Source organism: Suncus etruscus, chromosome X (genome assembly GCF_024139225.1).
Source record: "Suncus etruscus isolate mSunEtr1 chromosome X, mSunEtr1.pri.cur, whole genome shotgun sequence".
Lineage (NCBI taxonomy): Eukaryota > Metazoa > Chordata > Mammalia > Eulipotyphla > Soricidae > Suncus > Suncus etruscus.
In genome coordinates this window covers 53,921,786-53,993,646 of record NC_064868.1, presented here as the reverse complement: position 1 = coordinate 53,993,646, position 71,861 = coordinate 53,921,786, and the positions used below count along the sequence as shown (strand labels likewise).

Genomic DNA, 71,861 nt, shown 5'->3' with positions numbered 1-71,861 from the left:
ATTTGAAGAGTTTTAAATTATTTACTAAAGTTATAATGTATATACATTTGATCCAGGAATTATATTTAATAGGAAGATTTTTGGTTTAGTCCCAGTGGGACTTGGGATACTCCCAGCGAGGTCTTTGATTACTTCTGTCTCTGGATTACTTCTAGCAGTGCTCATTGCACTGGTCCAGCTGTTGCATGCTCTGCCCTTTCTGGTTCAGGAAATTATTTTTCTAATTTACTTTTTTAGGGATGGAGCAATGGTAAAGCAGGTAGGGCACTTTCCTTGCACATAGGTGACCCAGGTTCAAACCCCAGAACCCCTATCGTCCCTCAAACTAGGAGTGATTCCTGAATGCATAGCAAGAGTAACCCCTGAACACTGCCAGGTGTAGCTCCCTTCAAAAAATTTTTTTTTGGTTTTTGGGTCACACCCGGCAGCACTCAGGTATTACTCCTGGTTCTGTGCTCAGAAATCACTCCTAGCAGGCTCGGGAGACCATATGGGATGCCGGGATTTGAACCACCGTCCTTCTGCATGTAAGGCAAATGCCCTACCTCCATGCTATCTCTCTGGCCCTCCCCTCAATTTTTTTAGTTTATTTTCTGTGTGTATGTGATGCCAAGGCTTAGAAATGCAAGGCAAGTGCTCTATAACTTTGGGGGGGGGGGTTTGGGTCACACCGGGCAGCGCTCAGATGTTACTCCTGGCTCCATGCTCAGAAATCGCACCTGAAAGGCACAGGGGACCATATGGGATGCTGGGAGTTGAACCACCGTCCTTCTGCATGAAAGGCAAATGCCTTACCTCCATGCTATCTCTCCGGCCCAAGTGCTCTATAACTTTGATTTTCTTGTCACATCTTGCTGTGCTCTGGCATTATTCCTGGCCCTGGGCTCAGGGATCACTCGCATGAAATCCTATGCAGTGCAGGGGATGGAACCAGGTTGTAAAGCAAGCACCTTAATCCCTGTACAATCTTTAGCTCCTACTTATTTGTTTTTAGGTGCCTTACCATTGCATATTTTCTCCAATTCATTTATGAACATGGTGGTGCTTAGTGTTAAGTTTTGCCTCTGAGCTCAGGGATCACTACTGGCGGTACTCAGGAAACCATATGTGGTTACAGGGATCAATCCCTGGTTGGCCACATGTAAAGCAAGTGCCTTACCCACTGATCTCTCTCAGCCTTGCTTAATGACTTTAAAATAACTAAAGATAATGGAGCTGGAGTGATTGTGCATTGAGTAGGACATTTGCCTTCTATGTGGCTAACCTGAGTTCAATACCACCACTCCCTCCCCGATCACCCCATATGGTCCCTGATCTGCCATGAGTTATCCCTGACTACAGAGCCAGGAGTAAACCTGAGTAGTGCTGGGCATGGTATCCAAACTTGAAAAAGATAAAAATAGTTATCAAAATCCAGAGAAATAGCATAGGTGGGGAGGCTTAGTAGGCTTGCCCTACAAACACTAGGTCATGAGATTAAGTCCTCAGCATCCCACATATGCAAAGTACATCCTAGAATCTGTGCTACTTGTAATCCCCAGGTTCACAAGCAGTTTCTGGATATACAGAAGCCAGATATATAGTAGCATCACAAAAAGGGTAAGAATGTCCCCACCTTAGTAAGCACTGCAAATAAAAAGATTGGCAAGTATCGTGACCAGTAAGTGAAAGTTTTCATGAGTATGTGAGTGAGCACTCCAGCAAGCACTTTTATCTCATTCCTTTTTTTTTTTTTTTTTTTTTTTGGTTTTTGAGCCACACCTGGCGGTGCTCAGGGGTTACTCCTGGCTGTCTGCTCAGAAATAGCTCCTGGCAGGCACGGGGGACCATATGGGACACCGGGATTTGAACCAACCACCTTTGGTCCTGGATCGGCTGCTTGCAAGGCAAACGCCGCTGTGCTATCTCTCCGGGCCCAAGCACTTTTATCTCAACTAAATAAACATATGGTAAGCACAACTAAAGGCATGCAAACCTTGGTAAACACCTCAGCCAGTAGGATGGATGAGTACCACAACTTGACGTAAGCACCACAGCTGAAAATGCATGCACCACAGCATATGTGCAAGCTCTGCTGGTCGAAACCACATTGATACCAACAAGGGGTGGGAGCGGAAGAATAAACATAGTAAAAAAGATGGGTCAAAACCATCAGACAACAGGAAAGTCACTTTCTTTGCATGCTGCCAACCTGGCTTCAATCACCAGCACCACAAAGAGTCCCTAGAGCCCTGCCAAGAGAGAGCCCTAATTATAGAACTAGGAGTAAGCCCTTAGCATCACCAAGAATGGCTCCAAAACAAAAACCAAGAAAAAAGTAAGAAATAGTTAGAAAATGATGGATCCAAAAGAAATTGTAAAGAAAAGCAAAGGGAGAGGGACGTGGGGGTGGGGGGAGAGTTTTCAACAAGATCCCAATCCTAGAAATCTTTTCGATGTGAGCTCAGGTAATTCTGACCAGTTGGCTTAAACTGGATGTTTCCAGGAACCCCTCCTCATATTCGATTTCTTTGTTAGAACTGGTTACATACAGAACTCAGAAAATGACTTCTTTGGGTTTTGCCCCACATTCTGGTGCTTAGAGATTACTCCTACCACTGTGCTGAGGATTCTCTCTTGGCAGGGCTCAAGAATCACTTCCGGAAGGACTTGAGGGTTGGTCATATGGGGTATTGAGGTCAGCCATCTTCAAGACAAGTGTACTATCAAACTCCTAGAAATAAAATTTTATGGAGCAAAAGTTATAAATGGAAGCTATAGAGGTGCCTCGACTAGAGTTCAAGCTTACCTGAGAGGCTCTGGTAAATTCCTCGCATTTCACAAAAATAAAGATCATTAACAATGGTTTTTTGTTTTGGGGCCACACCCAGCAATGTTCATGGTTTACTCCTGACTGCATTCAGAATTACTCCTCGCTCGAGGGTCCATATGGGAAAGCAAGCACCTTACCACTGTACTATCGCTCTGGCTCCTAACAGTTTTTATTTTATTTTTTTTGTTTTTGGGTCACATCCAGCAGCGCTCAGGGGTTCCTCCTGGCTCTACGCTCAGAAATCGCTCCTGGCAAGGTTGGGGGACCATATGGGTTGCCAGGATTCGAACCACCATCCTTCTGATGCAAGGCAAATGCCCTACCTCCATGCTATCTCTCCATGCTATCTCTACGGCCCCTAACAGTGGTTTTTAGAGCATGACTGAGTCCTTTACTACTAACCTAGTGTATTCAATGATTTCAATTTGCCTGAAAAAAAAAGCAAGTTAGGAAGCTGCTTAAGTAGATAGTCTGTACAAAGGAGTAAATGTTTGCCTGTGATTCCTGGCCAAAGATGGAGTCTAGGCAAATGCACGGTGGTGGAAAATTCCTGGTCATTTCTAGGCTAAATGAAAAGTTTCTTGAGGCCAGAGAGATAGTAAGCTAGTAAGGTATTTCCTTGCATACAGCCAAACTGGGTTCAATCCCCAGCATTCCATCTGGTTCCCTGACCCCTGAGTGCAGTCAGAAGAAATCCCTATGTATCACCAGTGTTCCCACCAAAACACGGAGCATCTGAAACTACAAAGACTGGGTTCAAATCTCATTTCTACCATTTAATTTACTATGTTTTATTTTTTTTGAGAGGTAAGCAGACTGCAAAGTGCGCAGAGGTTACTTTGGCTGTGAGATCAGAGGTCTGAGTGCTTGGGGGAAACATACAGCATTGGGGATCAAACTCAGGGTCTTACACATGCAAGACATGTGATTTAGTGCCATTTAGTGTCTTTAGAACCATGTCCCAAACCTTCCTTATGTGGTTCTGGGCAAGATCTTTTGTTTGTTTCTTTTGGGGCCTCACCCTACTTATGCTCCTGACTTTTTTTTTTTTTTGGCTTTTGGGTCATACCTGGCAGCGCTCAGGGGTTACTCCTGGCTCTACGCTCAGAAATCACCCCTGGCAGACTCAGGGGATCATATGGGATGCCGGGATTTGAACCATTGTCCTTATGCATGCAAAGCAAATGCCTTACCTCCAAGCTATCTCTCTGGCCCCATGCTCCTGACTTTTTGCTCAGGGATCACTGTTGGTTGTTTTCAGTGAACCCAGTGTGGTACTACCACATGCAAGTAAAACATCTTTTTTATTTTTTTGGTGTTTGGGTCACACCCAGCGGTGCTCAGGGGTTACTCCTGGCTGTCTGCTCAGAAATAGCTCCTGGCAGGCACGGGGGACCATATGGGACACCGGGATTCGAACCAACCACCTTTGGTCCTGGATCGGCTGCTTGCAAGGCAAACGCCGCTGGGCTATCTCTCCGGGCCCAAGTAAAACATCTTACCCACTTTGCTATCTCTTGGGCTCCAACTGAGGGTTTCAAGCAACAGTGCTTCTTGGAGCAGGCAAGTACATATCTCATAAGGAGTTGAAAAACGAATTTCTTGCATGAAAAACTGTATAAAGTGGTTAATACACCAAGAAGTGGGATGTTTAGCTATGTACAGTTCCAGGCAAGTTGAAATTTTTCTTCAGTTTTGGGGCCACGTCAGATGGTATTCAGGGTTTACTCCTGGCTCTTTGTTCAGGGATCATTCATGGAGGGGATCAAACCTGGGTTGGCTGTATGCACAGCAAACACGTTACCCACTGTACTATATTGTTCTAGCCCAAGTTGAGTTTTTTTTACACTGTCTATCATAACCCTATGAATAAAACTCAACTCCAGAGTTCAGAAAGAGAGAGCGATGATAAGGCATTTGCCTTGTATAAAGCCAACCATGGTTCAATTCCTAGTACAATATGTGAACGTGGAGCACAGCCTGTGTGGCCTCCAAATCTCCATGCCCTCCCCCCATAAAACTCAAATTCCAAGTAAGCTCAAAATGCAACACCACACTAATTTAAGTCTGTATTTACTGGAAAAGGAAAGTACAAGCATGATCTGTATTGCTATTTTTTCAACAGTAAATTGGTGCCATGAGTGTGGGTAATGACTCACAAAAGCTAGGTGACTCAGAATTCTATGAAACGTGGACATTTAAAACTTTAATAGGAATGGGGCCAGGTTCAAGCCCTGGCATCTCACATGGTCCCTTAAGCCTGCTAGGATCAATTTCTGAGTGCAGAGCCAGGAGTAAACCATGATCACCCCAAAAATATATAAATCAACTTCCATGGGTGATAGAAGTTGTTCAGCCTTCAGCAGGCTTTCCTTGTAGATAAACTAATCTAGGTTCAATCTAGGTCCCTAGATGAGGTCAGAGCAGTGGTGCAAATGGTAGGGCGTCTGCTTTGTACATGCTAGCCTAGGACGGACCGAGGTTCAATTCCCCGTGTCCCATATGGTCCACCCAAACCAAAAAAAAACCCTATATAGTCCCTAGAGAAGTGACTCTACGTACAGGTCCAGGAGTAAACCCTGAGCACTAACTACCAGGTGTGGTTTTAAACTAAATTCCAAAGTAAATTACCTTCTATCCTTTTGGCACTTTCAGACAGTCCTTTCTGTTTCAACCAGGCCTTCCGGTTTCAACTAGAGCAATTCCTTTCTGGTTTGCTTTGTTTACCGGCTGGGTGGAGGTTGTTAGAGATTCCACGTGGTGGCGGTATTGAGCCAGAAATACCAGCGTGCAAAGGCACCAACCTCACTTTGAGGGCCTCTTCTCCCGCCCTTTTGATATGAAAAAAAAAAAAGCTGCTTGAAGGCTGCTGGAAAGACTTCCTGTTGTAAGGTTCGTAGTTTAGAGGAACCAAAGTCCTGGTTGGTTTTTTTTTTTGTTGTTGTTGTTGTTTGGGTCACATCTGGCGGTACTCAGGGGTTACTCGTCTCTACGCTCTGAAATCGCCTCTGGCTGGCTCTGGGACATTATGACAGTGTTTTTCAACCTTTTTGTGCAAATACACATTTTTTTCATGAGAAAAAAAAAAAACCTCACGAGGCACACTACCATTAGAAAATGTGAGAGAAATAGCACAGCGATAGGGCGTTTGCCTTGCATGCAGAAGGACGGTGGTTCGTATCCCGGCATCTCTTGTGGTCCCCCGAGCCTGCCAGGAGCGATTTCTGGGTTTAGAGCCAGGAGTAACCCCTGAGCGCTGCTGGGTGTGACCCACCCCCCAAAAAATATGTTAAAAAATATTTAACTCTGTGCCTATATTGACTACATATAAAGTAATTCTCTTAAGGGCCGGGGAGATAGCATGGAGGTAAGGCATTTGCCTTGCATGCAGAGGGTCAGTGATTCGAATCCCGGCATCCCATAAGGTCCCCCGAGCCTGCCAGGATTTCTGAGCATAGAGCCAGGAGGAACCCCTGAGCGCCACCGGATGTGACCCAAAAACCAAAAAAAAGTAATTCTCTTGACTAGGAAACAAATAAACACAAATAAATTATTTTATTATTACTTTATTATGAAATAATTTTGTAATTGTTCATATATCTGTTTACTTACTCAATGCAAAACCTGGGCCTGTTTGGCCGAACACAAAGCTGATATTCTGGCAGGAACGGAAGACACACACGTCAACAGCTCTCAGTCTATCTTTAGTTTTATAGTTCATAACGTGCTTTGGCTCACAAATAGACCAATCATGCTGAAGCCACATGTTACAGATGAAATTGGAATTTTTTTCATGGCACACCAGACAGTATCTCACGGCACACTAGAGTTGTGCGGCACAGTGATTGAAAAACACTGCCATATGGGATGCCGGGATTGGATTGGCCGAGTGCAAGGCAAAAATGTCCTATTGCTGTGCCATCTCTCTGGCCCCAGTCCTGGTTGCTTTACTTGTTTTTCTCCACCTAACCTGAAATCAATTTGACTTGGAAGCTGCAGACTCTCATCAGCTATCATTTCTATAACTCCATTTACATTAGCCTAGGCTTTTTGGTGATGGTAGTCCCTGGGTCCATCTACGGCCTTCAGGTTCTTCATTGTTTTCTAGAATGAAAATACAGGGCCAGAGCGATGGCACAGAGGGTAAGGCCTTTGCCTTGCAGGTGGCCTGGGATTGATGATCCTCGGCATCCCAGATGGTCCCTGGAGCCTGCTGGAAGTGATTTCTGAGCTCAGAGTTTGGAGTAATCCCTGAGCACCAGGTGTTGCCCCCAAACAAACAAAAAACCCATAGTAATAAAGATGCTCAGACTAAAAGTAGAAAATGGAATAGTTAATTTCAAAGGGGCTGAAGCGATAGCACAGCAGTATGGCGTTTGCTTTTCACACGGCAGACCTGGACGGACCCGGGTTTGATCCCCAGTATCCCATATGGTCTGTTGGGTACAGGGATCAGTCCCCCTCAGTCAGCGGCGTCTTGAGCATTTCAAGGAGAGTCGGAAGCCATGCAAATTTGCGAAGGGTGATTTATTTTTCTGGTGCCAGGGTGACACCAGGGTCAGTGCTCAGGGATGAACCCCAGAGCAAAGACCCCGAACCATTACTGAAGCAGTGTTTTTATAGAGCACTTTTCCAAAGGGACAGCATATGTCACGGAAGTAGTATTCCGTTTGTTACATATTACTTAGGAATACAGCACAACTCAGTTAAAAGAAAGATATTTAGCAAACAAAGAAACAATCGTTAAAGCCTAACAGACCACCAGGAAAAGTTACACAAAGAGACAATCGTTAAAACCTAACAGACCACCACTAAAAGTTACACAGAGACAATTGCTAAAACTTAACAGACCAGGGGCTGGAGAGATAGCATGGAGGTAAGGCGTTTGCCTTTCATGCAAGAGGTCATCGGTTCGAATCCCAGCGTCCCATATGGTCCCCCGTGCCTGCCAGGAGCAATTTCTGAGCATGGAGCCAGGAGTAACCCCTGAGCACTGCCGGGTGTGACCCAAAAACCACAAAAAAAAAAAAAAAAAAAAAAAAAACTTAACAGACCACCACTAAAAGTTACATTTTTATCCTACTGAAAAATATTAAACTTAAGGTCACATTTCTTTACCTTAAAGGCTGGAGGTGGAGGTGGTCGCCTTACTCAACCTTACTAAAAGTTTTGCAAGCAAAGATAACAGAAAGCATGAGCAAATTGGGCGTATACTGCCCTCATTGAGTAGAGCCAGATTCTTATCTCCTTCAGCCAATGCTAACCTGTGGCTCTGAAGGTCACGAAACAGGACACCTTGTAAGATTAGGGAAACTTCAAACTTAAACTATACGTGTATTATGAAAAGCAAAAACTTCTTGTCCCTTTCAGGTCCTGTGAACCTGCCAGGAGCGATTTCTGAGTGCAGAACTTGGAGCGGTGCCAGGTATGACCCAAAACCAAAAATTTGCAAAGTAGAAGAAAAAAGTAATTCCCTAGCTAGAAAGGATTTGTTTGTTTGTTTGTTTGTTTTGGGATTGCTTCCAGTGGTGCTCAGGGGTTATTCCAGGCTCTGCACTCAGGAATCACTCCTGGAGGTGTTCAGGGAACCAAATGGAATGAATATCAGAGACTGAACCCAGGTTGGCTACTTACAAGGCAAGTGACTTATGTTCTATCTCTCCAGCCTCTGGGAAGTATCTTAGTAGGGACTAAATATGACTCATTTTGTGAAGTGTTTATGGCAAAACTGGGTATTTGTGTGTGTTACTTGTCAAATGACAAGAATGTTAGAAACATGGAACAATTTTACAGAGTAGTCTGGCTAGTTTGGGGCCTTTTATCTATTTCACCATTCACCTTAGGTTTTCGCCCATTATCTCTTAGCCTTCAGTGAGTTTAAGGTCTGCAGCAGAATCTACACTGATAGATTTCCCATTAGATCTCCACAATTTTCACACTTCTCAAGGCATGCTGGAAACTACAGCCCTGGAGGTAGGCTGCCAAGTATGAAAATACGAGGAGACTGGGCACTCATACCCTCCTGGCTCTCGTGTTCTCAATTTTGTTTTGTTTTTGTTTTAGGAGGTGGGCACACTTGTCAGTGCTCAGAGTATATTCTTGGCTTTGTACTCAGGAATCACTCGGGGGACCATACCCATCAAGGATCAACCCTGGATCAGCCAAATATGATCAAGTCCCCTAACCTCTGTACTATCAATCTGGCCCCTCCTGTGTTCTGCAGATCCAGATCAGAGATTATCAAAAGCGAGGTTTATGGACACATCTGTGCTGCTGAGAAAAAGTTCAGTCTTGGGCCAGATCAATAGTACAGCGACTTGGACACACTTGATTGTGTTGCTTACTAGGAAGTGCAAGGGGTCAAACTAGAGGCAAAGCTATCCTGAGTTATTCGCAGGACTTTCTTATGGTTCTGTGTGGTTTTATTTTATTTTTATTTATTTATTTATTTTTGTTTTTGGGCCACACCCCGCGGTGCTCAGAGGTTACTCCTGGCTGTCTGCTCAGAAATAGCTCCTGGCAGGCACGGGGGACCATATGGGACACCGGGATTCAAACCAACCACCTTTGGTCCTGGATCAGCTGCTTGCAAGGCAAACGCCGCTGTGCTATCTCTCTGGGCCCTTTTATTTATTTTTTTAAATATGGAACACTTCACAAATTTGCATGACATCCTTGTGCAGGGGCCATGCTAATCTTCTCTGTATTGTTCCAATTTTAGCATATGTGCTGCCGAAGCGAGCACTCTGTGGTTTTAAAACTGCTTTGGAAGGAGAGCCCTTTCCCATGCCATATTTTGGGGGGTAGCACAACCTGCAGTGCTCTGAAAGGCTCTTGTCACTGGGGGCTTGCTCCCCATGGTGTTCAGATGACTGGTACTTGTGATCTCACTCTAGCATACCAAGCATGCATTCAGCCCACTGAGTTATCTCTCTGGCCCTGCATCCTTTTTCCTTTATAGTTACTTCAAAAATAGTGTTTTCTCTTACCACAGAGCAGTCATCCAGCTGTTTCCAACTCTCTCAGAAAATATGGAACCATTATAGGTTGAGGGATGTGGCACAGTCAGTGGTAGAGTGACTCTTTGGATAAGCCTTTGTGATTCCCATAACTGAGTATATAACCTCTAAAGTTTGAGATAACACCAAAAAGGGAAGGAAAAGACAGGAAAAAGAAAAAAGAAAAAAGTACCTTGTAGGGGGAGCTATGGTGCAAGTAGTGGGGCGTTTGCCTTGCACGCGCTAACCTAGGACAGACCACGGTTCGATCTCCCGACGTCCCATATGGTCCCTCAAGCCAGGAGTGATTTCTGAGCGCATAGCCAGAACCCTGCGCATCACTGGGTGTGGCCCAAAAAAAAAAAAACAACCTTGTAAGGATAAATAGAAAACTTCAACCCAACAACCTAGACGTAACTTCTCATCCATTTTTGTTTGTGTTTGTGCCACACCTGGCTGTGCTCAGGGCTTACTCCTCGCTCTGTGTTCAGATCCTCAGAACAACCTATTTGAAACAGGAGGGCCTAACCCATGTCAACTTAGTGTAAGGCAAGGCAAGGCAAGGAAGGGCCTTTGTACTATCTTTCTGGCTCATAATTTCTTGTTTCTGTAGTTTCTTTCCCAAAAAACAAAAGACCAAACACCCTCAATATCTCATGGTGCTAGGGAAAGTCAAAGAATTAAGATTGCAGCCAAAATGAGTGGAAGAGAAAGGAGTTTATTTGTGTGGACCAAAAGCTGAGGAAGCCCTGGAAATACCCCATTTTTATGTCTTCAAAAGCAGAAGCAAACAAATAAGCAAGCGGGTTTACACAAGCAAAATTGCAGTTAAGTCTGGTGTGGCTTTGAAGAACAAAGGATTTTGCACTAAACTAACAACTATTTTGTTTCATTTTCTACTATTCACTAGTGATTTGGGTGCCTCTATATCCATAAATCTTCTTTACCTCTTCTTATGACCATAAATATTCACCTAGTTTTTCTCATTGATGCTTATTAAGTCCTTGTCAGCTGTTTTTCATTCCTCAGTTTTACTCAATTTCTCTCACAATTGGGATGTAATATTTTTCTTTCTTTCTCTATTTTCTTTCTTTTTTGTGGGGAGGTTAACACCCGGCAGTGCTCAGGGGTTCCTCCTAGCTCTACGCTCAGAAATCATTCCTGGCAGGCTCAGGGGACCATACAGGATGCCGGGATTCAAACCACCGTCCTTCTGCATGCCAGGCAAACGCACTACCTACATGCTATCTTTCCAGCCCCTCTTCTTTCTTTGCCAAGGCATGAGTTTTAGTGGGGTTCAGTGGACCTATGGGGTACCAGGTATCAGACCTGGGTTAGCTGCGAACACTTACCATCTCTGGTTTTGTTTTGGCACATCCAGTGGTGCTCAGGGGTTATTCTTGGCTCTGCACTCAGGAATCACTCCTTCTAGTATACCAGGGGACCATATGGGATGTCGGAGACTGAATCTGAATCATCTGCATGCAAGGCAAATGGCCAACCCGCTGTACTATTGCTCTAACCCTAGCAATGCTTATTTTCATCTGCTCAGGTACCTTACCTCCTGAACTATCTCTTCAGCTTATCAATTCTGTTCTTCCTATGTTTATATATTTTCCCCAGTTTCCATGTTTGTTTATACCCACATATAGTAGGGGAAGTATTTTCTGCTTTGGGGTCAGACCTGGCAGAGCTCAGGAGCTAAACATGATTTGTTTGTGGGTTTCTCCATATAGTGTTTGGGGGAACAAGAGATCCCAAGGATCTAATCCAAACTTAGCCATACCTAGCCCTCACATATACAGTTTTGAAAATTTTGGCTGACTTGTAGTATCATTTTGGATCAAGATGTATAGTCTGTCACCCAATAGTGCCTCATTCTTTATTGCCACTAAGTGTTACCACTTAGAGCCCCTCCCCTGCGCACTCTAGTGGCTACTTTTATTATTATGAATATTATGATTACAGTTTAGTTTACAACAGTGTTAAGCTTATGGAGGGTTTTTTTTTTGACATTTTAAATTGCTTTATTTAAAGACCATAATACAGGTTGTTCACAATACAGTCAGGAGTATTTTTTTACAGTTGCAAAGTATGCATGATTGAATTTCAGTTATACAATGCACAACACCATTCACCAGTGTATGTATTCTGCCACCACTTTCCCTAATTTCCTCCTGCACTGCTGCATCTGAGTGAGATATTTTCTTTTCTCTCTGTATAAGTATATATACACACACATATATATACACATATATGTGTATGTACATATATATTTTTTTCTTTTCCTTTTTTTATTATAGCTTATTTTTATTGAAGATCAGAAGTTAATATACGGTTAACATTATTTCTGCACACAACTTTCCAACAGTACCCCCATGGCCTGAGTTATACGGTTAATATACGGTTAACATTATTTCTGCACACAACTTTCCAACAGTACCCCCATGGCCTGAGGGCTTCTAACCTTCACAGTAGCCCAAGGGCCCCTTTCATAATAGCTCAATCCAGGGCCTATTTTAGTAGCATAGGATTGAAACATAAACCAATCAGATTTGTACAAGTACAACAATTTTAACCAATGGGAGCATAAACACATTTTGATGGCGGGAAGGATAAAGAGGAACCTGGCATGATGGGGGGAGGGGAAGCAAATTCTTAAACAAATAGCTAAATGAAATTTACGCAAATACAATTATTTGTTTAGCCTATTTTCCATTTAGATCTATCTTTTGTGCAAGCAATAAGGATCATAATTTAAACTTTACAAAAACATATCAATAACTACATACTTGAGAGCAGTTACAAAAACAGGTTCCATGGAAAGGTTAAGGCATCTGGTTAAGCCAGATTCTTTGTGCTGAGCTAAATTTATTTGCAGAGTTTTCTGTTGGTTCGGGGCTATGCAAACTTTTGTGGCTTGAATCAGACAGGCGGTGGAAAATTCATTCAGAGTTCCTTTGATATGTGGGGTGCTCGATCTCCCACATCTCCCCCTGTTTAGTATACAATATAGAAGGGACAGACGTGCCTCGGTGGACTGGCCACACTGGGTGAAGAGGTGTGGGGCTTCCAGTCACCGCATCTGCTACCCTTGATTCAGTCGTTTCCAAAGCTTGGCAAGGCACAGATTGAGGTCTATGCGCCAGCTCCTCGATAACTTCAAACTTAAGTGGCGGAGAGTTGGCAGGAGGGGAGATGTCAGGTGTCAGCTGGTCTTCTGAGGTGCATAGTTGTTGGTATAGAACCTTTGAGTCCTTTCTGGTTGCTTCATCCACTTGATTCTTTACGAAGGTGGTGAGTTTGCGAAAAGCCCAAGGACCAAAGGAAACTAGCAACATAAAGCCAATGAAGGGCCCCAAAAAGGCTGGGAGCACTGTTGTTATCCATGGAGTGGTAGAAAACCAATTTTTGTACCAGCTCTCACTCTGCTCTATATCTTTTTGTCTATTTACTAAATTATCCTCTATGTGTTGAATGCTATCTCTAGCTAAGCCGAATTTATTTTAAAAAGCAACATTTTACTCTAAGGATGACACAAATTCCCCCCTCCCTCAAAAAAATGTTAATTTTGAACCACGGCGGTTATTCTGCACTCTTTGCTAGGAAATCAACAGTAGTGTAAACTTCTTTAAGTTTGTAAACATTTTTAGCCACAGTTATAAGGCATTAGCAGATTCTAGAGTATGAACCAATGAATAAATATTTGTGCTTACACCAATAACACCTAGGCCTTTTAATAAGGCTAGGGTGATGGCAGTGTTTGATTTTTGTACTGCAGCGGGGAGAGACACAAGATTATATTTAAGAGGTAATAAGGCAATTTTTGATCTAACAGTCAATTTAGGCATTAAAACAACCAAAACACAGTGGTACTAGGACTAAAGAAACAAATGTAAAACAATGGGGGAGATAAACTAGTGAAACAGGCAAAAAAACGTTAAATTGGGGGCAATCATGAACTGAAAGGAAAAATCAACAACAAGAATTTGATTACAATTTTTTCAGATTATTAAAATTTGCGGCAGGGAGGTCTTGGAAGAGTTCTTGCAATGGGGATACTTTTGGAGCTAGGCCCAGTTTCAAGGAACAGTCCGCGTTAGGGAGAGTTAGTAGGGAGGGCCTCGCAGCATGAGTCCACAGGGGAGTTGGCTGTCTTTTCTTTCAGGAGACAAGGTGTGGGTTTATCTGGGTGTCCCCTCGCCTGGGTGCAGAGTACTGGTTCGTTGAGTAGGAGGTCGATCTTGATGCCTAATAGAATAAGGACTGAGGGTGAAAAATTTTAATATGATGGAAAATCTGGATGTGATTGAGGGGTAAAGGGATAGTTGGATTTCCGGAGGGGAGAAAGGGGAAGGTATATGGGAAGGGTATGAAGGAAGAGAAAAAAGAAAATACCTTAGAGAGAAAAGGGGAAGAGAAAGAGAAAAAAAGTAATAAGCAGAATAGAGAGAAAAAAAAAGAAAAGAAAAGTAGTAAGAAGAGAGGAGAGACTAGCAAGGGAATGCTGGTTTAATTAAAAGTGTTCGAAGAATCGAGCCTGTGGTTTAAGTCTGTACATCTCAGGTACTGCTTCGATGATCTGAATGATCACGTGCTTCAATTCCTAAATGGAGGTATTACCTAGAGATAAAGTGTATGTTAAAGAGTTTACTCGTGGCCATCTCGTAGTGCATGCAAGGTATGGTATCCCGTGTGGTATCCCGAATTGCCACCTTAGTTTGTCCGCCCTTTGTATCCAAGGGCGCCTGTGGACAGAAAAGCTGAGAGGTTATTTAAAATATAGTAAGATAAAGGCATTAAAAGGTAGTGTTATGGTATGTTGCCATTGCAGTCCGTGATTTCCCTTGGTGTTCTATACTTGTGTTCCTGTATACGAACTCCAAGGGATTATTGCTCGGCGTTTGGGCGTGCCCCTCCCCCCAGAGACCCCAGTGGGCCGGCTGGGGAGGCCTGAGTGAGTTTCTGTCCTGTTGCTCGGCAGGAGGGTTTTTTATGGGGAGCAACACCCGGTGGTGCTCAAGGCTTACTCCTGGCAGGGCTTGGGAGACCATATGGTGATCAGACCTGGGCCAGGCTTGTGCAAGGCAATTGTGTTCCCTGATGTATTATCTCTGGCTTTTGAAGTATTTTTAAATCAAAGTACTTTTATTTTTGCCCTACCGTATGCACTATTTTTCAGGCTCCTGTAATACATTAAAAAACTGAGGGGGAGCAGAACAATAGTATAGCAGGTAGGGCACTTGTCTTGCATACAACAAACCAGGGTTTGATTCCTGATACTCAATATGGTCCCCTGAACCAGGTGTGGTTCCTAAGTGTAGAACCAGGAGTAACACCTGAACAACAACAGCTGTGTTATCACCAAGCTAAACAAAACCAAAACCAAAAAAAACCTTTGGGGCTGGAGAGATAGCACAGCAGACAGGGCATTTGCTTGTATGTGACAAACCCTGGTCTAATCCACAGTATTCCATATGGTCCTCCAAGTACCAGCAGGAATAATTCCTGAGAGCAGAGCCAGGAGTAGCCCCTGAAAATTCCTGGGTGTGACCCCAAAATAAAATAAATTAAAAATTTTAATTGATGGGGCGGAGAGATAGCACAGCGGTAAGGCATTTGCCTTAGATGCAGAAGAATGATGGTTCGAATCCCGGCATCCCATATGGTTCCCCGAGCCTGCCAGGAGTGATTTCTGAGCATAGAGCCATGCTGGCTGCTGGGTGTGACCCAAAAACAAAAAAAAAAAACAAATTTAATTGAGAGGCCCACACCAGGCCTTGATATGCAAACAGGAAAATAGTGATGGATAGGATCAAGCCCCTTGAGATATTTATTAAGCCCTTGCTGGGAATAAAGTTGCTAAATTAGTAGAGGGGGTAGGAAGCTTGCTTTGCACACTGCAGACTTGCATTCAATCTCTGACCCCATAAGATTACCTGGTCCCTGACTGGAGTTGTTAGGTTTATGCTATCAGCCCAGTGATAAGACAAAGAGTCCACCCAGCAATGCAAGTCACAAAGCAGGGTTTTATATGCTTAGCTAGCTAAGGGTCCAAGACTTCCACCTGGGAACAGGCTTCCAGTCAAAGACCCCGAGTCTAGGGCAGAGAGGATATATATAAGCCATGGCCAAGCATGTTCATGCGTCAGAGCTGAATGTACAGCCCCATGAAGAAGATCAAAGGGATCCACCATTCAAATGCCACAAGATACATAATTCAGATGATACAAGGCCGATCTGTTAAGGCCTATCCTGAGTGCCGGAACATGGGTTCTGTGTTCCGGACGTGGGTACCGTGTTCCTTTGTCTTCAACTCTCATCTAAAGGCCACATTCCCACAAGCTAACAAGGGGGTTATACAGAAGCAATTTAGTAAAAGCAGAAACTTTCATGAGGAAAGAGGGAACCTCAGAATCCTACAGAGTGATTACTGAGCACAGAGCCAGGAGTAAGCCCTAAGCACCATCAGGTATGGCCCCAAATGAAAAATTGCTAAGTTAGGTAAGTACATATTTAACTTTATTTTTTTGATGCAAGATAGTTTTTATTGAAACTTATTTAGAAACATGGAGAAGGGATGGGGCCCAAGTGATAACACAGTGGTAGGGCATTTGCCTTGCACTTGGCCAAATCTGGACCGACCTGGTTTTGATCCTAGGCATCTCATATGATTCCTTGAGCCTGCTAGAAGTGATTTCTGAGTGCAGTATCAGGAGTAACCCCTGCGTACTGCCAGGTGTGGCCCTTAAAAAACAAAAGACCAAAAAGAAAATAATGTGAAGGAGGGAGAGATAGGAAATATGTGTTCAAGAGAGATTACAAAGTTGAAAGAGTGGGCCCGGAGAGATAGCACAGCGGCGTTTGTCTTGCAAGCAGCCAATCCAGGACCAAAGGTGGTTGGTTCGAATCCCGGTGTCCCATATGGTCCCCCGTACCTGCCAGGAGCTTTTTCTGAGCAGACAGCCAGGAGTAACCCCTAAGCACCGCCGGGTGTGGCCCAAAAACAAACAAACAAACAAAAAAAAAACAAAGTTGAAAGAGCAAGCAAGATACATGTTCAAGGGACAACATATTTAACTTTATGAGACCTTGCAAACTGGAACCAGAAAGATGACTCAAATTGATTAGAACACTAGACACCACTGGGTATGGCCCCAAGTAAAACAAACCCAAAAGACCCTACCATCTTCCAGAGTGGCTCTGCCATTATATATTTCCAAGAGAAGTGCATAAGTGAATCCTATCTCCTAGTTACTTTTGGCTTCAATATTTTATATGTATATGTATATGTATATGTGTATGTGTATGTATATATCATACCTGGCAGTGATCAGGGTTTATTCTTGGCTCTGTGCTTAGGGATCACTCCTGACAGACTCAGGAGACCATGTGGAATACTTGGGATTAAACCTGGGTTGGCTGGGTGCAGGGCAAATGCCCTAACTACTGTGCTATTTCTCCAGCTCTGGTTTCATTGTTATTTATTTTCTTCATTCTAATATGTGTATATCTCACTAAACTTGAAATATGGGTTTCCATAATAGCTAATTATGTTAAATATATTTTGTTTATTTGGGTCACACCCATGGTACTCAAGTGATACTCCTGTCTCTTCTTGGGGGTTGTTCCTGATGGTGCTCACAGGACCATGTGATGCTGGGGATCAAACCCAGTCCTTCTATATATGCAAAGCATGTACTCAGTTCTTTGAGCAATGTCCCTGGCCCCTAAACATCTTTGTTTCTTGGGGGGTGGAATGAGCAAGACCTGGTTGTGCTCTGTGTTTCCTCCTGGCTCTAAGCTCCTGGAGTGGCTTTGAAAAAAAATATATGCGGTGGCAGGGATCAAATGAGGATCAGTGTTTAACCCTGTCCTATCTCTTTAACCTCTGAACATTTTTTTATTTTAAACTTGATTTATTGATTGGTTTTTGGGTCACACCCAGCGGTGCTCAAGGGTTACTCCTGGCTCTACACTCAGAAATTGGTTCTGGCATGCTGGGGGACTATATGGGATGCCGGGAATCGAACTGGGTCCCTCCCGGGTCAGCCGCGTGCAAGGCAAAAGCCCTACCTCTGTGTTATCTCTCCAACCCATCCCCAACATCTTGTTTTTGTTTTGGGCACACCTGGTGGCCCTCAGGAGTTACTTCTGGCTTTGCACTCAGAAATTACTCCTGGCAGGCTCGGGGAACCATATGGGAAGCTGGAGATCAACCCTTGTTTGGTCATGTGCAAGACAAATGCCATACTTGTTGACCCCTGAACATAATTTTATGTGCTTCTTCGCCATCTCTTTCATGAATTACCTAGTAAGATTCTGTCTCTACTTAAAAAGACAAAGTAGTTGGGGCCGGGAAGGTGGCGCTAGAGGTAAGGTGTCTGCCTTGCAAGCGCTAGCGTAGGATGGACCGCGGTTTGATCCCCCGGTATCCCATATGGTCCCCCCAAGCCAGGAGCAATTTCTGAGTGCATAGTCAGGAGTAACCCCTGAGTGTCAAACGGGTGTGGGCCCCCCCCCAAAAAGTCAAAGTAGCACAGCAAAGATGGTGTTAGTGTGGAAATTGTTTGCATGGGCCCAGCAAAATATAGGGGACATGGAAAGGAAAAGCCTTGGCCTAAATACAAGGAGACCTTACCCCTGAAGTTTTCTGGCATAAGACCAACTCTAGGCTCCAGACATATTAGGTTGTCCAACCCAAGTCATTATCTGTAGTGTCAATACACTTATTTTTCACACAGTCACTGTTGTTGGTGTCAGGTTTCTGTAGCCAAGGATCTTGGAATATGTCCATATCCTATATAAAAGTCAGGATGATGTGGAGCATCCTTTAGTTTCACTCACAATTAGAGAGTGATGCAGAGAGCTCATTCCTGAAAGCAGGTCGTTGTTGTTGTTAAGTCCTCTGTGTATTAAAGGGATGTCTCTGTTGAATAGGTCTATGCCAGAGAAGTGTTGGGGTCTTCCCTGGTAGAGGATTGCTTTCAGGTGATGTAGTACACAACCGTGGTTGTTTTGTAGATGGCATCCCTGGTTCAGTGGTAAATAGACAATGCCCGTTCTTCTGAGGCCTGAGCCAGGTCTTTATGACAATGTTCAGGGTGTAAGGTCCTACTGCATCACAAGATTTGTGTGTTCCCATCTCTATTAGATAAGAACGTGTTTGTATATAATTTCCCATTTTAATGTGCCTATGCAAAGGAAGAACAATACCACATGGCAAGATTGGTGCCTATGGGGACGTTAGAAAAGTCCGACAATCCACTTGGAGTGATCCCTGAGCACAGAGTCAAGAATTACCCTGAGCACCTTAGAGTATGGACAAACCCCTTTACCCCCCAAAAGAAGTACATTGAAGTCTATTGTGCTCTGGGGTTATGCTTGGCTCTGCACTCAGAAATCACTTTTGGCAGGCTCAGGGGACCATATGGGAATTGAACCGGGGTCTGTCCTGGATTGGCTGCATGCAAAGCAAATGCTCTACTGCTGTGCGACTGCTCCAGTCCCAATACATTGATATCTAAAAGTTGCAGCTGGAAATTTCTTTTATTTTGCGTTGCCAAGGATGCAAGCAAGTGTTCTGTTGGTGTGCTTCATTCCTGTCCTGCAGTTAGAGATTTTGTTTGGCTTTTGGGCCACATCCAACAGTGTTTAGGATTTACTTCTAGCTTTGGCTAAAGGGTCTCACACTTGATGGGCTTGTGGGGGGACCTTATTGGGTGTTCATTCGGGGAGATGCCATTCACAATTCCACAGGCTTTGTGAGCACTGTAATTGTTATTCATTTCTCCAAAGGAAAGATAGTGGCAGATTCACTGTTTATCCCATGCTTGACCTAGTGTTAGATTAACTGGGTGTCACTCCACTTCAGTATACACCTTGTTACTCATTAGTTGGAAACATCTTTGAATCTTGGATTGGTTTTTAGACCACTTGTTCTCCACTACAGGGTATGGTCTGGTTCTTCCTAATAAAAATCCCAGTCTCAGGAAAATGCTCTCTTGAATTTCTGGCTTCCCCCGCATTGAGCTAGCTGCTTCTTAGGATGGAAGGCTTACATATTGGAATTCCTGAACCCATTTCACACACACCCTCTTCAGTGTGTGTGGATTATTTCCTGGGTTGGTGTTTGCTTCCAGACCCATGTCTCTCCAATGTTTTGTTCTTGGAGCATGAGGCTTCCTTCTCAGCCTATGTGTGTCCTTTAGGTGGAATTCTGTGAAACGAGAGAACAAAGGATTCTTGGAGGCGAGAGATACCATCTCCAGCTCAGAAAAAGGCATTAGTATGCTTAGCCAGCAGGGTGAAGGGTTAGGCTGCAGGTCTGGGCGCATAGGAGAGCAGAGGGTTCAGGAGAAAACAGGGTGAGGGGAGGAGCTGGAGGAGCAGTGATGGGGGGGGAGCAGCTGAAAGAAAGGGAGAGTTTCCAAAGGAGGGGGGATTGGGCTCCCCATTTGTGCCCAATTAAAAAGCCAGTGACTGAATAGAAGGCCTGAAAAACTAGCACAGCAGGAACTGGGGATCCTTTGTTGCTGGGTCTTTCCCATGAAGAAACCTGAAAGGGGCCAAAACCCCTTATTGGAATTCTTGGTGTCAAACAAATGCTCTCCAAGACAATGTACGAATTACTCTTCTTCATTGGAAATCAGTGACTAGGAGAAAAGAGTAGGGACTTCTTTCATACACATTAACTCCTGGAGTTCTGTTAAGAATTGGGGGCAGTGTTTGTTTTTCTTTAGAGGCAGCTAGATTAATGCTACCTAGGTTACTGTTCAAGCAGTTTCCTGAGGGAATGGGTGCCCCTAAATCATTACCTTATTTAGAATTGTGCAGTGTGAATATGTCTAAGTCAATGATGAAATTGTTATTTGGAGTGTTTGTGTGTGTTACAATTTTCTCTTACAAAACCAGGCTTTTGCTTGGGGCTGGAGCGATAGCACAGCGTTAAGGTGTTTGTCTTGCACGTGGCCAATACAGGACGGACCCCAGTTCGAATTCCGGCATCACATTTGGTCCCCTGAGCCTGCCAGGAGTAACCCCTGAGCACCGACGGGTGTGACCCAAAACAAAACAAAACAAAACCAGGCTTTTGCTAGTTAGAGATATTTTAGGCCATAGCAACCTGGAACAGAAAGTATAAAGATCCTCCAACCCTGCTCAAAAAAAAGTGAGGCTTGAAAGATAATACAGTAATTAGTGTGCTTGTCTTGCATTGAACTTGGGTTCAATCCCATGCATCCCATAGGGTCCTCTGAGCTCCCCTAGAAGTGATCCTCAAGTGCGGTGCTCTGAGTGCAGTTTGGTGTGACCTTAAAACTAATGTGTAAAGTTCTTACATACCCCTATTAATCTCCCTCACACCCCTAGTTTTTCCTTGCTCTCTATCAGTGTTCCCCATCACAGAATACTATTGGTCAACAAACCTGCAATGGCATGCAATTATCACTTAAAGTCTGTAGTTTATATTGGGATTAAATATTGGTGATGTCCATTCTATATCTTTGGAGCAATGTATCAGGACGATTACCCCTAACAATACCATGTAGAGTATTTTCACTGCTCTAATAACCTGCTGAGAACCATCTGTTAGCCCTTCTCTTCTCTAATCCCTGGGAATCAAAGTTTTTGTAAAAATATCAATTGAGAAGCCAGAGTGATAGCACAGTGGTAGGGTGTTTGCCTTGCACGTGGCTTATCGAGGACAGACCTGGGTTCCATCCGTGACGTCCCATATGGTCCCCCAAGCTAGGAGCAATTTCTGAGCCCATAGCCAGGAGTAACCTCTGAGCATCACTGGGTGTGGCCCAAAAACCAAAAAAAAAATCAATTGATTTATTCTTTTTATTTTTGGTTTTTGGGCCACACCCATTGACGCTCAGGGGCTACTGCTATGTGCTCAGAAATCACTCCTGGCTTGGGAGACCATATGGGAACTCTTCGGGGATCGAACCGCAGTCAGTCCTAGACTAGCTCAGGCAAGGCAGACGCCTTATCACTTGCACCACCACTCCGACCCCTGAATTATTTTTTTTTTGGTTTTTGGGCCACACCTGTTTGATGCTCAGGGGTTACTCCTGGCTATGCGCTCAGAAGTTGCTCCTGGCTTAAGGGGACCATATGGGACACCGGGGGATCGAACCGCGGTCTGTCCTACGCTAGCACTTGCAAGGCAGACACTTTACCTCTAGCACCACCTTCCCGGCCCCTGAATTATTAATTTTTAAGGTTTGTATTGCTATTTACTTATTTAAAGAAAATACATTACAGGGGCCGGGCGGTGGCGCTGGAGGTAAGGTGCCTGCCTTGCCTGCGCTAGCCTAGGACGGACCGCGGTTCGATCCCCCGGCGTCCCATATGGTCCCCCAAGCCAGGAGCGACTTCTGAGCGCATAGCCAGGAGTAACCCCTGAGCGTCACCGGGTGTGGCCCAAAAAACCAAAAAAAAAAAAAAGAAAGAAAATACATTACATAGTTGACATGGTTCATTATATTTGTTTCCAGATAAGTGAAAGCAAAGTTATTGGAAAAAAATAAAAAATAAATAAAATGGAAGAGGGGGGAAGAAAGAAAGGAAAAAGAAAAAGTACAGTAGCAAGCTTATTTGTGAAAATTATTGTATCATCAATGAAGTCATTAATACAATGGTAGATGGTTTAGTAAGCTCTTGTTATATATCCAGTCTGTTAAATTGGGGTGTTCCTTTAGGGGTGACAGCATCAAACAAAGGAAGATGTTCAGAAATTCAAAGGTACAATGTTAGGAAGTTTAGGAGCATATACTCAGTTGCAGGGCCTCCTGGAAGAAGGCCTGGTTCAAATATGGTGACTGCTTTGCGCTGCATGGGCTGGTATAGCCATAATATTTCACAGCTGGGTTTACATCTCATTCTAGAAACGAATGAGCCTATGGAGCTGGCCAATTTGAACATGGCACCAGCGATAGTGGGCGTGTTTACAGTTACCAGGCTTTCCCAGAAGGAAGCTAGGGAGAGGGTGCTCACACTTGCTCCAAAGAGCCCTGGTGATACCAACAGCTGACATACTTGAAGTGTGGTCAGATGGGTGTCACCACAGGGATTCACAGAGTTCAGTGATGAGGAAATGATCAGGGAAATGGTGATTCAGGGTGATTCATGGCTTTGGCAGGATAGGGGCTTGGCCACTCTTTCCTCCTGAGGTGGCCAGTTGTTGTAATAATTATAAAATATGAAGTCTTAGGTTGGGGTGAGGCCTTTCTCGGCACAGCACCTGTAGCACCTTGACCGGCAGCTCTGAAGGTTGCAGGATAACATCATAGAAATAATCACAAGCAATCAGTTAAAATTTTATTGGAGTCAGCCGGAGAGATAGCATGGAGGTAAGGTGTTTGCCTTGCATGCAAAAGGACGGTGGTTTGAATCCCAGCACCCCATGTGGTTCCATGAGCCTGCCAGGAGTGATTTCTGAACGTAGAGCCAAAAACCAAAAAAAAATTTCATCGGTGTCAGCTCGGTTTATTCCAAGGCACTATATGCCATGTCCATTTCCTCACATCACTTCTATGCTGTCTTTTCCCAGCAGCTTGTTTGTTTGTTTGGTTGGTTGGTTGGTTTTTGGATCACATCTGGCAGTGCTCAGGGGTTACTCCTGGCTCTATGCTCAGAAATCACTCCTGGCAGGCTCAGGGGATCATATGGGATGCCGGGATTCGAACCACCGTCCTTCTGCATGCAAGGCAAATGCTTTACCTCCATGCTATCTCTCCACCCCCTTCCCAGCAGCTTCTTGTTCGCTCCTCCTCTGGCACTCTGCCCCTGTCTCCCTTCTCTTCCCCCTACCCAAACTTTATTATTCTTTTTTAAAATTTTTATTTTGACCAAAGTGGATCACAAATCTTTCATAGTAATTTTTTAAAGGTATTAAAAAATTTAATGCCACATAAAGATTTTGTCATTGTGTTAAAAATGTACTAATTGTTCAACACATGTTGGCATTTTAAGAATGTTGTTTATTTTAAGATAGACTGGTAAAAGTAGTCTTCACTTTTTACTTTAAGCAGTAACTAAATTATAAAAGTCCAGGTAATAATAAAGAAAAAGAATATTCTATATTCCCTTGTCAGACAGCTTTTTGAGGCTCTAGTTTTATAAAGTTTAATTTTATATTTCAAAGACTGTTCTTTGGCAAATACATTTACTTTTCAAAACAAGAATTTTGGCAATTCCTACAAGCATATTCCTATACTCCCCAAATGATGATTTTATGTAACTTGAAATATCATTCCTAAGGGGCCTAGCTAATCTTCTTTGAATTTTGAAATAGAATTTTTTTATCATTTAGATTTTTATTATCTTAAACAAGAAAACAGAGCATCATTATCTACACCATTATCTAGTGTTTTCTGTGTACAAGTATTAGACTAAAATGATTGCAAAACCATGATAATAAAATATGACAAAACAAGTAGGAAGTATGACTTTTTGGTATTTATTCATTTTTTTTGGTTTTTGGGCCACACCCATTTGATGCTCAGGGGTTACTCCTGGACATGCACTCAGAAATCGCCCCTGGCTTGGGGGGACCATATGGGACGCCAGGGGATCGAACCGCGATCTGTCCTATGCTAGCGCTTGCAAGGCAGACACCTTACCTCTAGTGCCACCTTACCGGCCCCATTTTCTTTTTTTTTATTATCTTTATTTAAACACCGTGATTGTAGTACACAGTAATTTTTAGGTACATAGTGATACTAAATCAGGGGCACTTCCATCACCAATGTTGTCCTCCATCCACCCCTGTTCCCAGCATGTATCCCACATTCCCCTCCTTTACCACCCAGGTTGTTAGTATAAGTGGTCCCCTCTGTGTCTAGCATGTCTGATCATTTTTTTTATTTCTACTTAATGTTCATACGACTGTCTGTTCTTGGTACCCTCCATTATTTTCCCCTCAATTTGTGAGGCGAGATAAAAGATGGTTCACATTATGTGGTTCTGTTTGAAGAAAAGAAAAAAAATAAATAAAATGGGGCAAAAATCAAACAAGCAAAAAATGGGAGAAGTCCTTCTAGAGGCTATAAATAGCAGTTTAAGAGAAGAAAGTGGAGGGCCCCGAGAGATAGCACAGCGGCCAAGCAGCCGATCCAGGACCAAAGGTGGTTGGTTCAAATTCCAGTGTCCCATATGGTCCCCCGTGCCTGCCAGGAGCTATTTCTGAGCAGACAGCCAGGAGTAACCCCTGAGCACCGCCGGGTGTGGCCCCCCCAAAAGAGGAAAACCAAAAAAAAAAAAGAGAGAAGAAAGGGAAAAAGGGAGAAACCTAACAACAATACGAAAAAAATTTTTTTAAATTGGGGGGTGGGGGGGCTGTGAGGTGGCGTTAGAGGTAAGGTGTCTGCCTTGCAAGCGCTAGCCAAGGAAGGACCACAGTTCGATCCCCCATTGTCCCATATGGTCCCCCCAAGCCAGAGGCAATTTCTGAGCAATTAGCCAGGAGTAATCCCTGAGCATCAAACGGGTGTGTCCCCCCAAAAAAAATCAGGGGCTAGAGAGATAGCATGGAGGTAAGGTGTTTGCCTTGCATGCAGAAGGACAGTGGTTCGAATCCCGGCGTCCCATATGTTCCCCCGAGCCTGTCAGGAGCGATTTCTAAGTGTAGAGCCAGGAGGAACCCCTAAGCGCTGCCAGGTGTGACCCCCACCCAAAAAACAAAACAAAACAAAACAAGGGGCCGGGCGGTGGCGCTAAAGGTAAGGTGCCTGCCTTGCCTGCGCTAGCCTTGGACGGACTGCGGTTCGATCCCCCGGTGTCCCATATGGTCCCCCAAGCCAGGAGCAACTTCTGAGCACATAGCCAGGAGTAACCCCTGAGCGTTACCGGGTGTGGCCCCCCCCCAAAAAAAAACAAACAAACAAACAAAAAGTGCTCAGGACATATTTTGAGTCTACTCAGGGGTGACCCCTGGTGGTTATCTGGGACTGTAAATAGGCCAGAGATTTGAACAGGAGTTAAATTGCTATCTTGCTTGCAGCCAACCCAGGTTCAAATCTCACATTAACAGTGTAACCTGTTCTTCAGTTACTTCCAATAGTCTGTGCAATCAATATATTTTCTGTTAGGGCAATTTACTTCTTGTAGATTTTGCCATAACCACGTGTATCAATCAACTCATTTACTGACTTCAGGTTTGGGTTTCCCTGTGCAATATTGGGCTTTACAATCCTCATCAGGTTAATTTAAACCCTGTTTAGTTTAACAAAGGTGCCATTGAAGATCTTTCAAAGGTGAAGAAATTGTATCACCTTTTGGACCTTGGGACTCACCATTGATTCCTCTGATCTTAATGACAAAAGTCATTTTGAGTAAGCAGGAATGTAAAAAATGCCAGTTTTCCTGCCATCCTAGCCATATGAATCTCTGTTCTGTACACCTGTTTCTGCTCCTTGTGATAATGCTTTAACTTTTTTCATAGATCAGTTTCCTCCTTGTCTTTCTTTCTTTTTTATTTCTTTTTTTTGGTTTTTGGGTCACACCCAGCAGTGCTTAGGGGTTCCTCCTGGCTCTACACTCAGAAATCGCTCCTGGCAGGCTCAGGGGACCATATGGGATGCCAGGATTCGAGCCACCGTCCTTCTGCATGCAAGGCAAACACCTTACCTCCATGCTATCTCTCCGGCCCTTGTCTTTCAAAGCATATTTTGAGCAAACTTCTTTCTCACACACTTAATCTTCAGCTGCAAAATTCTTTTACTTTTTCTTCAAATTTTCTGGCACATCAGGAAGCTTCTTTTTCTTTTCTGCTGCTGCTGGTTTAGTAGGACCCTTCTTTTTCTTCTCTTCTGTACTCTCTAAGGCTCCAGTTAGATACATGCATCTCTTTGAATTAATATTTTTAACTTATGGGAAGGTAGATACGCAATGTGGAATTTCTGGGTCATATGGCAGCTTTCGTCTAAGTTTACTGAGGACTCTCTATACTGTTTTCCACAGATAACATTCCCACCAGCAGTGAATGAGTTTCTTTTTCACCACATCCCCATTAGCACAGACTGCTCCTACTATTTTTCGGGTGGGGACACACCCAGGGATGCTTAGGGGTTACTCTTGACTCTACACTAAGGAATTATTCTTAGTGGGCTTGGAGAATTCTATAGGCTGCCAGGGATTGAGTCCAGGTCTGCCATATGTATATCAGTCTGACCTTTGTTTCTACTTTTTTTTTTGGTTTTTGGGTCACACCTGGCAGCACTCAGGGGTTACTCTTGGCTCTGCACGCAGAAATAGCTCCTGGCAGCACGGGGGATGCCGGGATTCAAATCACCATCCTCCTGGATTGGCTGCATGCAAGGCAAACACCCTACCACTGTGCTATCTCACCAGCTTTTTTTTTGTTTGTTTGTTTTTTGGGTCACACCTAGCAGTGGTCCTTAGGGCTACTCCTGGCTCTGTGCTCAAAAATTGCCCTGGCAGGCACAGGGGACCATATGGGATGCCAGGATTCGAACCACTGTCTGCCCTGAATCAGCTGCCTGCAAGGCAAATGCCCTACCGTTTTGTTATCTCTCTGGCCTCTATTCCTACTATTTCTGATATATGCCATTCTTACTTATGTGAGATGATATCTCATTATTGTTTTGGTTTAGATTTTTTTATTCATTATCTTTTTTTTTTTTTTTTCGGGCCATACCCGTTTGATGCTCAGGGGATGCTCAGGGGTTACTCCTGGCTAAGCGCTCAGAAATTGCCCCTGGCTTGGGGGGACCATAAGGGATGCCAGGGATCGAACCGTGGCCCTTCCTTGGCTAGCGCTTGCAAGGCAGACAGACACCATACCTTTAGCACCACCTCGGCTGGCCCCTATATTATTATCTTATTATTGTCTTGATTTAGATTTTATCTAATTATCTTATTATTTTTATCTCATTACTGATTTAGATTTCTTTTGTTTTTTTTTCAGCCACACCCAATGACCCTCAGGGGTTATTTCTGGCTATGTGCTCAGAAATCGCTCCTGGTTTGGGGGACCATATGGGACACTGGGGATTGAATTGAGGTCTGTCCTAGGCTAGCACATGCAAGGCAGATGCCTTACCACTTATGCCACCACTCTGGCCCTGATTTAGATTTTCTTAATAAGTGATAGTGAGGATTTTTCATATACATACTGGCAATTTGCTTGTCTTCCTCTCAGAAGTGTCTGTTTCTTTCTTTCAATTTTTGATAGGGTTTTTCAGTTTTCTTTGATCTTTCTGAGTACTATATACATTTTGAATATCAAACCTTTATCTGATGTATTAGATGCAAATATTTTTCCATTCAGTTAGTGATCTTTTAGTTTTACCCCGTTTCTTTTGCCATACAGAAATTATTTTGTTAAATCTAGTCCCATTTGTTTATTTTTTTCTTTTGTTGCCTTTTCAGTATTACCAGATCACTGAAGATGCTTTTAAGATTCAAATCTTGTAGCATTCTGCCTATATTTTCCTCAGTGTACTTTATAGTTTCCAGTTGGATCACAATATCAGACTTTGAATTGACCTGTGTAAGGTGTGAGATATGAATTGAACTTTAATTTCTTATACATAGTTATCTAGTTTCCCCAGCATCTGTTGTTAGAGGCTGTCTTTACTTCATTTCAGAGTCTCGATTCCTTTATCAAAAATTAATTATCCACACATATTAGATTTTGTTCTTAGCTATTCTATTCTGAACCATTGATCAGAGAGCCTATCTTTATTGCGATACCATGCAGTTTAGGTATGAGATACCTCCACATTTCTTAATTTTCAATATGGCTTTGACTATTTGTGGTCTCTTCACAAGAGCTCTTTCTTAGAACATACCCACATGCCTGAGACAATGGACTGCAATTGAGTCCTTAGCAGTTGCACAAGAGAAATTTTGGTAAGTTCAGGTGGCAGAGAGCATACAAAAAGGACACAAAACTGACTTCTGGAGGTTCTTGGAGAAGTATTGGGAAAGAGAAGGCTGTTGAAGTTTGATACATGAATGTGGCCTTGGGGACCTGTAGGTCTGATTTCCTTTTAATTTCTTTATTTTTGCAACAAAAACTGAGAGTGTTGTCGCTAATCAATACCAGAGAGCCAGAGTGATAGTACAGTGGGTAAGTTGCTGCCTTGTATGTGGCTGACCTGGATTTGATCCCTAGCATTGATTATGGTCCCTTGAGAAACACCAGGAGTAATTCCTGAGCACAGAGTGAAGCAACCACTAAGCATTGCAGTGTTTGTACCAAAACAAAAAAATCAAACAAATAATAAAAACAGTTGAACCCCAGAGCAGAGTCTATATTGCACTCCTTTATCCCTTTTCAGACAGTTTTTCTTGTTTCCTGACTCCTTAAGAGTTATCCACATGAAGTGCTCCACTCAATTGCTCTAGTCCACAGAGAATGGGGCTTTATTTTAGAGACCAGAGTTCAGCTTTATTTCTCAGAGTTCCAGTTTGCATGGGGACAAAAGTATTTACCTAGTGGGTTTGGTGGTAAAGGAAGTAGTAAATTCTACTGGAACCTCTTATTTGGGGGCTGGAGAAATAGTACTGTAGGTTTGGCTTTTGCCTTGCCCACAGCCAAACTATGTTGTACCCCAAATGGCTTCTGAGGCAAGCCAGGATTGATCCCTGAGCACAGAGGCAGGAGTAAGCCCTGAGCATCACTAGGTGTGGCTCCTAAACCCCTCAAAATAAAATAATATATAAAACACATTATTATATTATTGCTCCAGCCCCAAATCCAAAAATATGCAAATGAATCACTTTAATTTCTTCTTTTTTTGGGGGGGGGTGTCACACCTGGCAGCGCTCAGGGGTTACTCCTGGCTCTATGCTCAGAAATAGCTCCTGGCAGGCTCGGGACCACATGGGGTGCCAGGATTCAAACCACCATCCTTATGCATGCAAGTCAAATGCCTTACCTCCATGCTATCTCTTTGGCCCCTGAATTGCTTTAATCTCTGTACCACCTTTCTGTGACCCAAGTGAATTTAAAACCAACTATCATGAAACCATACTGTTTCTTAGAGTGCTTGTATAAGTAACATTTTTCTGTCAAAAAGGGATTGGGGAGGGGAAAACGTTTATTAAAACCCTGAGCTATAATCTATCTTGCAGTGACACTTCTTTGGCTGAATCTCATCATTATTCATGGCCTTTTAAAAAGAATCCTGACCAAAGCTATAGTACAGTGGGATAAGATATTTGACTTTCACACAGCCAACGTGTTTTATTCCCTGGCACTATATATGGTCACTCAAGTCTGATCCCTAGGTGCAGAACCAGTAGTAAGTCCTGAGTATCGCCGTGAATTCCCCACCAAAGAAAAGATACCACTCCCCATTCCCTTTATTAATGTTGATGTTTCTGTTGTTGCAAAGATCAAGGATCATATACATGCCTGGCTGTGTTGTTCACACATTATTAGCTATGGTGCTGATCCAGAGTAGCATCTCATTGCAGTGCTCACACGCTGGATCACGGTGTCACCAAGATTTGCATACTTCAAGTTGTGATGCTTACAGATGGATAAGCACTCTTTTTGAGGGGCAGGGTTGAGGGATTGGGTTATACCTGGCTCTACTCACAGGATATTTCTGGCTCTGCACTGAAGAATACTCCTGGTCGTGCTCAGGTGACCATATGGGATACTGAGGATTGAACACGGATTGAACACGTTCAAGTCATTCTCCCTACCCACTGTAATATCGCTCCACCCCTGAGGAAGCAATATTAGTTGAGGCACTCATGTTGGTTGACCATGCATGGAGGTCTCTGGGTTCATTGTGCTGTTCATAGCAGTGCCCACTAGAGGTCATTCTTCCGGGATGCAGTGCTCACATGTATGTTCACCAGCATTTCATATTCCTCTTTATTTTATTTTATTTTTTTAATTCTGGGGAAGGGGGTGGGTCACAACCAGCAGTGCTCAGGGGTCCTTCCTGGCTCTGTGCTCAGAAATTACTCCTGGCACACCTTTCCCGCTGTGCTATCACTTTGGATTTTATTTATTATTTTATTTTATTTATTTGTTTGTTTGTTTATTGGATTTGGGCCACACCCAGTGGCGCTCAGGGGTTTCTCCTGGTTCTGCACCCAGAAATCGCTCCTGGCTTGGGGGTCCATATGGGATGCCAGGGGATCAAACCGCAGTTGGTCCTGGGTCAGCCGCGTGCAAGGCAAAGGCCCTACCACTGCAACATCACTCTGGCCCTAGACCCTATTTTTAAAAATGTTCCATGGATTCAACATGAATTACAAAATTAAAAGTCATTTATGATTGAGTTTCAAGCATACAATGTTTTAATACTAATCCCTGCACCCATGCCCACTACCTTCCACCAGTGGCCCTAGTTTCCTTCCACCTACCCACCTACCTCTGACCATGAGAAACCTTTACTTTTTTAGTATATTATTTATTTTTATTTATTCTTTAATACATTTTATTTTTAAATGTTTATTAATATATTTATTTAAGCACAATGGTTACAAACATGTTTGCAGTTAGGTTTTAGTCATAAATCTTTTAATAAATTTTAAATTGAATTACCATGAGATACAGTTACAAAGTTGTTCATGATTGAGTTTCAGTCATACAATTTCCAGCATTCCTTCACCAGTGTACATTTTCTTTTTTTTTTTTTTTTTTTTTTTGGTTTTTGGGCCACACCCGGAGGTGCTCAGGGGTTACTCCTGGCTGTCTGCTCAGAAATAGCTCCTGGCAGGCAGGGGGGACCATATGGGACACCAGGATTCGAACCAACAACCTTGGGTCCTGGATCGGTTGCTTGCAAGACAAACGCCACTGTGCTATCTCTCCGGGTCCGAATGCTCATCATAATACCTATTTTTATGTGTCCCACAAATTCTGATAAGTTGTATCTTCATTTTTGATTTCAGGAATCTTTGATTTTTGTCTCTGACTCACTAGTTGTTCAATAGTAAGGTGTTTAATTTTCAAGTGTTAAAGGTCTTTCTTTGTGTCTGTTTGTAATTCACTTCTAATTTCAGTGCATGCTGATCTGAGAAGGTAGTTGGTACAATTTACATCCTTTTGATTTTATGTTTTATGGTACAACATGCTCTCTGGTCTGTCTTGGAGAATGTCCCCTATGCATTGAAGAATGTGTATCCAGTTTTTGGGGGATGGAGACCCCTATATATATTCTAAGACACTCTTCCTGGGGCTGGAGAGATAGCATATTAGTAGAGTGTTTGCCTTGAAAGTGGCCTGCACAGGACTAAGGGTGTTTGGAATATTGGCATCCCGTATGGTCCCCTGTGCCTGCCAGGAGCAATTTCTGAGCAGAGAGTAACCTCTGGGAACCACCGGGTGTGGCCCCAAAAACAAACAAACAAAAAAAAACAACAAAAAAGATACACTACCATTTCTTTCTTCAGAGCCAGTATATTCTTTTTAGGATTTAGCCTGGTTGACCTATCAAAGGGTTACAGGGCAGTGTTGAAGTCTCCCACTATTATTATGTTGCTATTGATATCTTTCTTTAAATCTATTAGCAATTGTTTTAAATATTTTGCTGGCCTCTTATTGGGTGCATATGTTTATGAGTATGATTTATTTATTGTGTACATATCCCTTAATTATTATGAAATGTCCATCTCTGTCCCTTAACTTTTTAAATCTAAATTTTTTTTTAAGTTTTTAGTTTTTGGGCCACACCCAGCGGTGCTCAGGGGTTACTCCTGGCTGTCTGCTCAGAAATAGCTCCTGGCAGGCACGGGGGACCAAATGGGACACCAGGATTCAAACCAACCACCTTTGGTCCTAAATAGGCTGCTTGCAAGGCAAATGCCACTGTGCTATCTCTCCGGGCCCTAAATCTAAATTTTGTGTTGTCTGATATTAGTATGGCCGCCAAGCCTTTATTTTTTTAAGGCTTTTTATCCTGAGGACAGGAATTCTGGTGATACCCAATCAGCTGGGTCAGAGAGTCAATGTGAGTGTCTGAGATATAGTGGGGTTAGGGATCAATAGGGCCACCCCCAATAATTTTCAAGGGACATTGAGTCTACATCCATGTGTGATCAGGAGGCCATGTGGCAACAGAGCTAAAACTGGTTTCGGGAACATGCAAGGTATGTTCAGACTCTTGGCCTCTAAAGATTCTTTTTTTTTATTATTGTGACCAATGTGAATTACAAGTCTTTCACAGTTATATTTAAGGTACATAGTGACAGTAAATTAGGGCCTTTCTCACCACCAGTGTTGTCCTCCCTCCACCCTTGTTCCCACCATGCATCCCATACCTCCCACCTTTTCCCCCTGGATTGCTAGTGTAACAGGTCCCCTTTGTATATAACTTGTTATAGATCTTGATTCTGTTGTCATTGACTTTGGGTTTGGCATTTAGGCCTGATCATTATTTATTTCCAATCAATGTTCATGTGACTGCTCTTGGCACCATCCACTCCCCCCACCAATTTATGAGGTAGAACAAGATGATTCAAGTTCTGTAGTCCCATTGAGAAAAAAGCTGGGAGAAGTCCATCTAAGAGTTATCAATATCAATTGAATAGAATAAAGGGAGGAAAAAGAAGCAACAACAGGGGATAGAGTGGTGGCACAAGCAGTAAGCCATCTGCCTTGCACGCGCTAACCTAGGACGGAGTCCCATATGGTCCCCAAGCCAGGAGTGATTTCTAAGTGCATAGCCTGGAGTAACCCCTGAGCATCACCAGGTGTGCCCTACCCAAATAAAGGCAAAACAAGAAGCAACAACAACACATACAGCCACAATAAACAACTACTAAACAACAACAAAGAAAAAAGAGGGAAAGAAAAAATAAGGGAAGGAGGGCTGGTGTGGGGAAATTAGAAAGGAAATTCCCTTGGCCAAAGAGATACAGGATTTCTCCACCCTTGAAGCATACTGTCATGGGAGCAACTACAGGCTCTGGACATGCTCATTATTGAACCCCAAGGTCTTTTTATGGTGCCAGGAAATATTCTGCTCAGTTGTGGATGGCAAAATCATTCCTCTGTAATTAGAGATCTGGTATTTACACAGGCCATAGGATGGAGTCTGAGATAGAGTCTTTCTTTATGGTTCTAGAAATTCTGCTCCATCATGGTTGTTGTAGTCAGCCCTCTGTAATTAGTGATCTTGGTTTTTGCACAGATCCCAGGACGAAGTCGAGGATATAGTCTTTCCTTATGGTTCCAGAAGTTCTGCTCAGTTGCAGTTGTCAAAGTTAGGTCTCTGAAATTCGAGATCTTGGTTTTTGTTCAAATCCTAAGCTGAAGTTTTCTTATTGGTCCCAGGAAAAGTTCTTATTGGTCACAGTTGTCAAAGTTAGTCTCCTGTAATTAGTGATCTTGGTTTTTGTGCATATCAAAGGACAGAGTGTCTTCTGATTTCATCTTACCATTAGGTGATGAGGTTGTTGCTGTTTCCTCATCATCAGGATGTCGTATCAACCTGGTGCAAGTTGGTGCCAGAGAGGTATTAAGAACTCCCCTGGGAGAGTTTGGTTCCTGGTTTTATTGCAGGGAACTGTATTGGTTCTATGGATTGGGATCTGGGGTTCAGGGTTGGATGGTCAATGTCGATCACATGGAGTCTAAGTTGGGTCCCCATGACACATGTTCAGGGTGGGAGGCACCTCTGTATTATAAAATTTATGGGTTGTAATCCCTAGGAGATAAGAATTTGTTTCTATACATAAGATTTCCCCCTTTTTAGTATGCCTATGCAAAGGGGAATGGTGCCATATTATATTGCTGGTGAATTTGGGGGTAAGAATGACAGGCTATATAATCTCTGTGCCATGGTTTTTTGGGGGCCACACCTGGTGACACTCAGGGTTTACTCCTGACTATGTACTCAGAAACTGCTCCTGGCTTGGGGACCATATGGGACGCTGGGGATTGAACCATGGCCATTCCTAGGTTAGTGTGTGCAAGGCAAATAAATGCCCTACGCACCTCTCTGGTCCCTCATCTATGGGTTTTAAGAAAAATTAAGGACATTATTGTAATAATGCCCAGAGACAATAGAGATGAGGGCAGGAAGGACTGGCTCACAATATTAAGCTCATCACAAAGAATGGTGAGTGCAGTTGAGAAATAACTACACTAACAACTATCATGATGATCTTAATGAGTGAGAGAAGTAGAATGCCTGTCTCAAATACAGGCAAGGTTGGGAAGGAGGAAGGGGGGCATTGGTGGTGGGAATGTTGTACTGGTGAAGGCAGGTGTTCTGTTTATGACTGAAACCCAACTACAATCATGCTTGTAATCATGGTGCTTAAATAAAGATTATATATATAATAAAAGTTCCTAAATTGTCTTATTCCGTTCTTTCTTTTTTATTTTTTTAATATCTTTTTTTTTTTTTTTTTTTTTTGGTTTTTGGGCCACACCCGTTTGACGCTCAGGGGTTACTCCTGGCTATGTGCTCAGAAATCGCCCCTGGCTTGGGGGGACCATATGGGACGCCGGGGGATCGAACCGCGGTCCTTCCTTGGCTAGCGCTTGCAAGGCAGACACCTTACCTCCAGCGCCACCTACCCGGCCCCTTTTTTTAATATCTTTATTTAAACACTTATTCTGTTATTTCCTGGAAGCACTTTGCTTCCTATTTATATTCTTTTTTTGTTTGTTTTGTTTTTTGTTTCTTGTTTTTTTGGTCACACCTGGCAGTGCTCAGGGTTTCCTCCTGGCTCTATGCTCAAAAATCGCTTCTGGCAGGCTCAAGAGACTATATGGGATGCTGGGATTCGAACCACCAGCCTTCTGCATGCAAGGCAAACGCCTTACCTCCATGCTATCTCTCCGACCCCGAGGCTACTTTTTCATTTGGAAATAAACACTCCAAGAGAGAGGCATTACTATTTTTTTTTTTTTGGTTTTTGGGCTACACCCGGTGACACTCAGGGGTTACTCCTGGCTATGCGCTCAGAAGTCGCTCCTGGCTTGGGGGACCATATGGGACGCTGGGGGATCAAACTGCGGTCTGTCCTAGGCTAGCGCAGGCAAGGCGGGCACCTTACCTCTAGCGCCACCGCCCGGCCCCTAGAGAGGCATTACTATTAAGGTATTAAACATACAAAGAAAATATCAATATTTTGATATTCGTGGGGGGTGGTGAGATCCAGGGCCCATTTCCATCCCACACCATGGTATTGTTAGGTTTGACAAATGGTTTGCAGCAATAAGGGATCAGGTAGTTTCCTTGAGCTGGGGCTTCTTCTGGGGCTGAATCTGGTAGCATGCAAAAATCCACATTTAGGGAGGAGTGTGAGAAGAAGGGCCACATAGAATGAGTCTGCAGGAATGGTGGTTTCAGCTTCTTGCCGGGTCCTGAGATGTGGAACTAAGAGGATGTCCTTTTGCTCTGGGAGCTGGGTGGTGGTTTATTGGGGCAGACAGTTGATCTCAGTATCTAATGAGTTAAGAACTGAAGGTAGGGCTGGAGCGTTGGCAAAGTGGTAGGGAGTTTGCCTTGCATGCAGCTGACATAGAATGGACCTCGGTTCAATCCTCCAGCGTCCCATATGGTCCCCTGAACCAGGAGCGATTTCTGAGCACAGATCCAGGAGTAACCCATGAGTGTAACTGGGTGTGGTCCAAAACCCAAAAATAAATAAACAAAAAGAAACAGGGGGCCAGTTCACTGTCCCTCAGGCCGTTGAAAGACCGGACTATAGTGAAAATAAAAACTATGAACAAATTCCCATGCACACTGCATATATCTTATTTTGAAGTGAAGAAACAAAACGGGAACAAATACATTATGTGGCCCGCGGGCCGTAGTTTGAAGACCCCTGAGCTAGAGCAATAGCACAGTGGTAGGGCCTTTGCTTTGCATGCAGCTGACCTGAATGGACCTGTATTCAATCCCCGGTGTCCAATATGGTCCCCCAAACCAGGAGCGATTTCTGAGTGCATAGCCAGGAGTAACCCCTGAGCATCACCAAGTAAGGCCCAAAAACAAACAAAAAAAGAATTGAGGGTAAAGAGGGTTAAATATGGAGGAATAACGGATCAGGATTGGGGGGGCAGAGGATATAAGAAGTTCTGAAGGGGGAGGGGGTAACATATAAGAGGGGCTATATACAGTATAGGCATGGATTGTTTACAGTAAAGTTTAGGCAGACAAAGAGGAGTCCACTGTATACAAACTCATGCCCACTTATAGACAGACATTTGATATCTTTTCATAAGTTGTTGTTGGAGGACTGACCCTCATAGGATGGGTCTGAGCACTTAAGAAATAATTGAATCGGGGCTGGAGAGATAGCACAGTGGTAAGGCATTTACCTTATACACAGAAGGATGGTGGTTCGAATTCCGGCATCCCATATGGTCTGCCTGTCAGGAGAGATTTCTGAGTCAGGAGTAACCCTGAGTGCTGCCCTGTGTTACCCAAAAACCAAAAAAAGAGATAAATAAATATCTACAGTATAGATTAGTAGAGAAAGAAAAAGATAAGAGGGATAAATAAAGAAAAATAAGTAAAAAATTGAGATTCAGGGTTTCTCTGCCCTTGAAGCATACTGCCATGGGAACAACTACTGGCTCTGTACATGCTCCTTACTATACCCAAGGTCTTTCTATGGTACCAGGAAACTTTCTGCTCAGTTGTAGATGATAAAATCAGGCCTCTGTAGCTAGAAATCTTGGCATTTGCACAGGTCATAGGACAAAGTCTAGGACAGAGTCTTTCTTTACTGTTCTAGAAGTTCTGTTCCATCATTGTTGTTATAATCAGTCTTCTGTAATAAGTGGTCTTAGTTTTTGCTCAGATTCTCGGCCAAAGCCTAGGATAGAGTCTTCTTCATGGTTCCAGAAGTTCTGCTCAGTCTCAGCTGTCAAAGTTGGACCTTACTTACTGTGGCTGTGCAAAAAAAAAAAAAAAAGTGGGGAGCAAAAAACCTTGCCACACCAGCAGTCCTTCCTTTATTATTTTTTTATTTTTATTTTTCTCTTTTTTCCTTCTTTTTCTTCCTTTCTTTTATTTCTTTTTCACTCTTGTGGTTATTATTTGGTGATTTGTTTTTATTTTTTGCTGGATGCTTTTTATTTTTTTGGTAGTTACTGTCTTTTTTTTTATTGTTGTTTGTTGGGTCTTTATGTTATGTTTTTCTTTTTTTCTTTTTTTTCCAAGCAGAACCACTCAACTTGAATCATCTTGTTCTCCCTCATGAATTGAGGGGAAAATAAAAAGGAACTGTACCAGGACCAAACAGCTGTATGAACATTGAGTGGAAATTAAAAATGATCAGATTTAAACACCAAACCCAAAGTCAACAAAGAAATCAGTACCCCATCTACAACAAGCTATACACATAGGGAAACAGTTACAGTAGCACTCCAGGGGGGGAGGGTAAAGGAGGGAGATGCTGGGGAAAGAGGTGGAGGGAGGACAACCCTGCTGGTGGAAATGGCTCTGATTAATTGTCATTATGTACCTCATATATTACTGTGAAATGGGACCGGAGAGATAGCATGGAGGTAAGGCCTTGCATGCAGAAAGATGGTGTTTCGAATCCCAGCGTCCCATATGGTCCCTCAAGCCTGCCAGGAGCAATTTCTGAGCGTAGAACCAGGAGTGATCCCTGAGCGCTGCTGGGTGTGACCCAAAAACCAAAAAAAAAAAAAAAAAAAAAAAAAAAGAAAGAAAAGAAAGAAAATATTGGGGCCGGGCGGTGGCGCAAGAGGTAAGGTGCCTGCCTTACCTGCGCTAGCCTTGGACGGACCACGGTTCGATCTCTCGATGTCCCATATGGTCCCTCAAGCCAGGAGCGACTTCTGAGCGCATAGCCAGGAGCGACTTCTGAGCACTTAGCCAGGAGTAACCCCAGAGCGTCACTGGGTGGGGCCACAAAAAAAAAAAAGAAAGAAAGAAAATATTACTGTGAAAGATTTGTTATTTACTTTTGGTCACAATAAAAATTATTCTAAAAATTGAGCCAGCACCTCGGAGTGGGAAGATTATCCAATTTCTAGGCACTTCATCAATGACAGGAGTGAACTTTGCTAAATGAAACCTTCAGGGTTAGATTGTGACTCCACCCAGTCCTTTTTTGTTTTGTTTTGTTTTGTTTTGGGGCCACACCCGGCAGTGCTCAGGGGTCACTCCTGGCTGTTCTCTCAGAAATAGCTCCTGGCAGGCACGGGGGACCATATGGGACACCGGGATTCGAACCAACCACTTTTGGTCCTGGATCGGCTGCTTGCAAGGCAAACGCCGCTGTGCTATCTCTCCGGGCCCTCCACCCAGTTTTTTTTAAGGAAATTATTTGCCTCCAACCTTTGACTTTGAGTCTATGTTTGCTCTCACCATTCAGATGTGTTTCTTGTAGGCAGCAAACCATTGGATTCAATCTTTTTAATAGGAATTTTTTCATGGCTTATTTAAAAAAATTTAGTTGATAATTTTTATATTAATATCTTTATTTAAACACCTTGGTTATAAATATGATTATAGTTGGGTTTTAGTCAGGTAAAGAACACCCCCCTTCATTGGTGCAACATTCCCACCATCAATGTCCCAAATCTCCCTCCTCCCCACCTCACCCCCACCGGTACTCTAGACAGGCTTTTCACTTACCTCATTCATTCATATTGTTATGTTATTTCTCTAACTGCACTCAGCACTCTTTGTGGTGAGCTTCATGTCGTGAGCTGGACCTTCCAGCCCTCCTCTCTTTGGCTCTGATGATTATTGCAAAAATGTCTTTTTCTTTTTCTTTTTTTTTACATTATCTTTATTTAAACACGGTGATTACAAATATAATTGTAGTTGTATAATTACAGTCATGTAAAGAACACTCCCCTTCACCAGTGCAGGATTCCCACCACCAATTTCCCAGATCTACCTACTCCCCACCCCACCCACACCTGTACTCGAGACAGGCTTTCTTTTTCCCTCATTCATTCACATTGTTATGATAGTTTTCAGTGTAGTTATTTCTCTAACTGCACTTATCATTCTATGTGGTGAGCTTCGTGTCATTAGCTGCACCTACATGGGAGGATGCGGGGGAAGTAAGGGTTGGGACTGAGGCAGTAAAATATTAGAAATGAGCTTTGTAGGGTAGTATCAAGGTCCCAATACAAGATGGATATTATGGATATATAGAATATATGCACACAATACTATCAATATGAAAACAAAGAGAAAAAATTTTCACTGACTGTCCCAATATAAACCAGTGCTAGAACAGCCTGCCCTCCTCCCAGAGCACATTCCCATTAGTGTAGGAGAGATAGGGGGAAAGCCTGTTGACTGCTATAGAGTCCACCTACACTGGTGCCCAGGGAAAAACTGAAGTCCAGGGGAGAAAAACCCTATACCTGGCAAGAGCTGGTCTCCAAAATCAAGGACAAAATCGGAAGCCAGATGTCTGCCTGCCCTCCTCCCCATGCACCTCCCCACTGAGTACGGAGGGAGGGGGCAACCTGAGGACCACTAAGAGTCCACCTGAACCCACTTCTGGCCATCTGAGCTGGCACCCAGGGAAGGCCTGGAGTCAGGGGAAAAAGACAAGGATGGCTGGGGGCTTGCCACGCCTCCCAGCACTCCCCAGGCTAGGGAGAAAAGCTCTGGTATGGGGCTCTCCAAATGCTATACCTAGCAAGAGCTGGTTTCCAGAATCAAAGAGGAAACCGGAAGCCAGATGTCTGCCCCCCCTCCTCCCCATGCACCTCCCCCCTGGAGTACGGAGGGAGGGGGGAACCTGAGGACCACTAAGAGTCCACCTGAACCCACTTCTGGCCATCTGAGCTGGCACTCAGGGAAGGCCTGGAGTCAGGGGAAAAAGACAAGGACGGCTGGGGGCCTGCCAAGCCTCCCAGCACTCCTCAGGCTAGGAATAAGTGTCCTGGTAAGCTCAGTTTTTCTGATCTATTAGTTCAGTGTGAAAATTTCTAATTTCAGTTGACAAGTCTTCTTTTTTTTTTTTTTTTTTTTTTTTTGGTTTTTGGGTCACACCCGGCAGTGCTCAGGGGTTATTCCTGGCTCCAGACTCAGAAATTGCTCCTGGCAGGCACGGGGGACCATATGGGACGCCGGGATTCGAACAGATGACCTCCTGCATGAAAGGCAAATGCTTTACCTCCATGCTATCTCTCCGGCCCCGACAAATCTTCTTAATGCTTAATTTTGCTCCAGTCAAGTTTATCGACACTTTTTTTTTGAGCTCCCTGAACATTTTCCATAATTCTACTCTAAACTTCTTTTTTTTTTTTTTTTTTGTTTTTGGGCCACACCCATTTGACGCTTAGGGGTTACTCCTGGCTATGCGCTCAGAAATTGCCCCTGGCTTGGGGGGACCATATGGGACGCCGGGGGATCGAACCACGGTCCTTCCTTGGCTAGCGCTTGCAAGGCAGACACCTTACCTCTAGCGCCACCTTCCCAGCCCTACTCTAAACTTCTTGAGAGTATACCTATTTGTTTCCTACTTTTTAGATTATTAGAGGAGCCATCTTGATTTCTGTAATTATGGGGGTGTACTGCAAAATTACTCCATTGACCAGGCTGTAGATTGCTTCTTAAAATGTGCAGAAATGGAATTGAGGGGTTACAAGATAAGTTTCGGGTGTGGGTCCTGAAGAGATTATAGTCCTTGGATGTAGGTAGGCTCAGCAGAGGAGAGGTAGAGAGCAAGGCCGCTGTGGTTTATAACTCTCTGAGTACCCAATCACGGCAGGAATTGGCCCCACGTGCATTGGGTGGGGGCATCTTACGGGGTGTGGGTCCTGAAGAGGTTATAATCCTTGGATTATTTTTCTTTTTCTTTTCTTTTTTTTTTTTCGTTTGTTTGTTTTTGGGCCACATCCGGATGTGCTCAGGGGTTACTCCTGGCTGTCTGCTCAGAAATAGCTCCTGGCAGGCACGGGGGACCATATGGGACACCAGGATTTGAACCAACCACCTTTGGTCTTGGATCGGCTGCTTGTAAGGCAAACACCACTGTGCTATCTCTCCGGGCCTGTCTTTTATTTTTCTTAAAACCCATAGATGAGTGAGACCATTCTGTGTTTATCTCTCTCCCTCTGACTTATTTCACTCAGTATAATAGATTCCATGTACATCCATGTATAGGAAAATTTCATGAATTCATCTCTCCAGACACTGCATAATATTCCATTGTGTATATGTACTACAGTTTCTTTAGCCATTCATCTGTTGAAGGTCATCTTGGTTGTTTCCAGAGTCTGGCTATTGTAAATAGCACTGCAGTGAATATAGGTGTGAGGAAGGGATTTTTGAGTTGTATTTTTGTGTTCCTATGGTATAACTTGTATGGGAGCTCAATTTCCAGGTTTTGGAGAAATCTCCATATCGCTTTCCATAAAGGGATTTAATCTTTTGATTCATTTGCCACTCTGTCTCTCTTAAGTGGTATTTCAATCCATTGATATTGAGAGAAATGATCATCATGGGATTTAGTGTTATCCCTTTGTAGGAGTTTGCTGTGTTTGTTGGGTCTACGGTGCCTTAAAGTAGACTTCTCTGTTATTCTTTTAAGGCTGGTTTTGAGTTTGTAAAGTTTTGAGCTGTTGCTTGTTTGTCAAGCTGTGTATTCTTCCTTCAAACCTGAATGTAAGTATGTCTGGGTGAAGTAATCTTGGCAAAGCATTCATTTGGTTGAATTTTGTCACTATATCCCACCACTGCCTTTGGACCTTGAGGGTTGCTTCTGATAATTCTACTGTAAATCTTAAGGATTTGAATCTTAAGGATTAAGATTTAAATCCTTAAATCTTAAGGATACTCCTTCATATGTAACTTAACTTTATAAAAATGCTGTTTTCAATATTCTCTCACTATCTTTGGTATTCATTATCGTGCCTTGAGGTGTTTTTTGCTGGATTTCTTTTACCTGGTAATCTTTGGGCATGTAGGATTTCGTTGTATGCACTATTTAGCTCTGGGAACTTCTCTTCAGTATCCTTGACTCGATTCTTTGTGGGAATTTCCCTCCTGTGTCTCTAAGACTCCAATGATTCTTATGTTATTTATTTGTTTGTTTTGTTTTTTTGGCCACACCAGTGACGCTCAGGGGTTACTTCTGGCTTTGCACTCAGAAATAACTCCTGGCTTAAGATAACATGGGATGCCTGGGATCGAACCGAGGTCCATCCTGGGTCAGCCGTGTGCAAGGCAAATGCTCTACCGCTGCGCTATTGCTCCAGCCCTTCTGACATTATTTATATTGAGTTTATAGCAGACTTCTATTTTCATCGGTTCACAATTTTTTTTTGGTTTTTGGGCCACACCCAACATCACTCAAGGATTACTCCTGGTTCTGTGCTCAGAATTTGCTCCTGGAGGGGCCGGGTAGGTGGCGCTGGAGGTAAGGTGTCTGCCTTGCAAGCGCTAGCCAAGGAACGGACCGCGGTTCGATCCCCCGGCGTCCCATATGGTCCCCCCAAGCCAGGGGCGATTTCTGAGCACATAGCCAGGAGTAACCCCTGAGCATCAAACGGGTGTGGCCCAAAAACCAAAAAAAAAAAAAAAAAAAAAAAAAAAAAAAGAATTTGCTCCTGGCAAGCTCAGGGACCACATGAGTTGCCAGGGTTTGAACCCAGGTCAGCCATGTGAAAGGCAAATGCCCTACCCACTGTACTATTGCTCTTCCTTCTCCATTCACATTCTTTGACGATTTCTTTCCATCTGATCATTTAAGTCTCTTTTATGTATAGAGTTGTTATGCTGCTCATCTTCCAGCTCACTCATTCTGTCCTCAGCAGCTATTCTCTGCTGTTGAGACTTTCCAGTGAGATTTTTATTTTGCCTACCAAGTTTTTCAGTCCTGTTATTTCAGTTTGAAGTTTTATTATTTCTCCTTCAATATTTTTTTATTCTTATTTGTGGTTCTTCCAGTTAGTTCAATGGTTTCTTCGAGTTATTTGAACATCCTCCAAATTTACTTTCAAAAATCTTTATCAGAGAGGCTATATAGGTGACAGGTAATTGTTGGGTGTGCAGAGCTATCATCGTCATTTTCTTTTTTTGGTTTTTGGGCCACACCCGTTTGACGCTCAGGGGTTACTCCTGGCTATGCGCTCAGAAATTGCCCCTGGCTTGGGGGGACCATATGAGACACCAGGGGATCGAACGGCGGTCCGTCCATTTGCAAGGCAGACACCTTACCTCTAGCGCCACCTTCCGGGCCCCAATTATCATCATTTTTCTAAGCATGGCAGTGTTCTGCATTTTCCCCATTGTGTCCTTTATAGTGTGGTGTTTTCTACTTTTTGTGCTGGGGTTATTTGACTAGAGGATATGTGTGTGGCTGTGGAGCAGAGTGGCCATGCTCTTTTCATTGCACAGATCTCACTGTGTCCTATCTGGGCCTCAGGGTGGGCACCACTTGCTGCCACCTCTAGGGGGTGGGTGATGACTCACCAAGCTTTTCTACACCTTGTCTGGGTTCTGTCCAGGTCTATTTTGTTTGTTCTGAAGCCATACTGGAGTAAACATAGGAATTACTCATAGGTCTGTGCTTAGGGAACATTCCTGGTAATGCTAAGTAGAACCTGTCCAGTGATATGAATTGAAAGTGGGGTTATTTTTATGTAAAGCTACTCCCAAATGTTTCTTTTTTTCTTCTTTCTTTTTTGGGAGGTCCACATCTGCTGATGCTCAAGGGTTACTCAGAAATTTATCCTGAGGGAGCACCAAACCCTACCACCCCAGCACCCATACTTTTTCTTGTTTTGTTTTGATTTGTTAGTTTTTGACTTTATTTTCCTTCTCTTTGTTCTTTCACTTTTCTTTCTTTTTCACACGTGTTATTATTTAGAGATTTATTTTTATTTTTATTTGCTGGGTCCATTTTTTTCTTTTTTCCTCCATTTTTCTTTTTTTTTCTTTTCTCCTTTCTTTTTTTGGTAGTTGTCACCAAATTTTTTTCTCCCCTTTTTCTTATCCCTTTTTATCTCCAATGACGGTGGAATCAATGCTCAATCTACAACAAACTGTAAAGTGGAGACCAGTTGCACTGGCATACTGGGGGGTAGAGGAGGGAGATGTGGGATGTATGCTGGGAATAGGGACGGAGGGAGTTCAGCACTGGTGGTGGGAATGCCCCTCATTCATTGTCACTATGTAACATAAATGATGCAGTGAAAGATTTGTAATGCATATTGGTCACAATAAAAATTAAAAAAAAAAAAGAAAAAAGAAAAAAAAGAAATTTATCCTGAGGTGCACAAGGGACTGGATGGAATGACAGGATCAAACTAGATTTGATAAAATAAAAATCACCAACAGGGGCCAGAGGGATAGTACAGAGGGTAGGGTGCTTGCTTGGACACACATAATTGACCCTGATTTGATCCCTAGCAGTGTTAGTGTCCCTTAAATTTTGCCAGAAGTGATCCCTGAGTGCAGTGCTAGGAGTAAGGCCTGAACTCTACCAAGTGTGGCCCTGAAACAACAAACATGTATTAATCACCAGAATAGGCCTGGAAATAGTATAGCCCTTAGGGAAAATATTCCTGACCAAAGTTTGATACCTATCATCAGATTGTCTCCCAAGCATAACAGAGGTGGCCCTAGGGACAGACAAGCATAGCCTGGGTGACCTGGTGGGCCTGGGACCACAGAGTCTGCTCAGTACTTTGTCCTGGATTCAGGCTGCCACTAAGTATCTGTCCCAATTGTTTGAGTAATGGATGGGCCTGGCTCTCAGGCCCTGTGAGCATCACTTGGGAGGTCCCCCCAAATAAGTCAATCATAAATATTGCCAGCAAATGTAGTAGAGCAGGAGGCAATCAAAAATACTTTGTCTCTTTTTTTTATTCCCCTGAGGGGGTGCACCGTTCCTGAAGGTACTGCAATACCAGGTCCATGCGTGGAATGGATGGAACAAGCTCCTATCCCAGTTCCTAGTGCCAAAAATCCATCTAATATATTGTCATGAGATAGACAGTGTATCAGATATTAAATTGATAAGAACAGATACTACACTTGATCTTAGACAAAAGGCCAAGAAGCAATACTTTGTCTCTTTCTAACTTCTTTCAAATGCAAATTTCACTTCTCTTGCAGGCATTCTGCTTAGCCAAAGTATATTAATCAAAAAAGTCTGTTTCAATGTAATATTATGCAGCTACAAAGAACAATGAAATAATTCAATTTGCTGCAACCTTGTTGGAACTGGAAGATATCATGTTGAGTGAAGTAATCCAGAAGAAGAAAGATAAACACAAGATGATCTCAGTTATCTGTGGTACATAGAATAACTAGATGAGAAAATTTAATGTAGCAAAAAAGGATGTCTAGATCATTCTTTTAAAAATTTTCTTTATTTTAGATACTGTGGTTTACAGAATTGTTCATAATCTACTTATATTTGGCATTCCATATTCCACCACCAACATAACATTGCCTTGACCTTGGTCATAATTTTCCCAACATTTGCTGTCCCTTGACATGTAGGAATAATTTACTTACTATTATGTGTATTTCTAATGGGAAATCATAATTTAAATTATTGGTGTGTCACAATAAGTAGATGCGCAGCCCACAAATTTAAGGATCTACAATGCTGGGCTAATGAACTCATATGGCAACAGCAGTGTGATCAAGATGTGAGGCTGGTATGTCTATGAATTTTTCCTGCTAGATGAGCCTCTCTTTCAAGAGTTATATGAGTTTATGGTGTTGGCAGCTGCACAGACATGGCAGAAGGCTCTGGTTTGTGGGCATGGCTGCCAGGGACATTTGGAAGTACAGAGGCAAGGTGGCCCTGTTGACTCTAAAGGTACCTGGAGATGTCAGCCGTGCAACCAGCATATCTGGAGCATTTGTCGACTGAGAATCTCTGTAGAGATGATGAGTGGAGAAGCAGTGAAGCTGGGTCATTGATGTGGAGGCAGTTGTAGGGTAGATCTGTGTGTAGTTCCCAGGGCTTAAGTGGTGGTGTTAGATCCTGAGGCCCTGAATATAGCATCATAACTGTAGAAGCTTGTAAGTTTATTCACCCCTTCCCCCTCCGTTCTCAGAAAATGCTCTCAGTCACATTCTTGGGCCAATTCCAAGAAAATGAAATGTCAGTTTGTACTGTAGAGTGGTCAAGGTCTTCTTGCTATAAAGGTCATTCTGTTTTTCAGCCCAAACGGTATCAGAACAGATAAGGGAGGACAGGAGTTAGAACATATGTGAGACATATGTGTAAGGGATTGACACAGAGAGTGAAAATGAAATTGAACCAATCATGTATACTGTAGAAGTTAAACTGATTGTATTAACCAATGAAATGTTTAGCCTGCTAACCCTATATAAACTGCTTGCTAATTTCACTAGGAGTTCTTGTCATATTACACTGGTTGGATGAGACTTGGTCCTCAGCTAGCAGAATAAACTCCCTTTTGCATATTACATTTATTAGAGGTGGCCTTTGACTCTCAGTGCCGACTGGGTGGTCTACTCAGACCTTAACAGTGGTGGTGCAATCAGCTATGAGATCAATATCACCCTTCATACTATAATTTAGGGAGAAGAAGGACCGTGAAGGAAAGAATTCAACTCTGGAAGGAAGATGAGTATGGGAAGTAATGGGGGGGGGATAGTGGTTAGGGCCTCAGTCTTACTGATGATGTGAAAGAATGCCATATCTAGATATCCAAATCATAGACTTAACACTGAAAACATGAGATCTAAGCTACAACCACTGAACTTTGTAATGTGTCTGTCAAGAAAGCAGGCGAAGTTGGGGGGATATGGAGGGATGATGGAATATGGAAACACTATGGAAGGAAGTTTACACTGGAGGGGTGTTGGTGTTGAATATTATATACCTAAAACTCAGCTATCAGTAACATTGTAAATCACGGTTCTTTAACTATTTGAAGAAGTCAAGAATAGTACAGTGGGTAAGGTGCTTGTTTTGCATATGAACAACCTGGATTCAATCACTGGCATTCTGAGCCTTGTCTGTTTGTTATTTATTTATTTTTGGTTTATGGGTAAAACCCGATGGCGCTCAGGGCTTACTCCTGGCTCTGCGCTCAGAAGTCGCTCCTGGCAGGCACAGGGTACCATAGGAATGCCAGGATTCTAACTACAGTCTGTTTTCAAATCTGCTGCATGCAAGGCAAACACCCTACTGCTGTGCTATCTCTTTGGCCCCTGTTTATTTTTTTAATAAAAATATTTTTGGGGGGGCTGGAGAGATAGCATGGAGGTAAGGCGTTTGCCTTTCATGCAGAAGGTCATTGGTTCAAATTCCTGCACCCCATATGGTCCCCCGTGCCTGCCAGGAGCGATTTCTGAGTGTGGAGCCAGGAGTGACCCCTAAGCGCTGCCGGGTGTGACCCCCCCAAAAAAAAGAAAAAAAATATTTGGGGGCTGGAGCAATAGCATAGTGTAGGGCATTTGCCCAGGATGGACCTGGGTTCAATTCCCAGCATCCTTTATGGTTCCACAAGAATGCCAGGAGAGACTTCTGAGTGCAAAGCCAGGAATAACCCCTGAGTGCCACCAGGTGTACCCCCCCCCAATTTTTTTTTAGCTTTTGGGCTACACCCAGCAGTGCTCAGGGTTTACTCTTACTCTGTGCCAAGGAAGTGGTATTGGTGGTGCTCAGGGAGACCGTCTGGGATACCTGGGTCAGCTTTGTGTTAGGCAAATGCCCTATCCACTGTACTATTGCTCCAGGCCTTTGTTTTGCTTTTAAAGTGCTAGCTAGGGCCAGAACAATAGTACTGTGGGTAGGGCAGTTGCCTTGTACTCAGCCAATCCTATTTTGATCCCCAGAATACCAAATGATTCCCCAGCCTGTAAAGAGATATCTCAGAGTGCAGAGCAAGGAGTAAGTCCTGAGCATCTCTGGGTGTGCCCGAAGCACCAAAAATGAAAACCAAAACTTGAAGTACTGAAGATTGAACAAGGCCTCACACTTGCAAGGAAAATGCTCTGTCCCTGAGCTAAAACCCTGAGTAATGATTTAATTTTGTTTGGGCCACCCCTAGTGATGCTTAGGGGCCACTCTGTGCTTAAGAGTAGATGGGAGCTATGTGAGCCAGAGATAGATAGCATCTAGCTCTGGTCTGGTCTCCTGCATACAAAGCCAGGATTCTGCCATAGAATTATGTTTCCAGTTGACATTGGGCAGAACCTAGGCATAAATAACCTCACACCTGCAGGGTACATCTCTCACTGAGCCACATCCCTGGGGATGCAAGAACCAGGATTTTATCTTCGATTCCATGTGGCACTTAACAGTTTAGGAGACATTTCTCATTTAAGTGGCCTCACACTCTCTCAATCTATATGTCCTTAGGCAAATTAGCTAAATTACTCTGGTAATCTTGTTCCATTAGTACATGGAGGAATCCACAATGCTTGGGATGTGTGTGTATGTGTGTGTATACATGAATGTGCAATTCACAGTTAATAAATATACAAAAACGTGATATCTTACATTAGTTTTTCATTCATTTATTTTTTCAATATACATTTGTCTATTTGAGTGGGTTCCCACCCCTTTTTACCTGTGGCTGCTGTTAATACCACTGCTGCAGGCTCGTGGTTTTCACTCTTTTTTACATATCCTTTTTTTGTTTCTGGTTTGTGGTTATATCCTGTAGTACTCAGGGGCTCCTCCTTAGCTTTTTGCTGAGTGGGGGTTACTGCTGATGGTGCTCACAGTGCTGGTGTTTAAACTTGGGGCTTCCAATTGCAAATCCTACACTCAATTTCTTCAGCTATCTCCCTGGTACCATTTACACCAGTTAATTGGGACAGACCCACTGGTCTAGTTAATAACTACAATGGAGCTCAATGAATGGAGTGGAGCCACATGAAATGCCTGCCTTGACTCTGAGGAGAAGCAGGGGCATGTGTAAAATCACTCCATCCTCTGCTCCTTTTGTTCAACCCCAGATGAATGAGTTTGAATCAGGGTCACACATAAAATAATCCAGACCAGGGTGAGGTGAAACATGTATAGTCTGGCAGTCTTCTACCTATTATTTCTAGAAATAATTGTTTTTTATTGAGTACAGAGACCACCACCCCCGTGGGGCATTAAGCTCAGGCTATTCTGAACCTGTACCTCCTGGGTTTACAATCTTTGTTTTGGATGAAACCATGTTGTAAACAAACAAATACAAAAAAACCAGGGATGATCTTGTTTTAGGCAAAATAAGGTGTAACCTAACAGGCATGCACTACCAAGCAGGCTGAAAAGGGATTCTCAGGCCTGTAGGCATAAATTAATTCATATGGTGAATTGGGTCCCCAACTGCTAAGTTGGTGAATGGTGAAGAGGAGATGGTTATAGCTGTGACAGCAGAAGGGGCTTTGAACCTAAGAGAAGCTTTAACTTGCTTTTATGGGATGCTGCACTGGTTTCTAGAGTGGCTCATGGGTTGCCATTGAGATAGTTCCCCTCATAACATCAAGACCTCCCCATGGGAAACTGGGGGAGAAATGGGGATTGGGCAAGCAAGCACCACTCAGGGAAACAATATGCAATATGAACCCTGTAATCTCCAGACTCCCATTTTGTTCTGATAAGCAGCTTGCCTGTTTTGGGTGCAGGTGAAGGTGGGATAAAGTGCTGAGTCACAAACAGCAACTGGACAGAAACAGTGCCAAAACCCTTACTGGAAGATTCAATGAACTTGTCCAATAGGATACAACAAGGTTTTCTAGGGTCTGGAGCTATAGTAAGGTGCTTGCTTTCCACATGTTAGGATCCGTGGAAGTCCACCGCCTCAAATAAAGACCACGAATCTTCAGAGAATGCAAAAGCAAAAGCAAGTTTATTGAACTAGCTAGCTAGGGCTTCTGGACAAAGACCAGAGAGCCCCATCAAGGAAAATGGGGAACTTTTATAGTTCAGAAAGGGAAGTTTGAGGGGGTACAGCATCTGATACTAGTGTGTCATAGTGTTGGGTCTTGTGGTGGTCAGCACTTTCTGTCCTTGAAGGCATCCTGTGTACACTCAACAGGAGTTGCAATCCCCAGGGGAGTTATGGGGATTTAATCTTTGTTTAGAATAGTAAGAATAGGTTCTGCTTTTAACATGCATAGCAAAAACACATAACAAAGGTTGTTTGCCATATTTCCCAAGCTTATCCTTCTTAGACTTTTCAATGACTGGCTGGGAGTTGATCTCTGGTGACCCATATGGTCTTTCAAGAACCATTGAGAGTGATCCCTGAGTGCAGTCCTGGAGAATGTTCTGATCACCAATGGGTATAGCCCCCAAACAAAACAATACCAACAGTATGGTTTTCTAGAGCCTAGCCTCTTACTTGTGAAGGCAGGGCACACCAGGAAGTGCTCAGGGCCTACACCTGGCTTGGTGCATGGGGATCATTTTCGACATTGCTCTGTGGATTGTGCTGTGGAATTTGAAGAAAGCAGATAAGGGATTCCCCCCACCCAATGAGTTCTTGAGAAAAACAATAAAAGCAACATTATCATAATCTGTGGGGGAAGTGGGGCTCCACCTGCCAGAGGAAGCTTGGCTAGACTCTGACAAGATGTTTTTCTTTAAGCCTAATTCCCACCTTCAACTCCCACCCCAACCTCACTCAGGTTGGGGTTTTATATTCCCCCCCAAATGCCAGTTAATTAATGCTAGTTACAATTAATTAAGGTCTTTCTTAAAGGGGTGGACCCTTTTTTCGGGTTACAGGGGTAATACAGTAATGTAGGATAAGACATGACAGTATTCATAGAGGGGTATTCTGTCACTCATTTTTTATTTAGTTTTTGGGCCACATCCAGTGACACTCAGAAATCGATCCTGGCTTGGGGGACCATATGGAATGCTGGGGATCAAACCCGAGTCCATCCTGGATCAGCCATGTACAAGGCAAATGCTCTACCACTGCGCTATCATTCTGGACTCTGTCACTCATCTTAAAGTAAACCAAAGTATGATTGCTAGACCCACTTGGTGGACACAAACTGAAGTCTCGGGGCCAGAGAGATAGCATGGGGCCCGGAGAGATAGCACAGCGGCATTTGCCTTGCAAGCAGCTGAACCAGAACCAAAGGTGGTTGGTTCGAATCCCGGTGTCCCATATGGTCCCCCGTGCCTGCCAGGAGCTATTTCTGAGCAGACAGCCAGGAGTAACCCCTGAGCAATGCCGGGTGTGGCCCAAAAACCAAAAAAAAAAAAACCCAAAAAACAAGAGAGATAGCATGGAGGTAAGGCATTTGCCTTGCATACAGAAGGGCGGTAGTTAGAAACCCGGCATCCCATATGGTCCCTCGAGCCTGCCAGGAGTGATTTCTGAGCATAGAGCCAGGAGTAACCCCTGAGCGCTGCGGGATGTGACCCAAAAACAAACAAACAAAAAAAAAAAGAACTGAGGTCTTTTGGGACCAGAGAGATAGCACATGGGTCACAAGTTCAATCTACAGCATCCCATATGGTCCCTTGAGCATTTCCAGGAGTGATTCCTGAATGCTGAGCCAGGTGTAACCCCTGAGCATTGCCAGATATGACCCACCAACCAAAATAAATAAATAAATAAATAGGATTAAGATCTCATAAGACTGAAAATAATGCTTGATGTGTTTGCCCAAAGAAGGCTGTGTCCCACATACTCCCCAGAGAAGCTTCAACAAGAACAAATGGTTGGGGCTGGAGCAATAGAACACCAGTAGGGCGCTTGCCTTGCATGAGACCAGCCCAGGATGGACTCGGGTTCGATCCCTAGCATTCCAGATGATCCCCTGAGCCTGCCAGGTGCGATTTCTGAGTACAGAGCCAGGAGTAATCCCTGAGCATCACCACTGGGTGTGGCCCCAAAACCAAAACAAAACAGAAAGAACAAAGGGTTGCAATAAGGATATGCAGGTGGACACTCAAAGAGCCAAGCTCTTCCTCTTGACAACAGTATAGCAATGGTCACTCTGATCTCCAAGAAAACCCTGTTTGGGCATAGTTTGGGACATTGTGGAAAGGAAAACAAGTTGTTTCTTTATTGGGGGGGGGCTTGACCCCTATCTCTATCTGAGACGTGTATTCTCTGCTCTGGAGAAGCTTATGTTCTCTCTTGAATGTATCAGTGTCTCTTCTGCCTTCATTATCTCTAAATAAAACTATTTTACTTCACTGTTCATCTAGAATTCTTTTCTAGGAGGGACAATGATGTTCAAGGAGACCTGGCTAGAATTTAGGACTTTCTTTTTCTGCAAAGAGAAATTTCTCGCTCCAGCCTGGGTTCCCTGAGAAATAGTCTGATAGGAATCACTTCCTATACAGGCATAACAAGTGGAACTCAGGTGAAGTTTGACGACTGCTTCATTGGGCTAGAGAAACATCAAGTCTATACTGTGCAGGACTTCATTGCAGGTTTTCATCAGTCCTAAAAGTTCCCAGGTACTTTTTGTGGTGAATAAAGAAAGCCTTAGACTCCCATCATGAGATTGCTACTTCTCCCTATTTAAGCCTTGTACATATTCAACGGATTGTGAAACCCACGTAACATACCTACGACGCCCCCCTTTCTCCAGAGGTATGCAGCTTGGATAGTGCTGTCACAAACACCTTGGCTTCATTATGTGATGGATTTGGTGAAGCTCTTTATTACATGGGGAGAGTTCCAGACCACAGTGCCCACATGTCCTGTGCATGTGAGACTTCAGGCCCCAATGAACTGTGTACTCTGTGCGTTAGAACTCCAGGCCCATGGGGCCGGAGAGATAGCATGGAGGTAAGGCATTTGCCTTTCATGCAGGAGGTCATCGGTTCGAATCCCGGCACCCCATATGGTCCCCCGTGCCTGCCAGGAGCAATTTCTGAGCCTGGAGCCAGGAATAACCCCTGAGCACTGCCGGGTGTGACCCAAAAACCACACACACACACAAAAAAAAATAAATAAAAAGAACTCCAGGCCCTGGTGCACACATATGCTGTATGAGAGGGCTAGAGATCCCTGTGCACATGTGCGCCATCTGTGTACAAGAACTTGAGTCCTTGTGCATAGAGAAGTCTGCTGCTGTCAATTTTTGTGACCCCATAGCCAATTAGGCAATTGGGTTTGAACCCATGATTTCAGAAGCAAAGCTAGCCTGGAAAGGTAACTCAAAAGGTAAAGTGGGTGCTTTGGATTCAATCCCTGTCACTACATGGTTCCCTGTGCACTGCCGGGAGCAACACATACCCCAACACCACACCTGTAGTAGTTCCTGAGCACCCCAGTATGTGTATGGCTTCCCTGGAAAATAACAAACGAAAAAGAAGCTAAGCTCTACAGTCATGAATATGGATGGAGCCATAGCAATAAGATAGCAAACAGGGCCCTTTCTTGGACATGACAGAACTAAATTCAATCCCAGAACCTCTTTATGGTCCCCCAAGCTCTCCAGGAGTAATCCCTGAGCGCAGGACAAGAAATAAGCACTTAGCATCACTGGATATGGTACCAAGATCAAAAAAAAAAAAGAAGAAAAAGAAAATGAAGAACCTGCAGATAGTTCAAAAGATTAAGATTGATATGAGAGGAAGCAGAGATACAATGCTGAAAAGTGTTTGTAATAGCTTCTGATTGCTAGTCAAATTCAATAACTGAACCACTGAGTACTCCAGTTCCTTTTGTCCAATGAGTATTGGACATAGTGTATATCTCACTGGCTGTTTGTGACTAGGGAGTAAGTGCTACTTAAGTGTTGGATAAAATCAGAATGTTGGAAAAGAGTGACAGTTCAGTGGGAAAAATGTTTTCCTTATCTAGTGAGTGACCTGGATTCAATACCAGGAAACCCATATGGGGTAAAACCTAACAAGACGGCCAGAGAGATAGCATGGAGGTAAGGCATTTACCTTGCATGCAGAAGGTCGGTGGTTCAAATCCCAGCATCCCATATGGTCCCCCGAGCCTGCCACAAGCGATTTCTGAGCATAGAGCCAGGAGTAACCCCTTAGCGCTTCTATGTGTGACCCAAACCCCCTCCAAAAAAAAATAAAAAACCCAACAAGAGTGATCTTGGAGCACAGAGCCAGGAGCAACATCAGTGTAGCCACAAACCAAAAAATAAAATTAGAATGTCAAGGTGGTGGGGAAAAGTCTGAAAATTAATGATATGTTTGGGAGTTTGTGTGTGGGTTGACTCATGTTCAGTGTTGCTTAGGACTCCTCTTGACTCTTTGCTCAAAGGAGTCATTTCTGCATTACTCAAGGAACACAATGTGATACCAGAAATCAAACCAGGATTGGCCACAAGCAAAGCAAGTGCCTTAATCCATGTATTTTCTTAAGAAGTTAAAAAAAAACTGGGGCGGGCGCGATAGCACAGCAATAGGGCATTTGCCTTGCATGCTGCAGATCCAGAACTGATCTGGTTCGATCCCTAGATTCCCATATGCTTCCCCTGCCAGGAGCCATTTCTGAGTGCATAGTCAGGAGTAACCCCTGAGTATCACCGGTGCGCCCCTCCAAAAAAACTGAAAAGAAAACTGGCACATATGCTGCTCAGGTGTCTGAGAACATTCTCCTGCATTGCCCTTCTTGAGATGTTTACTTTCATGCTCTGTTATGTTATCAGGGCTCTCTCCACCTTTGGAGAAGCCTATAATCTCTCTTGAGCATGTTATTCTCTCTTTTGTATCCTCTCCCTCCCCTTCCTCAGTACCTCCAAATAAAACCTGTTTGGTACTTACAAAAAATGTTCAAAAACCAGTGTTCAGGGGATGAAGAAATAAAATAACTAGGTTGAAGACATGCTTTGATGCTAGAGGCCCAGATTTGATCCCTGGCATTGTGTCCAAGCCAGGAGTTATCTGAGTCCATTATTTGTGATCCAAATAAAACACCTCACCAAAAGAACCCACAAACAGAACCCAGGACTGTAGCTCAGTGACTGAGCACTTTTCCTGAGTATGTGATCCTGGGCACAGCAAAAAAATGTTATAGGTCAGGGAGATGGCTCAAAGGCCTGGTGAGCCTGCTTTGCATGCATGAGACTCGGATTCCATCCCAAGTATCATATGATCCCCCTAGGCAGCAACTAGGAGTGACCCTCAAGCACTGAACCTGAAGTAAGCCCTGAACATCACCAGGTGTGGCCCCCAAATCTACCCCCTCAGAAACAAAGCATTCAAAAGTCACAAAAATGAACTCAGGTATTATTTAGGCATCAATCATTCTCTACAAGCTTTGTGGGAGCTACAGGGAGGCAGAGTTTAGAAATGAGAAAAGAGGAACAATGAGATAATAGCACAATGGGTAAGGTGGGTAAGGCAGTTTCCTTGCTTGGCTGACCCTGCTTCGATCCCCCCACACCTGAGCCCTGCCAAGAGAGAGCACTGAGTACAGAGCCAGGAGTAAGTCCTGAGCATTGCTGGATGTAGCCCCCACCAATAGCACTAACAAAGAAAATGAGGAAGGAAGCCTGGTGTTCACTGTTGAGGGTTCTTCGGGGAGGGCTGGGATCCCAGAAGTTGCCATGTAATTAAAGGACAAGTTTAGAGTCAAGAAGTCGCTTAGCGAGTAGGGCACTTGCCTTGCATGCAGGTTCAATCTTTGGTACCCCTTATGGTCCTCCAAGCCCACAAGGAATAATTCCTGAGTGCAGAGCCAGGAGTAAGTCTTGGGCACCATCAGGTGTGCCACCCCCACTCCCAAAAGGGAAAAGTTTGAACTCAGTTAACTTTCAAAATGGGAGTGCTCCCAAACTGAATATTCTAGGAAGGAAGCAAACCAGTGAACCTCATACAGAGGTGGGCCCTAGAACTGTGCTACATTAGCTTTGGCTGGCTCACAGCCTGACAGCCAATCAGGGAGTTTAGTTAGCACTAGTTGGATGGAGATGGGCCCCAGAGAGTAAGAAAGGAGAAAGCAAATAGGAGCTGACCTCAAAGATATGACCAAACAGTCCATCTTGGAAGAAGACTCCAGTCTGAGGAAGGACTGTCCTACTCTGTTCTAGGGAAAAAACCAGGCCCCCGAGGGGCCCCGACAGGACTTGTTTGCCTTGTGGTTTGTGCACTTCCTGTTCCTGGCTCACTGCGGAAGTTCCTCTTCTTACCCTGAACCATAGACTAGCTGCAAAAACCAGGGCAGAAAGCGACATGAGTGGGGTCCCTGTGGGAAGCCGGCTAGGTGGCCATGGAGGACCTGGAGCTCAGCAAAACATTCCTTCGAACCTCCTCCAAGACCACGAGAACAAGCAAATCTTCGAGATGCTTGGACGGAAATGCTGGGTGAGCTAGGGGTTCTCCTGGCCCTTTGCCCCGTCTCTCTTCTTTCGTCCTCTCCCTTCTCTTCCCCATCCTTCTTTTCTCCCCTTTCTCCTTTTTCTCTTTTCCCTCCCTGACATCTCATATCTTAGAATTCACTTCTGCTGTGCTAATCGATCCCAGGAAGACCTCCCTCCATGTTTTTATTTCTCTCTCTGTGCTTCTATTCTTCATGTTCTCCAGGCCCTAACAGCAATGTGCACAGAGGACTGGGTCCAGCTCCCAGACCCTCTAATTATTCCTAGTTGAATTCCACTGAGTTCTCTTCTCCCCTCCCAGACATTGGCCACGGCTGTTGTTCAGTTGTACCTAGCGTTGCCTCCTGGAGCTGACCACTGGACAAAGGAATATTGTGGGGCTGTGTGCTTTGTGAAGGATAACCCCCAGAAATCCTACTTCATTCGTCTTTATGGACTTCAGGTGAGGACCCCTAACATGACATACAAACCAGTTTTCAACCCACAAACCCAAATATTTGTCCATAGGAGACCCTCACACTTCTGAGTGATCAGAGACTCTCTGATCCCCAGCACCAAAGACCTCACCCAGGCATAAAATTCTTTGCCTTTCTAAGTCTGCAGAAACTAATCTCTGAATCTTTATTTCAAGGTCTCTAAATCCCTAAATATTAGTATTATCATAAGCTCCAAACAAATGAGCTGTATTGGGGGGCTGGAATTTTAAGACAGAACGTCAAACATGAAAGGCATTTTCTTTACCACAGACTCACATCCCTGGCTCTGAGCATCATCTATTTTTAACCTGTATTTGAATCCTATTTACCCCAATAAAAATTCCTGAATCCCTTACTCTGAGGTCAAATTTCTGTTTCACAAAACCCAAACCTGAATACACCAGTAGATCTCAAACTCCAAATCTGTCCCTTTAAATATTTTTTGTTTGTTTGTTTTGGGTCCCACCCGGAGGTGGCACTCAGGAGTTACTCCTAGCTCTGCTCTCAGAAATCGCTCCTGGCAGATTCAGGGGACCATGTGGGATGCCAGGAATTGAATCACCATTGGTCTTGAGCGGCTGTGTGCATTTCTACCGCTGTGCTATCTCTCTGTCCCCAAAGTTATCCATGTAAATCCACATCATGGACCCCAGGATTCTTTTATTAAAACTTTTATTAAAATTTCTTTTATTGGGCCTGGAGAGATAGCACAGCGGCATTTGCCTTGCAAGCAGCTGATCCAGGACCAAAGGTGGTTGGTTCGAATCCCGGTGTCCCATATGGTCCCCCGTGCCTGCCAGGAGCTATTTCTGAGCAGACAGCCAGGAGTAACCCCTGAGCACCACCGGGTGTGACCCAAAAACCAAAAAAATTTTTCTTTTATTATAGCTCCTAAACTATAAATGCCCAATATGCATTCTACAGGCATAATACCAAGTTTAGGGCTGGATAAATGTATAGGAAATAAGGTGTTTACATTGTACTTGGCCAACCCAGGTTTGATCCACACACCACATGGCGTTCTCTGAATACCACCAGGAATGATCTCTGTGCACAGAACCGGCAGTAAGCTCTAAGCACTGCTGGGTATGGCCCAAAACCACACACCAAAAAAAATTTTTGTTGCAGTATTGGCACTAGGGATGGAACTCAGAGCCTCACACGAGCAAGGCAAGTGTTCTACATGTGAACCACATCCCTAACCCCTAAATACATCCTCTAAGTCCATATATATGGGCCAAGCCTAAGATCATCAAGATTCTGGATTCATCAAATAATCATCAAACACCTAAGTCAGTGCTCCAAGAATATCAAACTGCACGTATCTTAGCTGAAACTACCTTCAGACTGCCACTCCTACAAGGTTTGAACCTCAAATCTCACTGGAAATGTACATATATATAAATTATAAACACATGTCTAAATTAAGTCCTCATAAAGGAAATGTGTAAAATAGAGCTAATGAATGGGCTGTGTTTCTGGAGTCTGAAAAATATCAAATTTAAGTCCCCCAATTCCTTAGGGTTCAGTCCCTAAACCCTAAATTCAAATCCTTTGCAGTAATACCCAATCTCTAACCCTTCACATTTGAACTTAGAATCCCTACTTTTTTAGGTTTTGGGTCACACATGTAGTCCTAAGGGGTTACTCCTAACTCTGAACTCAGGAATCACTCCTGGTGGGCTCAGGGAAACCATATGGGACACTAAGGATCAAACCTGGGTTGGCCATGTGTAAGGCAAATTCCCTACCTATTGTACTATCTCTAAGCCCTCATCTTTTTATTGGTTTTGGGGCCACACCAGTAGTGCTCAGGACTTACTTCTGGTTCTGCATTCAAAAATTATCCTGGCAGACTCAGAGGACCATATGTTATGCTGGGGATCTAACCTGGGTGGGCTTGTACAAGGCAAACATCCTACCCATTATTTTATCGCTTTTAAATTTATATTAGAAATATAAATTATTTTATTTAAAGACGATGTGTCACATAGTTGATAACACACTTGTCTTCAGGTAAGTGTGAGCAAAATTATTTTTTAAAAAGAAAGAGGGGCCAGAGCAGTGGTGCAAGCGGTAGGGCATTTACCTTGCATGCGCTAGCCTAGGACAGACCACGGTTTGATCCCCTGGTGTTCCATATGATACCCCAAGCCAGGAGCAATTTCTGAGTGCATAGCCAGGAGTAACCCCTGAACGTCACTGGGTATGAACAAAACCAAAAAAAATAAATAAGGAAGGAAAAAAGGAAGGAGGGACGGAGGAAGGAAGGAAGGAAGGAAGGAAGGAAGGAAGGAAGGAAGGAAGGAAGGAAGGAAGGAAGGAAGGAAGGAAGGAAGGAAGGAAGGAAGGAAGGAAGGACAGGTGCTGTGACAGGGAATTGAAGGAAAGGAAAGAGGAAGGAAGGAAGGAAGGAAGGAAGGAAGGAAGGAAGGAAGGAAGGAAGGAAGGAAGGAAGGAAGGAAGGAAGGAAGGAAGGAAGGAAAAATAAAGAGTAAAGTAGCAAGAAAATTTGTGAAAATCATTGTGAAATTCATTTGTGAATGAATTCAGAAAATTCATTTGTGAAAATCATTACAATGAGGTCATTAAGTCAGTGTCAAAATTTTGAGGCCAGAGCTATAGTACAGCAGATAGGGTGTTTTCCAATTTGAGTTCAATCCTGGTATCCCATATGGTCCCCCAAGCACTGGCAGTCATGATCTCTGAGCAAAAAGCCCAGAGTAGCCCCTGACACTGCTGGGTGTGGCCCCAAAACAAAAAAAATGCTATTCTTTTTTTTTTTTTTTTTGGTTTTTGGGCCACACTCGGCGGTGCTCAGGGGTTACTCCTGGCTGTCTGCTCAGAAATAGCTCCTGGCAGGCACGGGGGACCATATGGGACACTGGGATTCGAACCAACCACCTTTGGTCCTGGATCGGCTGCTTGCAAGGCAAACACCACTGTGCTATCTCTCCGGGCCCAAAAAATGCTATTCTTAAAATGTTTTAGTAAGCTCTTGTTGCTAGTTGATCATTTTGTTATTTCCGTTGTTTCTGAACATTAGGTGACTTATATACACATTGGCATCTAAATTGATGTGTTCTTATAGGGATGACAACAATAAAAATATTGGAGTTTTGCACAGCCATGTGGTTTAGGACCTTTAAGCACTACTCCTTATACTATGGCTCTTGTGGGATATGTTTTTGGTTGCCAGGGCTTCTGGAATTACAAGAAGGTGAGGAGGGTGTGAAAGAGTGCCCCTACTTGTTCAAAAATAGTCCTGGAGATGTCAGCCCAAATATTGGTGTACCTGGAATTTTGGTCAGATTGGTGTCTCTAAAAAGAGCCATAGAAGAGTAATGAAGCTGGGCCATTGGTGAAATAGAAATTGTGGGTGATGGGTGCAGCAGGAATGGCATCAGTAGGATGGAGACTTGGCTCACCCTCTCCTCCTGAGATTGCCAGCTTTCAGCTGTCTGGCTGGTGTCTTTATAATTTTTGTTGCTTGGTTTACATATCTCTTGAGAACAGAGTGAGTCTATGGAGCTGGCCAAATGTAGATATGAAAACTGTGTACCTGTCCCCCATTTTTTCTGATGATGATGCCAAAAGTCTTTAAATCAGATTCAAGGACCCCTAATTTTAGCCACTGTACTCTATGCCAAGAAAATGTGGGCTTAACAACAGAGCTTGTCTCAGTGGCCGTGACCCTGCTCCTTTCCAGGCTGGCCGACTGCTCTGGCAACAGGAGCTGTATTCCCAACTGATCTACTCCACTCCGACCCCCTTCTTCCATACCTTCGCTGGAGATGTAAGTGGCAGCTTGACCCGTGGGCATCAGGTGGGGTTTGGAGAAGAAAATGAGGTAAGTTGTGGTGTGTAGAAGACTGTTGACATCAAATCTTGTGTAGGGCTGCCAAGCAGGGCTGAATTTTGCAGATGAGGGAGAGGCTCAGGCCTTTCAGGCTCTGGTGCAAGAGAAGATCCAAAAAAGAAATCAAAGGCAAAGTGGAGGTGAGAAGGCCCGGGGTACGGTAGAGGGGCAAAAAGAACTTGGCAGAGTCGATTCAAATGTGCAGAGCTGGAACAAATCTTCTCATGGTTCTGTTTTCCCATCTTACTACAGACAGACGCCAGCTCCTCCCGCCACCAGCACCATCCTCTGAAGGTGAATCTTCCAGAGAAAGTAGATTGGTCAATAACACTGAGTTCCTGAGTCTGTGACAGGGCTGTGATAGCTGTCTGCTTATTATATCTTTTTAGAGAGAAGAGGAGGGCTACCACCCCTGCCCCCGCACACAGGTAGAGAACAAGGGGGTGAGTGCTCATTCTTCTCTGTGTCTCTGTCTAGATAACAAGGACTGGATGGTTGGATAGATGGATGGATGAATATGTGTGTGTGTGTGTGTGTGTGTGTGTGTGTGTGTGTGTGTGTGTATGGATGGGTGCATGAATGGATGTAACTATTGGTGGGTATATAGATGAAATGATGGATGGATAGCTGGGTGGGTTGATGGTTGATTGGAGGGGTGGATGGATGGATGGGTAGATGGGTGACTGGGCTGCTGGACAGATGGATGAATTAATTGATTCATGGGTAGGTGATAGGTTAATATATATACAAGTGAATGGCTTGGTGGTGGATAAGTGGTTGAGTAGGGGATAAACTTATGGGATAACAAAAATGTGATGATACGGAAACTTATAGGTAAATATATAGATATGCAGAAAAGGACTTCTGTGAGTAGCACACATAGCAAAGTTCAGTGTAGAAGTATCATCAAGATATTTCAGAAGCAGTTTTTGGCACATGAACAGTAGTGATTGTTGGTCCTGGTGCCCCTACAAAGATTTATAGGAAAATGGAGGGGCTGGAGTGATAGCACAGTAGGTAGGGCATTTGCTTTGAACATGACTGACCTGGGTTCTATCCCATAAGGTCCCCCAAGTCTGCCAGGAGTAATTTCTGAGTATAGAGCCAGGAGTAACCACTGAGTGCTGCCAGGTGTGGCCCCAAAACAAACAAACAAAAAGATTCACAGGAAAATGGATATGTGGTAAATAAGTGATTACATTAATGAATAAGTGAATGAAGGAATCGAGCAATTAATAAAGAATGACACAGGGGGCTGGAGTGGTGGTGCAGTGGTAAGGCGTTTGCCTTGCAAGGGGCTGACCCAGGACAGACTTAGGTTTGATCCTCTGGCGTCCCATATGGTCCCCCAAGCCAGGAGTGATTTCTGAGTGCATAGCCAGGAGTAACCGCTGAGCGTCACCGGATGTGGCCAAAAAAAGGAAAAAAGAATGACACAAAATTTTAGTTACTGAAGAAAGCAATGATGAAATGAGTGAATGAATAATTGAACAAATTAGGCATAGAGATAGTACAGATCAAACCCGGACACTGCATAAGATTTCCTGAGCACTGCCAGAAGTCCTGAATACTGGTGGGTGGGTTTTCCCCTCCCTACAATTAATCATTGAACTAGTGAATGAAATAATTTATACTAAAGTGATAAACATGAACTAGCGATAAATACATTAATGGGGGAGAGAGAGCTCTACAGATTGAGCATGTGCCTTGCATACTGGAGGCACTGAGTACTAGAACACTATCAAGAGCAACCCTTGAGTACTAGGTTGGGAGTTACTGCTGTTTACTACTGGATGTGGCTCGCCTACCAAATAAAAAGAATAAAGAAAATAATTAATGAATGTATGGCCTGTTTTCAGAACCTACCTACTTCTCTATAAACCCTGCTTAAATCCTTCCCCTTTACCACTCCCTCCCTAACCTTCAAAAATGTATACTGATTCCAGCATTCCTCTGATACAGGCTACTCTATTTTGGTTAGTAAGTGTAGTGTTAAATAATTAACAATGGTGCTGGATAGAGGTGGATGGATGGAGGGATTTTTCTCTGCCATCCCAGGCCACATGGCTCCGCAATCCCCATTTAGCTGGTGGGTCCCAGGTTTAGGTGAACGGTGGAATCAGACTCATCCAGAGACAGGCATCAGGAAGCATCAACTTTATTCATACCCTATCCACCACATGTGTGGCCTATATCATAACCAATTAAGCATTCAGCCATTCTTAGCTAGCCCTGTTTCTTAATTCCTTTCAGCCATCTTCCCTTTGACCTCCATGCTGGCAAAAGCCCAAAAAGCTGCTGGCAAAAGACCAAAAGAGCCTAATCCCCTCTGGTCAAAGCCTTATCTACCTTTTCCAAGACCCCTCCCAGGAAATGGGCAGGGTCTTGCAGGTTAGGTCAAGTTACCTAGGAAGAATGGGGGGATGAGGCTTCAAGTAAGTATGTGGGACAATGGTCACATCATTGTATTTCCCCCCACAGGCTCACCAGCTGGACCACTGTCACTGGGGCTAGTGACAGTGGATATCCAAAACCCAGACATCACAAGTTCACGGTACCGAGGGCTTCCAGCACCTGGGCCTGGACCCACTGATAAGAAACGCTCGGGGAAGAAGAAGATCAAGAAGGCTGATATTGGTGCACCATGTGGATTTAAGTAAGAACCTCTTCCCAGTGTGCCCACAGATGCCAGAATCTGGATGGTTAGACAGCAATGAACAGATGCTCAAGGAAACAGCATAAAAAGTATGGGGGTGGTGTAGATAAATAGATGGTAGATGGAGTAGAGAGAGGAACAAAGGGTACAAAATTTCAGGATACTGTTATTTTCAGGGACATGCAACTACAAGTAAATACTCAAATTTTTGTTTTTGTCTTTGTTTTGTTTTGGTCAACCTGGCAGTTCTCAGGGGCCATTCCTGATTGTTCAGAAATTACTTCTAGGGGCCAGAGTAATAGAATAATGGTAGGGCATTTGCTTTGCATGCAGCCGACCCAGGATGGACCCTGGTTCAATCCCTAGCATCCCATATGGTCCTTCGAGCCTGCCAGGAGCAATTTTTGAGCACAGAGCTAGGAGTAACCCCCCCAAAAAACCCAGAGATTACTTCTAGCAGACCTGGAGTACAACAGGGGGTCCTGGGGATCAAACCTGGGTTGGTTGTGTGCAAAGCAAACACCCAACCTGTTGTACTATTGCTCCAGTCCACAAGTTACTACTCTTATAAGGAAGTGTCTCCTTAAATGTTATACCTTAGTCTTTTCACTTATCTCTAGTCATACCCTGTGGAGGCTGGTGGGTCAGTGAGTAGATGAATGAAAGAATTAGTGGTGATGGGCCGGGAAGGTGGCGCTGGAGATAAGGTGTCTGCCTTGTAAGCGCTACCAAGGAACGGACCGCGGTTCGATCCCCCGGCATCCCATATGGTCCCCCCAAGCCAGGGGCGATTTCTGAGCACATAGCCAGGAGTAACCCCTGAGCGTCAAACGGGTGTGGCCCAAAAACCAAAAAAAAAAAAAAGAATTAGTGGTTGGAGAAGGAATGGATTAATGGTTGCATGGGTGAATGAGAATTGGGTGGGTAAATGGTAGTAAATAAATGAATTTATGACTAGATGGATATGTAGGCTGATGGGCCACAGACAAAGTAGACAAGGATAACTAGATGGTTGAATGTATGAATGAATGGACAGTTCACTAGATAAACAGTGTTTATGGTTGAATAATTAGAAAAATATGTAGATAGATGGCAAGATGGGCACATGGGTAGATGATGGGTGGATCAATATACATATGTGAGGACAGATTGGTAAATGAGTGAATAAATATAGTTGTATCAGCATATGAGTAGTAAGGAAAAGGTATTCTATATCAGTTGGTGATCACTAACAGATAAATATGAAAGTCTAGGTGGATGTGTACAGGGGGAGAGATGGGCACCACCAGTTGGAGCCTCCTTCAAATTCCATTACTTCCATGCTCACTCATTGTTTCATTGATTCACATATGACTAATTCATTAATTCTGGCCCCTTAAGCAGGAGAGGACAAGAAGAGTTGAGTAGGAAGGGAGGGAAGTAAGGATAGTGGACTTCACTGGGTCTCCTCACTTCCTACAGACATGTCAGCCATGTAGGGTGGGACCCCCAGAATGGATTTGACGTGAGTACCTTCAAATTCCTTTGATCCCACTCATTTCCCACCACCTTTCCCACACCCCCTCACATCCCTCTTTGCAATGCACTAAAGGATAATCCATGCCTGTTCCCTCTTCACTTTATGTCCCTATCATTTCTCTGGCCATTTCCTTCTGGGCAGGTGAACAATCTGGACCCGGACCTTCAAAGCCTCTTCTCCAGGGCAGGAATAAGTGAGGCCCAGCTCACTGATGCAGAGACCTCCAAGTTGATCTATGATTTCATCGAGGATCAGGGTGGGCTGGAGGCAGTGCGGCAGGAGATGAGGCGTCAGGGTGAGCCATCCTCACTTTGGGCTACCCCTTACTTCTCTAACTCTGGTAGCTGATTTTGAAGACATACGAGGTAGTCAGTCCTGATCAGAAATCCTAGATGATTTGAATTGGAAGTTGGGCCATTTGGGGTACCCATTTCACAGATGAGCACAACAGGAGTTTCTGGAGAAAACAGAAGGTTATGGAGAAAACAAGAAAAATAACTGTGTTCTTTCCTCTCTTCAGAGCCACTTCCACCGCCCCCACCACCAGCCAGAGGAGGAAACCAACCCCCACGGCCCCCAACTGTGGGAATTAACAAGGGTCGTTCTGGTCCACTGCCTTCTGTTCCTTCGGGTGGAGCACCTCCCCCACCAACCCCTCGAATACCCCCACCCCTGGGCCGAGGAGGCCTTCAACCTCCACCTCCTCCATCCACTGGACGTTCTGTACCCCCTCCCCCTCCACTATCTGTATCTGGGGGGTCACTGATGCCAACACCACCACCTCCACCACCTCCTCCACCACCTTGCCCTGGGAGTGGGCCTATCCCTCCACCACCTCTACCCACTCTGGGGTCTGTAGGGAGCATGGCACCTAGTGGGGGCCGAGGAGCCTTGTTGGATCAAATACGGCAAGGAATTCAGCTGAACAAGGTGAGAAAGAGTCCAAGGATGTTCTGTGCAATTTCAGATATTAGAGGAGCAGCCAAGATGGGGTGGCCAAGTTTGGTTGGATTCATTGGTAGGATTTGGAAAGAACTGGAATGTATGGGAGAAGAAGGAAAGATGAAGGGACAAATTGTCACATGAAGACCCTGAATCCTTTGCTCTCCCCTTGCTTACTGCAGACCCCTGGAGCCCCAGAGAACTCAGCACTGGCTCCCCCACCTCAGAGCTCTGAGGGGCTCGTGGGGGCACTGATGCATGTGATGCAGAAGAGAAGCAAAGCCATCCATTCTTCTGGTGAGTGCCCACTCCCTGAACACCCCTTTTGCTGTCCCCAGAATAGTGACACCCAGTTGCCACGGCTTGTGGCTGCTTATAAGCAAGCCTCAGGGTCCCCTGAGCCACATCAGGAGTGGTCACTGTGCATAGAGCCAGGAATAAGCCTTGACCACTTCTGGGAATGGTTGCAAACTTCCAAAATAAATCTAATTTGAAAATAGAAAGAACACCAAGGCACAGTGGTAGGGCGTTTGCCTTGCATGCGGCCAACCCGGGATGGACCCAGGTTTGATCCCTGGTAGCCTATATGGTCCCCAAGCCTGCCAGAAATCGAGCGATTTCTGAACATAGAGCCAGGAGTAACCCCCGAGTGCTGTTGGGTGTGGCCAAAAATATAACACACACAAAAAAAGAGAGAAAAAAAAAGAAGAAAGAAAGAAAGAAAAAGAAAGGAGGAAAGGAAGGAAGGAAGGAAGGAAGGAAGGAAGGAAGGAAGGAAGGAAGGAAGGAAGGAAGGAAGGAAGGAAGGAAGGAAGGAAGGAAGGAAGGAAGGAAGGAAGGAAAAGAAAAAGACAGTAAGAGAATCATCATTGGGCCCGGAGAGATAGTACAGTGATGTTTGCCTTGCAAGCAGCCGATCCAGGACCAAAGGTGGTTGGTTCGAATCCCGGTGTCCCATATGGTCCCCCGTGCCTGCCAGGAGCTATTTCTGAGCAGACAGCCAGGAGTAACCCCTGAGCACCGCTGGGTGTGGCCCAAAAAACAAAAAAAAAAAAAGAGAGAGAATCATCATTGAGAATTGTCTCAGCCCCTTCTAGACTGAGAAAATTGATTGTGAACAGGTCACCATCTCTGATCTTACTCACATTGTCATTTATATAACAATAATATAATGGCCTTTAGATATTAATATAGTGATAATAACACTAACAGCCATAATATTAACATTAATCAATTGTGGTGAATTATGTGTTAATATTAACACACTATATTATAAAGAACCCCTTGGGGAAGACAGTACAAAGATTAAGTAATACACTTGCCTTGAATGTGACCAATTCTGGTTTGATCATCAGCACTACATATAATTTCCCAAGCACTGCCAGGAGTGACTCCTGAGCACAGAGCTAGTATTAGTCCCTGAACACAGGCAGGCTTGACTTAAAAACACAAAAGCCCATAAAAGAACCCATCTTTACCAATAATATTAAATCTAACTCCATGTATTAAATTAGACTAATGGGGCCAGAAAAATAGTACAGTGGGTAGGGCATTTATTTGCCTTGATTGTTTGACCTAGGTTCCATCCTCATATGATCCCCCTATCCTTGTCAAGAATGAGAATAGAGCCAGGATAAGCTCTCAGCAGCTCTAGTTATGGTCTATAAACAAAACACTAGCTTAACAAGGGCCAGAATGATAGCAGAGCAGGTAGGGTGTGTGCCTTGCACGAAACTGACCCTGGTTCCATCACTGACATCCCAGATAGCCCCCGAGCCTGCTAGGAGTAATTTCTGAGTGCAGAGCCGCTAGTAACCCCTGAGTGTGGCTGGGTGTGGCCCCCCAAAGAAACAGACAAAAAAACCCAAAACAACAAAAAAGCATAGATTAAAAATGATTCATGTGATAATATAACTAAGTCTTTTTGCAGGAGCACACTTCGGGAGTCTTCTCCTAGTCTGATACTTGGGAATCATTTCTGGTGGTCCTTGGGGAACATGTGGTCTAGAGATCAAACCCAGGTCTCTTGCATGCAAAGCATATGTTAAGCTGTTTGAGTATACTAGCCCCTGACCCAGAGAATTTGGCTTGGTTTTGAGCCACATTCAGCGTTGCTCAGGGCTTACTCTGCACTCAAAGATCACTCCTGGTAGGCTCAAGGAACCATATAGGGTACAGATGATCAAACTTGGATCAGCCACATCAAGGAAAGCACCTTACAACTGTGCTATCATTCTGACTGCTCATATGAACACCTTTTTGCCAATAATATTCACTCAATTCCAATAAGAAGCAAGATCCCAACTATAATGCATACCTTCCCTCCAAAGAGAAACCCCAACTTTCCTTCCTCATCTAACAGTTTGGACCTCAGATCTGCTTTTTCCAACCTCAGTGCCCCAAGTCCCAACATCTCAGGCCTTAGGAAATGCCCTCCCTAAACCCTCCAACCAATATCCCCAACACTGCCTTGAAATCCTTCCATCCGTCCTAAGTCCCTCCTCTCTCTTTCTCACCAGATGAAGGGGAGGACCAAGCTGGTGAAGAAGATGATGATGATGAATGGGATGACTGAGTCACCCCCACAGCTTTTGTTCTGTAGCCTGCTAGCTGCCACCATTTTTGCTTTAAGGCCCCTTAGTCCTGTTCTTCTCCATCAAATCCTCCAGTGCCATTCTCTGTTGGTTTCCTGCCCTCAACAATACCTCAGGCCTCTTTTATATACATTTTCTCAGGATTATTTTAGAATTTCTCAAGGATTTTTTTAATGGATGGGAGAGGGGATTAGGCCACACCCAACAGTGCTTTGGGTTTACTTCTAGCTCTGTGCTCTGGAGTGAATCCTGCTAATGCTTGTGGGAATAGATGTGGTGCCAGTGATTGAACTGGGGTTGGCCGCATATGTGATAAGACCTTAACATCTGTACTACTTCTCCAGCATCAAGGATTTTTAGGCAAAAATAAAAAAAATGTCTATGTTGCTTCTATAAGTCTCTGTTTATATTCCAAATGTAGAAATTGGAGTAACTTTTCTCCAAAATGTCTTCTATTCATCTATTCTATTTCATTCATTTCACTGTACATATTTAAAATGTTCATTTGTTCCAATATGGATATGCCTCAAAAAAACTGGAAATTGAGCTCTCATATGATCCAACAACACCACTACAATGGATATTCCCTAGGAACATAAAAGCATAATACAAAATGTCCTATAAAAGACATTATTGACATAATGCCCAGAGATGAGGGTTGGAAGGACTGGCTCATGAAATGAAGCTCACCACAAAGAGTGGTAAGTACAGTTAGAGAAATAACTTCACTAACAGCTACCATGACAATGTTAATGAGTGAGAGAAGTAGAATGCCTGTCTCAAATACAGGCAGGGGGTGGGGGAGGACGAAGATGGAAGGCATTGGAGGTGGGAATGTTGCACTGATGAAGGGGGGTATTATTTTATTGTTGTTTTTTTTTTTTTGGTTTTTGGGGGTTTTTTTTGGTTTTTGAGCCACACCCGGCAGTGCTCAGGGGTTACTCCTGGCTGTCTGCTCAGAAATAGCTCCTGGCAGGCACGGGGGACCATATGGGACACCGGGATTTGAACCAACCACCTTTGGTCCTGGATCGGCTGCTTGCAAGGCAAACACCACTGTGCTATCTCTCCGGGCCCGGGTATTATTTTTATGACTGAAACTCAACTACAATCATGTTTGTAATCACACTGTTTAAATAAAGATATTTTAAAAATATCTTTACTATCTCTACTTCTATGTTAATTTCAGTGCTGTGTACAATAGTCAGAATCTGGAAACAACCCAGGTACCTGACAACAGATGAGTGCCTAAAGGAACTGTGGTATATCTACAACAATGGAATACTACACAGCTGTTAGTTAAGTCATGAAATTTGCCTATACATGGAGGAACATGGAGACTATTATTCTGAGTGAAATGAGTCAGAGGGAGATAAATACCAAATACTCTGAATCATCTGTGCAATATAAGAAAAATAAAAGACAGTATGGTGGTAATAGAGATGAAAATCGGAAGGTCCAGCACATGATAGGAAGCTTACCCCAAAGATCAGTGAGTGCAGTTAGAGAAATAAGTGCACTGACAACTACCATGACAATGATAGAGAAAGGGAGAGATAGAATGCCTTCCCGAAGAGAGGCAGGGGGTGGGAAGGAGGGAAATGGAGAACAATGGTAGCAGGAAAATTACATTAGTGAGGGGTGATGTACATTCAATGACTGAAACCCAATTATGAACATTTTTGTAACCACAATGCTTAAAAAAATTTTTTTTGGCTTTTTTGTCACACCCGGCAGCATTCAGGGGTTACTCCTGGCTCTACGATCAGAAATCGCTCCTGGCAGGTTCAGGGAACTATATGGGATGCCAGGATTTGAACCACCATCCTTCTGCATGCAAGGCAAATGCCCTACCTCCAATGCTATCTCTCCGGCCCCAGTACCAGTATTTTTTCAATAGTAGAAAATAACACACACATAACTGCAGGGATTTCATCATGCCCAGATGACGATGGGCCCAATCATCTTGCACCACGGTAAATAAGCCTTTGCTAGCACAGGGTGGAGCTTGGGAATGCTGTTTCCTAGGATTGGGAGAACTCTATGACATTAGGGAGATAGGTTTCACAGATGCAGATGGGCAGGGTACACAGCTGACTTTCCTTCCATTTCCAGAAATGAATACATAGAAGAGTGAAATACAGCAAAAGAAAACTACTTCTTAATGAGGCATTGAATCCTATTTGCCAGGATTTTGTTGAGGATCTTTGCATCTGTATTCATCAGCAATATTGGTCTGTAATTTTCTTTTTTTGTAGCATCTCTGTCTGGTTTAGGTATCAAGGTGATGTTGGCTTCATAAAAGCTATTTGGAAGTGTTTCTATTTGTTCAATTTCATGAGAGAGTCTTGCCAGGATTGGTAGTAGTTCCTCTTGGAAAGTTTGAAAGAATTCATTAGTGAATCCATCTGGGCCTGGGCTTTAGTTTTTGGGCAGACATTTGATTACCGTTTTAATTTCATCAATAGTGATGGGGTGTTTAGATATGCTACATCCTATTCCTTCAATCGTGAAAGATTATAAGAATCCAAGAATTTATCCATTTCTTCCAGGTTCTCATTTTTAGTGCTGTAGAGTTTCTCAAAGTAGTTTCTAATTACCCTTTGAATCTCTGTCATATCAGTAGTGATCTCTCCTTTTTCATTCCTAATAAGAGTTATCAAGTTTCTCTCTCTCTTTGTTAGTTTTGCCAGTGTTCTATCAATCTTGTTTATTTTTTCAAAAAACCAACTTCTGCTTTCATTGATCTTTCGGATTGTTTTTTGGGTTTCCACTTCATTGATTTCTGCTTTCAGCTTTATTATTTCCTTCTGTCTCCCTATTTTGGGTCCTTTTGTTGAGCA

At 43.7% G+C, this 71,861-nt stretch overlaps 1 protein-coding gene and 2 non-coding genes across 3 annotated transcripts; 1 reads left to right on the top strand and 2 right to left on the bottom strand.

Annotated features, from left to right (window-relative positions):
• Positions 1–9,450: 9,450 nt before the first annotated feature.
• Positions 9,451–9,557, bottom strand: LOC126000159 (U6 spliceosomal RNA). Its single transcript, XR_007492522.1, has one exon. It is a non-coding gene; the product is annotated as a U6 spliceosomal RNA (small nuclear RNA).
• A 36,037-nt stretch (positions 9,558–45,594) lies between these two features.
• On the bottom strand, positions 45,595–45,785 carry LOC126000021 (U2 spliceosomal RNA). Its single transcript, XR_007492425.1, has one exon. It is a non-coding gene; the product is annotated as a U2 spliceosomal RNA (small nuclear RNA).
• Positions 45,786–56,811: 11,026 nt separating this feature from the next.
• On the top strand, positions 56,812–69,070 carry WAS (WASP actin nucleation promoting factor). The gene is made up of 12 exons (XM_049767330.1): positions 56,812–56,958; positions 57,274–57,414; positions 61,158–61,244; positions 61,345–61,447; positions 61,560–61,601; positions 61,697–61,750; positions 63,789–63,963; positions 65,425–65,467; positions 65,624–65,777; positions 66,003–66,412; positions 66,607–66,721; positions 68,944–69,070. The coding sequence occupies exons 1-12, from the start codon at positions 56,827–56,829 to the stop codon at positions 68,997–68,999; spliced, it is 1,512 nt and encodes a 503-aa protein (XP_049623287.1). The 5' UTR covers positions 56,812–56,826; the 3' UTR covers positions 69,000–69,070.
• The last annotated feature ends 2,791 nt before the right edge of the window (positions 69,071–71,861 follow it).

Excerpts from the sequence above, each read along its gene's own strand:
- WAS (XM_049767330.1), top strand. The coding sequence starts at position 56,827 with ATGAGTGGGGTCCCTGTGGGAAGCCGGCTAGGTGGCCATGGAGGACCT. Across the intron at positions 61,448-61,559 it reads AAATCAAAGGCAAAGTGGAG|ACAGACGCCAGCTCCTCCCG; the intron begins GTGAGAAGGCCC and ends ATCTTACTACAG. Across the intron at positions 66,722-68,943 it reads CAAAGCCATCCATTCTTCTG|ATGAAGGGGAGGACCAAGCT; the intron begins GTGAGTGCCCAC and ends CTTTCTCACCAG.